Source organism: Artemia sp. Qi Xiang Cuo, chromosome 10 (genome assembly GCF_049724085.1).
Source record: "Artemia sp. Qi Xiang Cuo chromosome 10, ASM4972408v1, whole genome shotgun sequence".
In the NCBI taxonomy this organism is placed as follows: Eukaryota; Metazoa; Arthropoda; class Branchiopoda; order Anostraca; family Artemiidae; genus Artemia; species Artemia sp. Qi Xiang Cuo.
The window spans coordinates 69,638,452-69,691,072 of record NC_142803.1 but is presented as its reverse complement, the minus strand read 5'-3'; the positions used below and the strand labels follow the sequence as shown (position 1 = coordinate 69,691,072).

Sequence of the window (52,621 nt, the reverse complement as noted above, 5' to 3'; positions counted from 1 at the left end):
TTGTCTATTGTTTGGTATGAAATGGGTTACTTACCTGCTTTGGTGCAGTACTTCAGTTGCACAATGGTTCAGTTGCACAGTGGTTCAGTTACACAATGGTTCAGTTACACGGTGATTCAGTTGCATGGTGGTTCAGTTGCAAGGTGGTTCAGTTGCACGGGGGGTCAGTTGCATGGGGTTAAGGTGCACGGGGGTTCAGTTAAACAGGGTCTGAGGTCAATGAGGGTTCAGTTAAATGGGGTTTAGTTAATTGGGGTTCCTGGGCCTGGTGGTTCATGTACACCCGTGTTCAGGTGCAGGGGGTTTGGGCTATATGGGGGGGAAGTTGCACAGTGGTTAAATTGCGTGGTGGATCAGTTACAGGCGTTCAGTTACTTGGGGTTCAGTGAAATGCACACCATTGAACACTTTTCCTTTTTATGCTTACTTCAAACATGATAAGCAATTCATTTGTAAAGCATAACCACCACCACCCTCTTTTTGATTGTCCCACGTAGCCCAGAGTCCAAGAAATATGTATAAGCCCTAAGAAATCACCAAAACATTGAAATTTTTGCTTTGTAATATGCAAAATGCTATATTTTGTAGTTTTATTTCCATGATTGTATACTTTTGCAAACCAATTTTGTTTTAAGTCTGAAATTAGGGATGTTGAAAAGGAAACACTCTTATTACATAATATAAAAAATTATTTTATTTCTTAAATATAATATTCAATTCCACAACCCCGGACTCCCCCCCCCCTCCTAGTGTAAAATTTATCAGGTAGCCCCCATCCTATATTTTCCCTAAGATATTTCATTTTGTTTTTATTTTGACGGATTTTAATTATATTTTTTGGCACATATGTTTAAAAAAGGGCAGTGCATGAGAAATAGAGAATTTGGCCTATGTATGGGCTCACTAGCAGAATGGTTTGGGGTAAGACATAACAGAAATGCAGTTAAAATCTGTTACCTATAACAATTCCGAATATTATAAATTATGAGGCTTTTTATCCAAACTTTTTCTTGTCAGGTACCCCAAATCTAGGCATATGACGGTATTTAAAATTATATATTAGTACAGTTTGAACTTAATCACACACAGAGATTAATCAGAGGTGCCAGTATAGCATTGCCTATAGTAAAAAGCCATACGTTTGAAATGTTTTATTGTTTATTTTTTTTCCCAGATGCCAATCATATGAAACTAGTTAAAGTTCTTAGGGAACACATTTGGTTTGAAATTGGAAGTTATACTGCCCGTTTTAAAAGTAAAAAATAAATGGAGGAGTTCTAGCCCCCCCCCCTCCGACTCCTCCACAATTATTCTCTCAAAATTTATCTAATAACACTTTGAGATAGCTATTTTGTAAAAATACTTTGAAGATTAGATAACAAAAAGTCCAGGGTCAATGCACCCCCCTTAGGGCCCAGGGTGTAGCTATTCCACGAGGGACTATATTATTTTTATGAAAGGGATGATTGTATAAACTTCAAAGGGAGCTCATTTGATTGGAAATCAGAATTCCTAGTGCCAGTAACTAGCCCCCCCAAGGCCCTTTTTCCCAAAATGCATCCAGTCAAAATTTAAACATAGTCATCTTGTTCAAAATAGTTCAAAGATGAAATAAAAAACTCTGGGGTCAACACACACCCCCAGAGCCTAGGGGCAAGTGTTGTAAATTATGCCCCAGGAGCATATAAGGTTTTTATGTAAGGGGTTGTTTGGTAAATTTCAGACAGGGTTCATTTTATTGGTAATTGAAAGCTCTAGGTCATTTTTAAGAGTCAAAAGTGATCAGATGGCATTTATCCTCCCCCCTTTCATATATAAATGCCCTCTTTTTCCCAAATATATCCAATAACAGATTTGAGATAGCCATTTTGTTTAGATAGTCCAATGATTAGATAACAAAAATTTGAGGTTAACACAACCCCCAGAGCCCACGGGAAGGATTGCAACTAATCCCCCTCGGCATATAAGGTTTTTATGCAGGGGTTTTTAAAATAGTTCAAAGATCAGATAAGCCCGAACCCCAATCCCACTAAAAAAACTTACAAATGATATTTTATTCCAAAGCTTAAGGGAACTAACCCCTGGCCCTCCCTCTATGACCCAAGGTGCCACCTCCAAAAAAATTATTAAAGATATTTTATTCAAAAAATCATGGGAGTTTACTGAATTAATGGATGCTCTGCTTTCGGCTATGAAGCCTTTTCTTGTTTGAGAACAGTGTTGCGGAAGACTTTTCTTTCATATTCTATTTTCTTGTTTTTTTTTTTTTCTTATCTATTTGAAAGTGTGAAAGCTCAAACAAGAAGAAAAAAAAACAACATAAAAATAAAGCAATGATTCATGGGCCCCAACAATTGTGTCTTGTGGGTGCTGATTAGATTCTATTCTTTAAAACAGATTATGTTTCATGTACATGTTACTGGAAATTTAAGCCTTAACGGTTATGTAAAGACTCATTTCAATTGGCTCCATCCAAATTATTCCATTATGGTGGCGCTTTTTGCAACTTTATCATTTCCCATATGTTTCAATCGGCGTGGTTTATTAGTCAAAATTAAAATATAGAGCGGACCAAAGCCAACCAATGTAATTCAATCTTGTTTAGCAAGTAGGTTTGACAACCTTTGTCTACGGAAATTTTCTTTCCGACGGCTTTCTGATAAGATTTTGAAGTGAGATTGAAAAAAGAAAGAAATAAAGGCTGAGCAGTCTTTGGCACCTGGTATTTTTTTCAGGTTTAGTTGTAAATCTGAAAGGATTGTTTTATAGTCAATTTACCAGTTTTTTCCTTCAAGGATGCTTGCACAATATAGATGATTCGGGTTAGCTAGCCATTTTTAGGGGGATCGAAAAACGTTACAAAAGAAAATAATTTCTATAGTTTCCCACTGCTTTCCCATTTACAAAAAAAAATAAAGAGAGAAAAGACGGATTTAAACTGAATTAAGCTTCTTCCACTGCTCTATTTAAATTTAACCCGTTTTTTCTGCCGTATGCTTGTTTTAAAGTCAATAATCTCTAGGTTGTTTTCCCCGTCGGTTAAGTTTGTAGAGCATTGTTGACAAGCTTTTTGTGAGGTGATAGCTTTCTTATTACAAAACCAAATATTTGTTGTAAAATAAAAGATTTCATATATATCCATACCAGACCGTCTGAGCCTGAACCTTTCTTTAAAAAATCACAGTTTATACATAGTCCAGTATGGTCATTCTCTATCTCACCCATTATAAAAACCTGGACCGGGGTGCGAGTGGTCCGCAGAACGTTTTTGCAGATATAAAAATAGACGAAGTCAAATTAGCGGGAATGCAGGTTAGTCTGTCCTGTTTCCGTCTGTTTCCAACAAAGTGCATTGAAACAATCGGAAATAGACTAACCTGCATTCCCGCTAATGCAGAAATAAGTGGGAGGAGCTTTTTGTTCGCAACGAGAACGAAGACCAGAAATTATCTGCGATAAGCTTACTGGTATATTCTGTCTACTGTGTTAAAAAATATACAGATGTAGAAGTACAGACCTCAAACAATGTGGTAAAGGGAGGTTGACCATAGGTACTTCAGAGGTATATATTTTTTTTTATTTCAAAACATTTTCGAAACGGCAAAATCACCTTTGTACCTTAGAACCTGGTTTACTCCGGAATGAGCCAAGCATAAACGATATTTACATTTTATGCCATAGTCCCATCAATGTCACGCTTGTCGACAAAAAAAATATGGATGGCCAAAGCCGTATCCAAGTGGGAGGAGTTGCCGGGTTTGGCCCATCCCTCCCCGAAATTTCGTCTTACTCGTAAAAACGTACAAAAAATGATATAAACTCATTTTTGAAGTTTTCTTGTACCCCCCCCCCCCAAAAAAAATCCTCCCGCCCAAAAAAACAATCCTGGATACGCCCTTGCGAATGATATGTGGTTGTTCTTGATTTTAACGTCGAACTCATATTTAAGAAGCAGAAACCTAAGATGGCAAGAAACTGGTTAGAAAAGATTGCAACACTTATTTGTTTCCAACTATTCGTGAAACTAACGAACAATTTACTCGTTTAGAAGAGTTTTATTCATAGCTCATATCATAGTTTTAGCACCAATTTTCACAAGATATATTCACAGATTCACAGTTTCAAGATTCACAGTTACTGTTGATGCTGTTGGCTCATTCGTCAACGTGAATTTTTCTCTGCAGCCAGTGCATTCAAAATAAATTCGGAGAAGAAGACCGATTTTTCCTATTTTTGTATTTTAGGCCTCCCAGGATCGCCTTTTCACAGCTAGAAAGAAAGAGTAATTGAGCTTCTCTTTTTAATCTAAAATCTTTCGCTGCTATATAAGAAGAAAGGGAGGGTGGAAGATTAAATGAAACTGATCTTAGAAGTTTATTTTTTAAAGGTCTATTTATCATCAAATAAAAAAACTGTTTTTTTTTTCAAGCGAAAGTAAGCAGCAGTATAAAAACAAAATTAACATAAATTATTCCAAACATGAGGGAGCTACCCCTCCTCAATTCCTCGCTCTTTACCCTCAAGTTTGACTTCTTACCAAAATTCTTAAAGAGTAACTGCTGAAACCCAAGCTCTATTGAATTGGAATAAAATGTTTTTTTATTTTTAAGACACGTAATTTTTTTATGATAATAAACAAGGAATTAAGGAATGTAGGCAGCCCCCTCAGGCACGGAATATTTCCTTATCCATTTATGTTCTAATGTTACTTATTACTATTAGCAAAAAAATTGTTTTTTTTAAATTTAATCTATTATTATTTTAAATAAACACCGGCACATCTCTTCCCCCCCCTCCTTAGTGGAGTATCCCATGAAAAATTAGTTCTACTGGGAGGGGTAACCATGGATCATAAGCCTTTGCGAAGAACATTTATTATCCTTAACCAAGTAGATAAATTTTAATTAATAATTACTCCGGGGTAAAAAAAAACCCTCCTGAACAATACCATCCTCGCTGAAAATTCTTCATGAAATATTTACACTGTAAAATTTCCTTCCTTTCTCCCAAAAAATTTCCGTATATTTCCCAATAACAAACACTTTTGATTGGTAACACTAAACTAAATTAATTTCATACTTTTGGAATCAGCATAAAATACATTTCTTGTGATGTATCATTTAGAATTTTGGTTACTGTTGGTTCAAGCTGCTCCTTATTTACAGCAGCTCTCTACGATAAACTGTTTATTTTCCAGTAAAGTCAACATAGTAAAAAGTGCGCATACTTTACCAAAAGTGTACCCTTTCAGTAGTTTGGCACAAGATAAAAAAATGGAAAAAGAAGACTAATGAAAGATAAAAAAAAAAAAAGCCTGAACAATTCAATAATGACTTTTGCCCTTTATAGGTAATAGTACCTTCACTATGCAGTCCCTACTATGTACATGATCTTGTACACGAATATGCTAAATCTAAATTTAAATACACTTGGAACTTTTTTTAATTTCAGCTGTGTCTTACAACCTTTTTTTGCATATTGTTTGCTTTTTCACCAAAGAGTTAGAAGACTGCTCTTCAAAAACAGGTTCTTCTGATGTTATTAAAGAGCCATAATTCAATAAGCTTTTTCTTTGTAAAATAATTAAATTGCCTATTAATATTAGCCTACCTCTTACAAAAAAATCAGAATAAATATTCTTAGAGTTCACCAAAAAAGGACATCAATTGTGAATTGAATCTCAGGGAAGGTGAAATAATCGGAAAAAGACCTAAAAAAGTTCAGCTAAAAATCACATAATCCTCAATTGTGACTTAAACTTTACACAGAGTTTGTTTTAGTTGTGATCCCACCATGGTGAATCTTAGAGTCCTGCAAGACCAAAAACTGCCGGATTTTTAACTTTTAACAAATTAATCTTTATCCTAGTTCTCTATTTTTACTTATAATTTATATACCTGTAAGTTCCATTAAATTATTTAAATCGGTGATATTGAAAAAATACTTACTAGTGATTACTTATCCTGATCGAGTCCGTAGCCAAGTGAAATATGTTAACGATATGATTTTCGTTGAGCAGATCCTTAAAGTTTTTGTCTTCGCTCAGCTTCCCCGGTCCTTGAAAGGTTTTGAAACCGTGAATAGCTGCCTTTTCTTGCTCTTTTTGTATTTCATCCTACTTCTTCCGGCCATCTGCATCTAATTGCCCAGATAAACCTTGATCGGAAGAAGATGTAGGCTCTAGGATTGGTACAGACCATGTTGCAGCCAAGTTTGCATATTTTTGTACAGGGGGTGGAAGTCTGGAGTCACATTCAGCTGAAGCGCCTGTTTCAACAAAATGGGCATTTTTCTGGGCAGGTGGTATAGGGTCTGCTGAACAAAAATTTCCCTTTTTATTTGAAGTATTTACACCAATACTTTTAGTTTTTCTGCAAGATAAAAATAGGAGCCTAGAGAATAAGCTTATGCCAGGGTTTCCTTGTAACTCTACCCTCATTCAATCCAGGTTAGGTTAAAAACAGACTAGGTTAGGTAAAAAAGAACATATCCGTTCTTAGGGGTGGGGCAACAGGGTCAGCTGCCCCCGGCGCTACATCAAGGAAGGATGCGCTCGGATGATTGCCTACTTTGATGAATTTATCACTTTGATTCGGCTCTTTTGCTTTTATTTGAGTCGGGAGGGGGGCACTGTAATTAATTTTCGTGCTTGTTAAATATCCAGCAGACAATTGAGATGTGAGTGTGTTATAAATATTTAACAAGTACCTAAATTTTTCCCTGGTTACCCGCAACCTCAGGGACAGCTCTGTAATAGAGGGGGGATTGCGGCTAATGTTGTTGATAACATTTCAAGGAAAAGTCCTAATAGAATAACAGTAGTACTATATAATTTACTTTTCCATATATCATGATCGTATTTATAAAAATATTGTGTTTCTTAAGAGTATAATTATATGGGTTCAAGGCATTTAACCGTCCGGAAAATACCCCCCCCCCCCCGCAGAAAATACCACCCCAGAAAATACCCCCACCGTGGAAAATCTACCCCCCGCGCGGAAAATACCCCCCATAGAAAATACCCCGCTCCCGGGGAAAGAGGTATGAAAGGAGTCGCCCCTTCCACAAGACCTTGCTCTTTACGCTAAAGTTTTGACTTTTTGTCCTAATTCTTTAAGAAAGATTCCTGAAAAATAACGGCCGTTTAATTAGAACAATAAGCTTTGTTTTAAAATTCTATATAAATAAAAATTAGCGTAAAGAGCAAGGTCTTGAGGAGGAGGCAACCCCTGTCATATACGTAATAATTTCAGTTTGTTTTAAATGTTGATGTTGCTCCTTACTTTCAGTTGAAAAAGCTTGTTTTTTTTAATTTAATTTCTGATTGTTTTCAACTAATAATACAGGGAAATCTGGCTCTCTCTCCATGAAAACTTCTGGTACTTATGTATTATATACCACTCAATCAAGTTTACGATGTGTAATACTCGAGAAGAAACCGGTTTCTTTGCTAGTGTTTTCGTTATTTTAGCAACAAATTTTGACTAAATATTTTCACATGGGGGGGGGAGGGTAAATATAGCAGATCTGCATGAAAAATAAGTTAGGTACAATTGTTATTAATATTATGAAGTACGAATTGTTTTATGACTTCAAAATGTCCAAATACTTTACCCCCTCCCCCTTATGTGCAAATATATAGCCCAAATTATATATTTCCCATCTATAATGTCACTTGTCCTTGTCTTGTCTCGCGCTAAGCTGAAAGAAACTAACGAAGAAACTGAGTTGTTTTGGAGTTTTACACCACTTAAACTTGAGTCAGTGGTGTAAAATACACACGTTCCATCTGTCCCCTCTCCGGAAAAAAACTAAAATAGAGTCTCAAATGTTAAAATCAGTATATTCCACGGGGGGGGGGGGGTATTTTACGCAGGGGTAACCGCTGACCCCCCATTATAAAATAAATAAAAAACAATAACAAATAAATTTTCACTTAATAAATGCGGTTTGTTTCTATTAATCTGATTATGATGTTTCTTTCCATTATTACCCATATTTTGAAGTGTCTGTTAAAATAATATTGTATCTAGTAATTGTATTGAAATCTTAGCCGAAAATTTTTCATCGGGTTAAGAAAGTGACAATAAAGTTATAGATATTACTTTTTCTTTCATTGGTTTGACATTACGAACCAAGTGTTGATGAAAAATAAGGGAGAAAACTATACCTACAAAATTAGTTTTTCAACTATATCTGTAGCCAGTCTAGCCATTAGTTCCATTGTAACTGTTGTGATTATTACTTGGAACCTGGGGCGGATCCAGGATTTTTTAGGGGGGGGGCGCAAAATAGGGTGATCCGATAAAAAAATTAGGGGGGGGGGCAAAATATGTTTTTCCAATAAACATGCGTTAGTAGCAAGTTTAATTAACGCATAATTGTGTTAATTAATTAAATAAAACTACTTTAGTTTACGCTAGGCGGGGGTTCCCCCCTCACTTTCCCCCCATGATCCAACAATTCTTTGGAAAAAGCGCAAATGGCAAATTTATGAGTATATTTATTTTTTCGCAAACTAACTTTCAAAAGTTTACCCATAATTCGGTCAAATGAACGAATATGGAGATAATTTCATCTTTTTCATGCTACATTTTCATTTGCATACTTAGTGTGGATTAGAAGCAAATGTACATAGATTAATGAAACGTACATAAATAAATTAAATTGAGATTTGTAAGCAACTTTGAACAATTTAATACCAAAAGAAATAACTCCTTTTGTTCTATAAAGAAAATGCATCGAATTGGATATTCAAGATTAGATAGAAACAGAACAAATGCAAATAAAAATATTACTTACTTTTTGAAATGTCCTGAGTTTCGCTTCAGCTTCTTTCCTCCGTTTTTATTTCCCATAATCAATCACACAGTCCGATGCACAGAAAAAAATATTCAAATCACTCTAGCCGATAACTTTTTGTCTTGTGTGATTGTAAAATTGGTGTTTCTAGACAGGTAAACAAAACGATAGCCGCCCACTTTAAATGCATTTCAAACAGCCTTCGGAAAGGATCCGCCCATTATTCTTTTAATGAGAAATAGCGAAGCTAAGCCTATCTATTTTTGTAACAATTTAACATTTTTTGCGTTTTCTTGAAAGTTTACGTTATTTTCTACAGAAACGTCTAAGTAATATAAGAAATCTGCCACGGTGACTGCATAGATCTGAAGCTCATGAACAATATGATACAAATACATTGTCTATCCCGTCAAAATAGTAGCTTCAAATTAGTCGCAAAATTATCTGTTTTTAAAAAGAATTTTTGCCTCTAAAAAAAAAATTTGGCTCATATTTCAAAAAAAAAACTCGGTGAATTCATAAATCTAAGTCTCAGCTATCAAATAGTACCAAAATTGTCATCTTTAGTCGAAAATTGAAGACGGCACGCGGTTTATTTAAAAAGGGTCAAAAACATGCATACTTTACATAAACCTTAATCAAAAAAACAATCTGACATTAATTTGTTTTCTGTTGTTTGGCTTCAAACATCAATAGATAAAGACAATCTCTTTAAAAGTTGAATATAATAACTATTGACCCTTCGATGTAAATTTTATTTCATGTAAACATCAGGTTTTTAGTCATTTCTTTTTCTACGAAAGATGCATTTTGAGTTACTTGATGTTGAAATTTTTAGGGTACATAAAGAAGACATTAGCAAAATTTATTTTTACATTAACTATAATATTTCCCTTGAATCTATTTTGTTGTTATTATTATTAATATTTGTTTTTTTTTTGTCCAACCATTGTTTTTTTTTTTGTTTTTTTTTTATGACTGGGGTTAATTAATGATAATGAGTTTTTTCTATAAGTATATTTGTTTAGTTATAGGAGTTGAAGATACTTCATCAATTGATACCACAACATTCATGGAAACTTCAGGTTGTACTTTGTCACCTGGAAATCAAAATCTACCTGTGATTCTTTCATCCATAAACTCCACTTTAGCGTCCGAGTTGGCTCCTGAGGATGTGGATATCAGTGGTTCATTTATGATTCATCCTACACTGGTTTAGAATCAGTTATAATCAGAAATCACCATTTTTGAAGACTTTTTTTATTTTGTTACAAAACAAGATATACTTTCCAATACTTTCGAGCATTATTTAAAAATTTACATCTGTAGGCTGGATTTGTATTCTGAATCATAGCAAAACACTACAAATTTAAATTTTAAAACTGAACTATTGCAAGATAAAAAAATTTTCATGCGACTTTTTTCATTTTTTGAGTTACACAAGTCTGTAAAGCACTTATTCTCTTTCCACTTTATTTCTAGAAAATGGTCCTGAGTGAGAATAAGTCTATTATCTCCAGATATTTCTGTTTATAAAAATTAATTAGCCATTATTTGGCCATGAAATATGTGAATAAAATTCTGATTTTAGAGCTTTGTGTCATCATAATCCCACTTTACCATCTGAGTTAGATTCCCAAGAACTGGATAGTGAAGGTATATTTGAGTTTAACACACACACACATATATTAAATATGTAACCTAACCTAATAACTCCAGTTAAATCAGAAATTATGGTTTAGGGTATCAATGTACTCTAACACAAGAAAATATTTGGTAAATTTGCAGTTTACAAGGTAATTCAGCTTAGATGAAGGTGAATATATCACTTGATGTTTCTTTTCATTCTTTTTTATGATTCAATAATCACTTCTAAATTTACCAAATGTGCCATTGATTGTCAATCTTGAGATAGCAGATCAATATACGGGCATTGAAAAATATATATTAGTCTTCCTATGTACAAAAGAATAAAGCTGCGCTGAGGGGCACTTTTACCTGAAAAATAATGTAGTCTAGTCCATATAAGATAAATACAGATCATAGGCATTTATTTTCTTAATCCTTGTCTTATCTAAGTTGATTTCTAAATGTTTCATGATAATAATATGCAGTGGCAAATGATTGTGTATCAGCTATAACAAAAGATTGTTCATAGCTATCGTGTAGGGGAGAGGATTATTACATGCCTGAAAGAATGCATTTCATTGCCTAAATTGTCTTTCTCTCCATGGGCCTTAACACTAGCCTAGTATAGGTAATAGTATATATGGATAAGGGTGGGATGTTGCAATTAATTTGTCATCTCCTTTCATTGAAGCTAAGCCTGAATGAGGTTGCATCCGTCTGATACCCCTTATATTATTATAATATTACGTTTATTTCAATTCATTGTTGAGTACTGGTTCAGAATCTGGGCAACACGAAGAAAAGACCGCATCGAAATCTCAAAGATGCTATATGAAAAACAGGTTTTTGCTGCCTAGTGAGGTATTGCTCACTTCATGACAAAGATTTAAACTTCAGTTTTTTGTTAAAGGAGCAAAACAAGGTACCTAGGTTAGATTAGGTTACGTATTTAATATATGCCATGCTTTACCCCCCCCCCCCCCTAATGTGCAAATATATTGCTCAAATCTGTTTCTTAACTGTTATATTTTTATCATTCTTTGTTTTATTTCATTGGCATTAACCAAAATTCACTTCTCACATGTTGCCCAAATTCTAAACAAGTACCACATTTTCTTCCTAAACTGATATGGTTTATGATATAATGATGTATAAGATCATTTTATCAATTATGAAAGAGTGGTTGGTCATTTTATAGGGACTCATGCCTCAAAGTATACATTTTAATGGTCATTTATAAAAACACATATCAATTTAAAAATTGGACAAAAAATATTGTTGTAGAAAACAACAAAGTTTCAAAACAACATATGAAAAGGAACAAAGCTTCAATTATGCATCTTTTTTTTTTACACAGATGGGAGAAGTAATGCTCCAAGATTTGACTAAGTCACTTTGTTAAGTTTTGTGTTACTAGGTTACAATGGGCAGTTTTGAGCTCTTTTAACCCCTTTAATGGTTTAAAAGGAATAGTCCCCCACACATGGTTATTGAATTATGAAAGAGCATGAAGAATTATCATGACTTAATGCTACTGAAGAACGAAATTTTGTTAAGTCTAGGCTATTTACCAAAAATCTAGTGTAGATTTACAATTCTAGCTATATGTTTGACTTATGGAGGGGGAATCAGTAAATTTCTAGATGGCGCTATAATTTAGGTTGGATGAAAGTGGAATCATCAATTTATGCCTTTTTTTATGCTCTTTCATAATTCGATAATTGCTTCTAATAGCATCTTGAGCTCTTAAGGGTACTTAATTTATTTCATATTATTCATTGAAAGAGCATTAAAAAAGTATCAGTTGTTTTTTTAATTTCGTCATAGCTAATCTATTAGGCCTATTCAAATTCTACCCTGAACTTTCACGCCGGTGTCGACACAGCCCTCCAGGTCCCGGGGGTAGGCGTTGTAAGTTTTGCCCTGGGGGAATATAGGGTTGTTATGGAAGGGATGTTCGTATAAACTTCATAGAGGGTTCATTTGATTGGAAATTGAAAGATGTAATTCCCTTTTTGAGAGTAAAAAGTGATTGGAGGGTAGCTAGCCTTCCTCGCACTCCATTTATTTTTTTCCCAGGGACACTTCATATAGAAGGAGTCATATAAACTTCAAAGGGGGCTCATTTGATTGGAAATCCAGAGTTCTATGGCCTTTTTTAAGAGTCAAAGGTGATCCGAGGGTAACTAGGCCCCTCCCCCAAGCCCTTTTTCCACAAATATATCTGATGGAAAATCTGAGGTAGCCATTGCATCAGATAAAATTTTTGAGACAGTGAAACTTTGTAAATCTTAAAACGAGTGAAACTCAAGTTGAATATTCAAATCAAGCTTGAAACGAAAAAAAATCACTACAAATAAGAGTTTGGGTATCGCCTCCTTCTGTCACTGTAAAAGTCTAAAACCTACTGCGTCATTGGCGCTTTACTGAAAACCAATTCTATTACAAATATTGTCTTTTGTACTTAATATTGAAAACAAACATCATAATTATAGTAAAATTTTGAACTGATCAGCTTTCAGCAATTAATATCATTATCCATCAAATATTCAGTTTAATTTTTTAGTTCTTTCTAAAGTTGTTCAAGACGAATATAATTTCACTACAAACAAAAGTTTGGGTACTGCCTCCTTCCTTAACTGTAAATAAAAACCAAAAGCCTACTGCCTTATTGGCGCTTCACTGAAAACGAATTGCATTACAAATATTTTCTTTTGTGCTTACTATTTAAAATAAACAGTAAAATTTTGAACTGACCAGCTTTCAACTGATATTTGTAAAATTGTTTAAGACCCCTAAAAGTGTCCCATTCCTTAACTGTAAAAACCTAAAGACTACTGTGTCATTGGTATTTCACTGAAAACGAATTATATTCCAAATATTTTCTTTTCCAGTTCTTACAGCATTAAAAATTGAAATAAAACTACAGTGCAATAAAATTTAGAACTTATGGATCTTTAAACAATTAATATTTTATATATCAAATGTTCAACTTTATGTTGTTTATACTTTCCAAGAATGTTCAAGACACAAATATCTTTCAGTAAAGTGCATAAGACGCAGTAGACTTTGGAGTTTTGCACTGAGAGAAGGAGCTGATACCCAAACTCTTGTTTACAGTGATTTTTGTTTGTTGTACGCTTGATTTGCATATTCAATTTAAGTTTCACTCGTTTTAAAATTTATTTATTCATTAACATTTATATCTATTGTATGTTTGTTTGCATTGATTGTTTGTTTAGTTTCCTCTCGTTTTGAGTTTCATTTACACTTCGATAGCAAAATATTTTTTTTTGTTTTAAGCTTGATTTTATATTCAATCTAAGCATTACTCGCTTTAAAATCTATTTATTCATTTATATTATGACTTAGTGTATGTTTTTTGCTATGACTATTTATTTAATTTTTGTTCGTTTTGGGTTTTATTTATTCTTTAATAGTAATTTCTGGTCGTTTTGAGTTTGAATTTTAACAGGTATTTGTATCTGCTAAGCTTAAGTTTAAAATGTCCTTTAATTTTATTTTTAAGAATTATTTTTTGGAAAGTTTTTTTTAATTAATAGCATACAAAAAGACATCAAATGACGTTTTGACTTTAATCTTAGCTAAATTATTGCGCCACCTAGAAATTTAGAGGGGAGTCTTGAATAGAAAGAGAAGCTACATGGGGTGTAACATATATCCTGAAATGATATCTTAAATACCATCTAGCAATTGGTCACGATCAACTACATTTTCTGACAAATCAGAATAGTCACTTTCTGAATTTCATGAGCTCATGTTCGTTCACTAGTTATATTTTCGCTAATAGAGGAAACAGCAGATCTTGTAGATTTGAATTTTAACAAATGAAAAGTATTGTCAGATTCAATAGAATTCTTTTCAGTTTCACTGTTTTTTCATTTTTTTTTTGTTGGCAACATTGTTAATACATATATTAGCAGACGTTGTTACTTAATATTGCTTATAGCAACTAAAAGAAAATTTGCAGTAAACATGGGTTTCCAGGTATAAATAGTCCTAGGATAGATCTAGAAGGCTAAATATTTTTTTCACTTTGGGGTCCTTGGTACTTTAAGATACGCTCTTTTGATAATCTAAATGCGCATAGTGTCTTTTGTTAGTTGGAATTTGCCACAAATATTCTCTAAAATTTTTACCTTCATAGACTTAGCCTTAATAATACTAGTATCACGGCAGTTTCAGTGATGGTAGAAGTAGTTGTAATGTTAGTTTTGTATTTGTAGTGATAGCAACAGTTGTAGTCATAGTATTAATAGTGGTAGTAGCATGAACATCTTTCCAGATGTTCATATAAACATTGATTTCATTATGCCCCAGAAGTTTCACCTTGGCTTGTTAAGTCGTTCCAAAAATATGGCTGATGTGCACTTTCGATCTCCTTTTGACGCTTTTTTCATCTTCATTGCTCTAAGCCTTACGAGTTGATGAAATTGAAGTATTAGTTGGAGTAGTTAGTAATGATATTCATGTATTACCTTTTTGTCAATGTATGTACCCCTTTAAGTATTTTCCGAAAGTTCCAACTTAATACCCAAATCAATTCTTGAGATGCGCACTTTTGACAATCTGCATATGTAGTGTTTTGATTTAGTTCAAATTTCCCCTCAATATTCTGTCAAATTTTCCCCTTCATACCCTTAGCCTAAATTGTACTTGTATCTTAGTAGTTGTGGTAGAAGTCAGGACAGTACTAGCAGTAAAAGGGCATTATTAGTCATAGTTTTAACAGTCCTGGTAGCAGTATTAATAGTAGTAGTAGCAGGTACGTTTTGCTTTTTGGTAAACTGGATTTTCCACTCATGCTACCCCTGATGTTTCCTTTTGATATGATAAACCGTTCCAAAATATTGCCGATACGCTCGTGTTAGCAATCTGCATGCCCACAATATGCTTTAATTTAGTTCAACTTTCCCCTAAACGTTCCGTCAGAAGTTTATTTCAAAATCTTCAGCCTCAGTGAAACCTGCTACAGAAGTAGTAGTTTTGTTGATAGTAGTGGTAGTGGTAGTAGTCTGCAAATATTGCCTTTTTGGTCAATTGGTTTTATCCTTTATCATTTCCTGTAAGTTCCAAATTAATATACTCAGTCATTCCTGAGCTACGCCCTCTTTTAAAACGCATTTACACATAACATGCTTTGATTTAGTTCAACACTTCCCTCAACATTCCTTAAAAGACTCGCCTTAATGCCTTTCTTATTGTAGTCAAACATTTATGCCTTTTCTCAGTAATATATACTATATGCAAACAATGATCAAATCGCCTAACTTACAGCCCTCACTCTGAGGCCTCGGGGGGGGGTGGCCTCTCCCTAGCGCAAAATTATTTAACCTTTCAACAATGCTGAAAAAATATATATGTCTCAAAACTTTATTTGTATGCTTGTATTGGGGAAATGATGGACGTGGGGGGAGGGGGGCTGGTTGTTCTCAAATCACTTTTGACTCTTAAAAAGAGGTCTATAAATTTCAGCTTCAAATCAAATGAGCCCCATCTGAAGTTTATACGACAAATCATTCCATAAAAACCTTAGATGCTCCCAAGGCGTAACTTACAGCCCTTTCCCAACGGCTCTGGGAGCTTGTGTTAGCCCTGGTGGCATTGTTATATTTTCTTTAGACTATTTTGTTTTAAAATGGATATCTCATAATTTCAATCAGATGCGTTTCATGAAAAGAGGGATAGTTAGAATGCGGGCTAGTTGACCTCCATCCCTTTTGACTCTTAAAATGGAACTAAAACTAACAAGTTTCAACCAAATGAGCCACCTCTAAATTTTATGCAACCACCCCTTCCATAAAAAGTTGCCCTACATTACTTTTAACTCTTAAAAGTGGATTAGAACTTTAGATTTTTAACCAAATGAGACTCCTCTATAGTTTATACATCCATCCCTTCCATAAAAACCTTAAATGCCCGGGGATAACTAAGATCCATACCCCCAGGCTCCGGGGGTTTGTTTCATCCCAAAAGCCCTGTTGTATGATCTTTGGATTATTTTGAATAAAATGGGTATCTCAAAATTTCAGTTGGATTGATTTTGGGGAAATATTACTTTTGTGTGTGTTTGTGGGGAGGGGGGGGGAGGGATAGCTGCCCTCCGATCGCTTTAACTCTTAAAAAGGGCACTAGAACTTCTGATTACTTATCCAACAAGCCCCTTTCGAAGCTTATACTGCCACTCTTTCTATAAAAACTTTATATGGCTCCCAGGGCAAAACATACAATTTTTGCCCTGAGGTCTGTGGGGGGTTGTCATCTTAAAAGACATAATTTCCAGACTGCGGATTTTCAACTTCGCTGAATAAAACAAGTATCCCAAAATTTTTACTGTATATGTTTAAATGCCAGCTATCGAGATTGCCAGCAAGTAAGCACTGAAAACATAATTCTCACATTTTTGTGTAATATCTGTAATGCCAAAATATTTTCTACTTTTTTGTTAATGCTTCTCCTCTGTCATTAAAAAAAAAATTATTTTTATTTTAATTGGCTTATTTTTTTTAAAATTGTTTTGTAATTTTTCTTATTTTCTTAATTGTGACTGTTTTAGAATGAATACTAAGAAAATTAGAGCGTGGTTTTAATGTAGGGTGTAATAGAAAAAGAGAAATATTATTTTTGACATATTATAGTTTTTGTGATTATTAATCAAAAAGCATTTATAAATTGCAGACAGAATTTTGCTTTGAATTGTTTAAATATGCAGAATTTCTGACTGTCGAGGGGGGAGTATAAGTGCTGTTTGTTTTTCTCCAGAGCTAAATAGCAAAACAGAGTCTACAAATTTTTCATGGCTGTTTCCCTTATGTACTATTAAGCTGTGCTTAAGACTTGCTCGTCATCAAATATCACTATTAAGGTCGTTTTGACATCTATCACAAGAATTTTCTACTGAAATTTTCTACGGAATAATTTCTGTTCGTTTTAAGTTTTAATGTCGCTCCTTACTTTCAGTTTAAAAAAACTTTTTTTTATTTAAAGGCTGCGAAAGCGGGGGGTTTTGGGGGCGGCAGCCCCCCCAACTGTACCTCCTAATCCCTGTGCGTTTTAAGGTTCGAACGTGTGACTCAGCCTCTTTTACTCTTTAGAAAACGTAGTTTTTTCAAATAATTTCTGCACATTTTTGTACAGTTTATTACTTATTATTGCTTGACTAACTGTTAGCTGATCGTGTCAGGGGTTAAAGTTGGGGGGCTGCCGCCCCCCAAACTCCCCGCTCTTCAAGATTCTTATGTTAAGGCTTTTAATTCCTGAATACTCAAATCAAATGCACAGTAAGATTTTCTTTTTTCAACTTGTCTTCGAGCATGCGGGTATACGGCATGTTATCAAAGCAGTGGAGACTTACCTGTAACCTGAAGGACGACTGTGGTTTTCTTCTGGAGATGCCTGTTGAGCCGACGGATTTAATAGATTGGATTTAAAAAAGAAACTGAGTTTCTTTTTTAAACTTTAAATTCAATATATAAAAAATTTTCCCTGACGGGGAATCAAACCCGGGTCTTCCGCCTGACAGTAAGGAGTAGCGACCACTGTACCACAGAGAAGTTATATTATTTTTAGTCTCTGCAATCTATTTTTGATGCAAGCGAATCCCCACAAAACTTGATATTTGGTTTTTGGAAAACAGGGAAGGAGTGATCAGATTGAGCTGAAATTTCGAGGATAAGCTCCCAGGCCCCAGGAAAGCTTATCCTCTAAATTTCAGCCCGATCGGACAACGTTAAAGGGGACTGTGGTGGGAAAATTTAACATGGGCACTTATAGGAAAACGAGGTTTTTCGTAAATGTAAATTCGGGGGATAATTTTTTCGGTCTGAAAATATCAAAAGCCCCTAATAGGTCCAATTCTGCTTCGAATGAGTCCTCATTCACATATATCCGTTTCCAACTGTGGCCTGTAGGCGTGGCTAATAAAAAAAAAAGAGAAATGAACATTAAGTGGCTACATTTGGTTTTTGGAAAACAGGGAAGGAGTGATCGGATTGAGCTGAAATTTCGATGATAAGCTCCCGGGCCCTAGGAAAGCTTAACCTCTAAATTTCAGCCCGGTCGGACAACGTTAAAGGGGGGCTGTGGTGGGAGGGTCGAAACTTCCGGCCCAGTTTACCCCATGAAGATAAAGTCGGAGGAAGATGAAATTTTGCACGTTTCTTAGTTTGAGCTTGGGCTACAAAATGCAATCACCGCCGTCTCTCTGCGACTTCTAGGACCGGAAATCGCTTAACATTGTGGTGGGTCGCCTCTTTAAAGAGGCACAAGTGTGCCTCCTTGATTTTGTCTGTCAAATGAGTGTACCAAAAACGAAAACATTATTAGCATGAATTAAAAGGAAAATAGAGTAAAAATACCCTGAAAAGATCTTCCGTTCGTCAACAAACAGCTGAAATTTGTATTTAGCACAAACATAAGTTATTTCAAATATCAATATAAAAAGAGGACAGTTGAGCGTTTTCATACATATGTCCATCCTCAGAACTGCACTTTAATTACTACTGCTTACGATTTTGTTGATTCAATGCCCCTGAGACACGGTTAATTTTGCGGTGAATATATTCTTCTGATTAAATATTATGAAAGAGAATTTTGACTTGTTGGATTTAAAAAGTTTCTATATATCGAATTTACAAGATTTTTCAGAAACATTTGCCAATAAAAGAATTTCAAGAAATAAAATAGGACAAGAATATTTTAATATGTTTGTTAAAACCTTTCTAACCATCTTGGATAATTTAGTTGTTTTTTTGTTATTGTTCTTTTTTCTATATAGGCAGCATTTGTGTAATGTTTTTTTTTCATTTAGTGTTGATTTAATTTAGGTTTATTTGATTTATTAGATAATTTAATGATTTTTTTTTATAGGGTCAAACCGTTCTACCGCGGGCTGTTCTGGTCGCATTACTGTACCGCAACTCTCAGGCCCAAAACCGATTGTTATGGTAAGAAAACTGAAAAAGAGGGCTATAGAAGAATTAACAGCAGGCATCTGGCGTTGTGTTTCCTGTGGAAAAGCAGAGAAATCCTTTTTGATGCTAGATCTTCACATAGACACCGGCTGTGAAGAACTTTCACCGATAGAATGTGATGTCTGTCCAGCTGTAGTTCATGATTACAGAGATTTTGTTGTTCACATTCTGGAGCACCGAATGGGGGAAAGAAGAAGTTGTCCTATATGTTTACGAGAATTTATTGATGATATGAGACAACATCTTTTTTTGCAAGGACACTTTTCACAAAATGTCTTTGAACGAAACACGCAAGGGAATATATCGCTAGTTTCTCCACAGGATCCGTGTACAAGCGTCTCCTTATATTTGTTTGATTCTAAAACTGAAGCAAAAGACTTCAATAATCAGAAAACATTTTTGAATAGTCGCTTGTTTAGTAAAAAGCAGAGAAAATTTAAAAAACTTTAAGTAATACAGACTGGAAAAAAACTTCATAAATGTGGGTTGTGCCAGAAGAGTTTTTTTTAGCTCAGACTCTTTGAATAGGCACCAAAGAGTACATACAGGTGAAAGACCATATAAATGTGATACATGTCAGAAGAGTTTTTCTCTATTAACCTATTTTTGTAAGCACCAAAGAGTACATACAAGTGAGAGACCATATAAATGTGACATATGTCTGCAGAGTTTTTCTGAACCAACCACATTGAAAACGCACCAAAGAGTACATACAAGTGAAAGACCATATACATGTGACATATGTCAGAAGAGTTTTTCTACACCAAACCATTTGAAAACGCACCAAAGAGTACATACAGGTGAAAGACCATATAAATGTGATATATGTCAGAAATGTTTTTCTCGATCAGGCTTTTTGAAAACACACCAACGAGTGCATACAGGTGAGAGACCATATAAGTGCAATATATGTCAGAAGAGTTTTTCTGAATTAGGCTCTTTGAAAAAGCACCACAGAGTACATACAGGTGAGAGACCATATAAATGTGACATATGTCAGAAGAGTTTTTCTAGAACAGGGAATTTGAATAAGCACAAAAGAGTGCATACAGGTGAGAGGCCATATAAATGAGACATATGTCAGAAGACTTTTTCTGTATCAGGGTCTTTGAAACCTCACCATAGAGTTCATATAGGTGAGAGACCATATAAATGTGACATGTGCCAGAAGCGTTTTTCTGAATCAGGCTCTTTGAAAACGCACCAAAGAGTGCACACAGGTGAAATACCCTATAAATATGACATCTGCCAGAAGCGTTCTTCTCAATCAGGCTCTATGAAAACTCACCATAGAGTGCATACAGGTGAGAGACCATATAAATGTGACATATGTCAGAAGAGTTTTTCTACATCAGGCATTTTGAAAACGCACCAAAGAGTGCATACAGGTGAGAGACCATATAAATGTGACATATGTCAGAAGAGTTCTTCTGATTCAGGCTCTTTGAATAAGCACCGAAGAGTGCATATAGGTGAGTGACCATATAAATTTGATGAATTTTAGAAGTTTTATTGAACAGAGCAGTTTCATTAGACACCAAGACTTGTGCGACAAGAGTTCAGACTTGTGCTATATAGCGTTACCAAAACTGTTTAGAAATGAAGCATTTTGGAGTATTCCATTTGAATGATCATCAAATAACTCATTCTAGGAAAAGAGCGGGTCTTTATCAAACAGTTCGTGATAACAAACTGTAAGTAAGGAGCGATTAGGCTTAATAGTAACCAAAACTCTTACAAACGGAATCAGCTTATTATGCCAATTCCAAATATATGATTCATTAAGTTTTGTTCTACCAATCAAAATTTAAGAGCCAAAGAAAAATTTGTCTGATTTTTAAATAGGGGGAAAACACACCCTAAACGTCAAGAAATCTTGACAAAAACACATCATCAGATTTTGTGTACCTGTGAACCCTATTATAGAAGTTTTCAGCTCTTACATACAAAAATCTGGAATTTTGTTATTCTGGCCGAAAGACAGATCATGGATGCGTGTTTATTTGTTTTTTTTTAGGAATTATTGTAGTGTTTTAATAGCCCCCGAAATTCAGGAGATAAGAAACTAAAATCTTTCAAATTAAAGTTTTCTTTTTGATTTTTCAGGCTGTATCGTCTGCAAGAAATTTTACGGAGAGAGGCAATTTTCTATGAGTAGGGAACCTGACGAGTTTCGGTGTACTTTATTCTGGATAAAATTTTCACGGAAGAGTTTTTCTTGCTGTGAGGAGGGGATATATTTCATGGAGGACGAGCAGATTTACCTGTATTATTTGAAAAACGAACAGAAATCAAATTTTTAAAAACAAGTTTTTTTTTTATTGAAAGTAAGGAGCAACATTGAAACTAAAAACGAACAGAAATTATTCTTTATATGAAGGGCTGCCCCCTCCTCAATACCTTGCTCTTTACGCTAAAGTCTGGCTGTTTGTCCCAATCTTTTAAGAACGGCCACAGAAACACAGGCACCATTTGACTAGTAAATGAAACTCTCTTAAAGCTGCTAACAGCTTTAGATAACTCTATCAGACAACTCATTCTAAGAAAAGAGTGAGTCTTTAGAAACAAAAAACAAAAAGCTTACTGGATATTTTGGTTACATGCACAGTGACCGTCATTTGAGAAATACTGCGGATCAGCAGAAGGATATATCCTTATTCGCACTTTTATTGATCGTCATGGAAAGATAATGTGGTCTTCAAAACTAACTAATACGTAAAATAGCATTAATGAATTTAAGTATTCGAATCAAAGCCATTTTTAGTCTGAATTCTAGTTGTGAAATTGTCGCCGATCTGCTTCTGGCTGTTTAGAATTTGTACTTACTCAAGGGCACCAAATTGAAAAAATTCCCCGTTTTGCACCCTTAAACATCCCATCTTCTAATCTGTTTGAAATATACTCATCCTCCCATTATAACATCGGCTAGTTTGCATGTAATAGATCCCTTTTTACGGTTGCAAGAGACTGTATCTTAGATTATTTATTACTAGAATATTTTGTGATGTATCTACGAATTGAAATTTCACTTTTTGTATTTATTGTTCATTCATGTCAAACGGCAATGATTTTGGTAATTTTAAGTGTTTTCTTATTTAATTAAATTGTGATTATTTTTTTGATAAATCAGTTTTTGGTAAAAGATCATTTTAAAAATCGTTTATGAGTCTTCTAGCTGCTTCAAAATAAGTCCAGTTTTTTTTTCCAGAAAAATGGCAAGAGCACTGCAAATCTATCTCTTGCTTATTGCTTGCTAGTCTTTTGCCTTTGTAGAGCCTGGGGTTGGGAACTGAACCGTTTAATTCTTCTGAATCCGATAGTTTATTCCACGGTTTTATATTATTTATTGCTAGAATATATCGTGCTACATCCAGGCATCGAAACTTCGATGTTTCTTGTGTTGTATTTTTTGTTCATTTAAGTCATATGGCACCGAGTTTTGTAAGTTCCAGTATTTTCTTATTTATTTAAATTGTGATTATTTTTATATTAAAATGATTTTTTTGCTAAAAGATCATTGTGAATATCGATTATGATTCTTCTAGCTGCTTCAAATAAGTCCAGTTTTGTGGCCTGGATGTTGCAGAAGAACGGCAAAAGTACTTCTTACAATTACCAGTCTCTTTATTGCCTGGGATTGGCAACTGAATTGCTGAATTGTTCTGAATCTGATAGTTTATTTTTGTTTCATCAAAAGAGACTTCCAATACAGACTAAGGCTATGTGAATCTTTATACCAAAGTAAGGAACGACCCGGCTCAATAGTAAACAAAACTCTAAAAAAAGGAATTTTGATACCAATAGATACATCAAAAGAATAAAATTTTAATGTTGATTTAATATATATAAGTTTCATCAAGTTTAGTCCAATCCATTAAAAACTACGTACCTTGGAAATTTGGCGAATTTTCGAAAAAAAGTGGGAAAACCCCCTAAAAGCTATATAGAAACTTAATGAAAATCAATTAATCAGATTTGTTTTATCAGAGAACCCTACTTTAGAGTTTTCAAGCTCATATCCACAAAAATAGAGAGTTTTTGTATTCTTTGCAAGAATAAAGATCAAGGATGAATGTTTATTTGTTTTTTTTTGTTTTTTCACATGGGTGATCGTATCGTCCTAGTGGTCCTAAATATCGTGGGAGGGCTCATTGGAACGAAAATTAAAAGTTCTAGTGCCTTCTTTAATTAACCAAAAAAATGGAGGGCAACTAGGCCCCATCCCACGCTCATTTTTTACCCAAAGTCACCATATCAAAATTTTGAAATAGCCATTTTTTTCAACATGGTCAAACACAGGATAACTAAGTGTTTTAGTATGACTGAATACACCTAAGTCCCCGAGGGGGGGCTGAGATTTATGAACTTCCCCTAATGTTTACATGTAATATTGGTTGTTGGGAAGCATACAGACGTTTTCAAGGGGGATTTTTTTCTGGTAGTGGGGCCGGGGGTTATGTGGGAGGATCTTTCCATGGAGGAAGTTTTCATGGATGAAGAAATTTTTCCGTATATGAAAGGGGCTGTCCCCTCCTCAATGCCTTGCTTTTTATGCTAAAGTTTTTTATTGTTTTAAAAAATAAAGTTTTTAGACATAGTCAAACTTCAAATTAGCGTGGCGTTGAGTAAGAGATAGACATTTTCATATACGGGATAATTTCTGTACGTTTTAAGTTTCAACGCCGCTCATTACTTTTAATTAAAAAAACTTTTTTTTAATGAATTTCAATGACAGCAGGATGCAGATTTAATGTTATGTCTCTTGATAACTCCTTGGCATCATGATTGACTCGGGATTTCCACTTGGGGGGGGGTGTTTTCAACTCCAAATACGGGTCTAAAGTTTCTAAAAGTCTTAGTTGACTATTTTAAGTCCTTGGGCAAAGCAGTAGACTAAAGCTACGTTAAAAACTGCATAGTACGGTATCTTAAAAAGGTAACTTTGAACTAATAATCTTGAAAATCTAGCTTATGCTGTGATATTTTCGTTTAAACTTGTATTTACGCAATAATTTTCTAGGTGTTTGGAGACTGCGTTATTTTGTAATAAATGATAACTGTCCCAAACCAGCGATGCTCATGTTGTAAAAACTGTACAAATCCTAAATAGATATTCCAAGTTACCTCTGCGTGTGTTTAATTTTGAACACTAGTTGGAGGAGTTTGAACTCGTGTGCCATCAAACCTACAGTACATAAAAATATTTATAGAAATACAACATTACTTCTAAAATGAAAAGTTTAAGAAAATACAAATTAGTGTAGCTTCAGACTATGAAAGTCTTGATCAATATAAGTGAGTGTAAGGACTAGAAGATCTCCCTCATCTTGGTCAGAATAGTTGAATGCTGAGCCTTGGAGAAATTAAAAACATATCCTTGTTTTTCCACAGGTATATTACGTTCAGCAAGTTGTTAGAAGGAGAAGTATCTACCTCCGACGCCAGACAACACTTAGAAGTATGACCTATGAAGAATTTACGACCAATGTCAATCCACGCAGCATGACGGGCTACGTAAATGCGTGTTGGTTAGTGCCCTACTTGACACCAGACGAGATGACGCCACCAAATCACTAACTTCTGCTTTTGAACCACTCTTGCATCCTAATGCATCAGTCGTGTTGGACTCATCCCTCGAATCTTCTGCATCTCTGAAGCTTCTCTCCGGTACGATGCTAAGATGTTTGCGTGGTATATTCCTGACGGATTTGGCAAATCTGCGGGCTTGCAAGACAATGAAACTTTTCTTATATCGTCCACAACTTCTTGTGGAGTTATTTGGGCTGTAAGTGGGTATTCCAGGATGACTTTAGCATGAGAAACAATTGGCAAAGTCAGTCTTTAGACTTACTTTCACATTTATTCCAGATTTTCCAGGAGATATTTTTATTGGAGGAAGAAAGCTACGTCAAGTAGTTGCAGTATGTTTGTAGTGGTTGATGGAAGACATTGAATGTTGTTTTCTCTGCAGACTTTCAACACTGGCGAAAAAGTAGGAAAACAAATTGTGATCCAAAAAAATAATCATCTTTGCACTTTTTTCTGATGGGGCATTCGGCACCTCTTTTTACAATGCATATATATTTTCTAGGGTTATATATCAAGTCAGTCTTATCGTAATTGGATAAAGGTACATCCCGAATAGTCACTGCTAAATTATCGTAGAACTACATTTCAGATGAAACAAAAGCTTTTTGTTAGTAGTTCGCTTTGGTTCTTAGTCGAAGCTGTTAATGATGTTCTAGGATGCAATTGATATCCTTTCTACATATGATTCAACACAACTTATGACGATGAGATTCAGTTCGAAGCGACCAACAGGATACCCCAACTCTGTAGATGTAAGCAAATGACAGACCATGGCTTCTTCCTTTAGACTTTAGAGAGTGGTCCAAAAATACGTACCAGAGCTGGAATTATTTTTTGATTTGATTTTACATCCACTAGTTACTGATGCAATGAAAATGACCATAAATATGCATGATTATTATTATTATTTATTTATTACCCGTCAAAAAAAGGTTCAAAAGACGGCGTATCATTAAAAACAAAAAAAAATATACACAAAAAAAAACACTTGGAACAAATTACAAAGACGAGAAACAAAAACTCAATTATACACTGCACTGCAGGTACGCAAGAAATGTTACTTATTAAACTCCCAAGTACTGAACAAACATAAGTAACATGAGCATCGTAGTCAAATAATAATTTGTAAGAAATAAATTTGTAATCCAAAATAATAATTAGTGAATTTGAAAAAAAAAATATATACAATAGAAAATACTATCAGACACGTCTAAATCTGAGAAGAGATTATAAAAAGACTAATTATGACTAGAGACGGATAAACCAAATTAAATGGACAGCAATCCACTGTCTTAGCAAATGGTACCAAGGTTGGAACAGAACTCTAACTGTACCATTGAATTTGTTCAGTTACAGCTGCCACCAGGTCAACAATTTCAAAAATTTTAACAAGGTGCGAATTTTTCGTCCACGGCGGGAGCCACAACAAGAACTTTACATACTTAAAAAACGTGGATCTGAGCTTTCTTTTCTCTGGCTCGGGAAAAATTCTCCAAAATGGGTTTAGGTACAGGAAATGGGGAAGGGATACTGCGCCATAAAGTCGAGCCAGAATTAAACGGTTGAAAGGGATTTTAGATGAAACTACTCTACTGTAAGTAAAAGCCAGGCGTTTACGGAGATTATCAATAAGAAGGGAGCGGGTAGTTTTGAGATCCTTTCCAATTGTTAAACCAAAGTAAATATTTTTCTGGACAGGGGCTAGAGACAGTTCTCCCATCCTCATAGACGAGATCTCTTCTTGGTGCCAGTTGAACAGAAGAATATCTGACCTCTGCGGGTTAAATTCAAAGCCAACGTGACTGTAATTGATTGTTGTGTGGAGAAGGATGTCTCTGTACCTGCGACTGTGCGGCTAGGGTCCAGAATAACATCTATGCCACGAGCTATGCATGTTGTCTTGATAGTAAAACTCTGGTTCAATAATACAACTATTAAAGCCACATGGAGATTTGACTGACCCTTGTCGAACACCCTTTTCTAATGGGACAACAGGATTCCCTTGGTAGGACAGCATCACGTCTGGTGTATATTCAGTTAGGGCTCGACCATGGCCAGGAAGTAGGATTTCCGCCTGTAGGTGATCGTACATGTCTTTACTAGGTTGTAGGATGTCCTTCTGTAAACCTCTCTTTCCCATATCCAGAATGAGTCGGTCATGGAGAAGTGAGTCGTAGGCACGGCTGACATTACATAGACCTATAACAATAGACTCTTTTGATTCATCAGCGTCAATCAAGATTGAAGCCAAAGCAGAAATGGAGTGGTCGACGCCAAGACCCTTCTTGAACCCAAACTGAGAAGGGGGAGTCCAGTATTTTTCCTGGATTTCATCAAAGACTAAAAGTTCGAAGACTTTGCAAAGCGTTGGTGCCACTCTGATTGGTCTGAATGAAGCACATTCCGAACTATTTTTTGCTTTCTTCGGGACGCCTAAGCAACCCAGTACCGAATGCCGATGGTACGAGTCCAGTGGTAAAACTCTGGTCTAGTGCTGTCATCCTTACTTTTACTTTACAGATGACAGAAGAGCTTTAGCAAAGGTCCTATTCTTATATGGTATACCTTGAATGGTATCATTTGGATGGACTTTTTCTTAAGTAGAGGCATTGGGAAAACACAGAATCAATTTGGGAAGTAAAACTCTCCTAGACTCTAGGTATGCTGATGATCCTATATGAAATAGTCAAACAGTTCGTGGTAACGAACTGTAAGTAAGGAGCAACCCGGCTTAATGGTAACCAAAAATCTAGAAAACGGGTTTTTGATACCAATTGATACATCAAAGGAATTAGATTTCAATTCTGATTTCAAATATATAACTTTCATTAAGTTTAATGCTACCCATCAAAAGTTACGCGCCTGAGAAAATTAGGCTGATATTCAAAAAAAGGGGGAAAGACCTTCTAAAAGTTATAGAACCTTAATGAAAATCACACCATCATATTCAGCGTATCAAAGAACCCTACTGTATGGATTTCAATCTCCTATTTGCAAAAATGTGGAATTTTGCATTTTTTGCCAGAAGAAAAATCATGGATGCGTGTATATTTGTTTTTGTGTGTTCTCAGGGGTGATCATATCGACCCAGTAGTCCTAGAATAACGTGGGAGGGCTCATTCGAAAGGAAATTAAACGTTCTAGTTCCCTTTTTAAGTGACCAAAAAAAATGGAGGGCAACTAGGCCCCCTCCCACGCTTATTTTTTTCCCAAAGTAACCCGATCAAAATTTTGAGATAGCCATTTTGTTCAGCATGGTCGAAAATATGATAAATTTGTCTTTTAGGGTGACTTAATCTCCCGAAGTTCCCAGAGGGAGGGCTAAAAGTTATGAACTTTACCCAATGTTAACATATAGTATTGGTTATTGGGAAGTATACAGAAGTTTTCAGGAGGTTTTTTTTTCTGGGTGTGGGTGGGAAGGGGGGGGCGGTGGGTATAGTTGCGGATCTGTTCATGTCGGACGTTTTCAGGGGGGAAGGGAAAATGCCATGACGGGGGCGCCGGACTGGCCTGAATTTTTTTTTGGGTATTGGGAAGTATACAACCTGTTTCAGGAAGGATTTTTTCGGGAGGGGGGGGGCTCGAGGCGGGGGTTACTCTGGAGAATATTTCCTTGGAGGATGTTTCTTTTGGGTAAGAGACATTTCTATGAAGGGGGCGCCGGATTTCCAAGCATTAGAAATTGAATCGATCATTAGACGATCAGAAATTAAATAAAAAAAACAAGTTTTTTCAACTGAAATGTAAGAAGGAATATTAGAACTTAAAACGAACAGAAATTATAACGTATGTGAGGGGGTTCTCCCCCAAGTCAATACCTCGCTCTTTACGCTACAGTTTTTTTTAGTGCTTTAAAAAGAGCTATCTATTCTAATTAAAAGGCCTTTGTGATTAAAGGGTTTGTGAATAAAAATTTTTTTTAAATTTTAACGTAAAGAGTGTGGTATTGACTAAGGGGAGAACCCCTTCATATACGTAATAACATATACGTAATAAAAAAAACAATAAAAAAAACAAGCGATACGGCTCAATAGTAATCGAAACTTTTAAAAACGGAATTTTGATGTCAATAAATGTATCGAAAGAATGTGTTTATAATGCTGATCCTAAATATATAAATTTTATTAAGTTTAGTATTACTCATCAAAGGCTACAGGCCTGAGAAATTTTACTCGATTTTTTAAAGAGGGGGGAAACATCCCCTACAAGTGAAAGAATTTTAATGAAAATCACACCGTCAGAATTCAGCGTATCAGAAAACCCTATTACATAGGTTTCAAGCTCATATCAGCAAAAATCTGTAACTTTGTATTTTTTGCCAGAAGAAAAATATAAGAATATAGAAGTTAGTTACGTAAGTTAATTTGTAAAGACATCCATTTAGCAAAAGAAAAGTAAAATTTTTATGCAAATAAAAGCTGCATTAACTAAAAAACAATCAGAAATTAAATAAAAAAAACAAGTTTTTTAAACTGAAAGTAAGGAGCGACATTAAAACTTAAAACGAACAGAAATTATTCCGTATATGAAAGGGCTGTCCCCTCCTCAATGCCTCACTCTTTAAGCTAAAGTTTAATTCTGTCTAACAACTTTATTTTTTAAAACAATAAAAAAACTTTAGCGTAAAGAGCGAGGCGGTGAGGAAGGGATAGCCCTTTTCATATACTGAATAATTTCTGTGCATTTTAAGTTTTAACGTCGTTCCTTACTTTCAGTTTAAAAAACTTGTTTTTTTTATTTAATCACAAAAAGAAATGAACTTTTGGAGGTTTTGCAATTTCACTTTGCATGATTAGGTCTGAAAATAAACTATAAGAAGACTAAGTCAGTAAGACTAGGAATAAGTGGAAATGAAAAGGTTATATTGTGGACAAGTCGACAGCTTCACACGCCTAGGTCGTATCAGAGGCAACGCTATAGCAATGCCTATAGTATAGGTCATATGGCTCCAATGTTTCATTATTTTTTTTTTCCAGAGGCACTTCATATGGAAAGAGTCGTTGCATAAACTTCGGAAGGGCCTCATTCGATTGAAAATCGGAAGTTCCAGTTTTCTTTTTAAGTCAAGTGATCGGAGGGCAACTAGCCCCCCCCTCCACGCCCTTTGTTCCCAAATGTATCCGATAAAATAGTCATTTTTGCTAAAAATAGTTCAAATATCGTGTAACGAAAACTCTAGGGTCAACAGCCCCCCCGGGGCAGACTATTTAAGCTATACCTTGGGGGCATATATGGTTCTTATGGAAGGGATGCTCGTATAAACTTCAGAGAGGGTTCATTTCCTTGACAATTGAAAGTTATAGTTCACTTGTTAAGAGTCAAAAGCGATCCGAGGGCAACTAACCCCCCTCCTCCCACATCCCTTTTTCTCCAAACCCATCCAAAAAAAAACTAAGATAACTATTTTGTTAAAAATATTTCAAAGGTCGGATAAGAAAACTCCTGTGTCGACGCAAATCCCCAGGACCAGGGGACAGGCGTTGTAAGCTTTGTGCTGGGGGCATGTGTGTTTCTTACGGAAGAGATGCCTGTGTTAAACTTCAGAGAGGGCTCATTTGATTGGAAATTGAAAGTTATATGTCAGTTTTGCAAGAATCAAAAGAGATCGGGGGACAACTAGCCCCCCCCCCCCACCACCATGTCCCTTTTCCCCAAATGCACCCGATAAATATTTTGGGATAACTATTTTGTTAAGAATAGTTCAAAGGTCAGATAATTAAAACTTTGGTGTCGACACAACCCCCCGGGCCGGTGGCGGGTGTTTTAAGTTATGTCCATGGGGTATATATGGTTCTTATGAAAGAGATAATTCTATAAGCTTAAAAGAGGGGTCATTTGATTTAAAACTGAAAGTTCTAGTTCAATTTTTAAGAGCCAAAAGAGATCTGAGGGCAACTCGTCCCCCATGCCCTTTTTTCCAAAACCCATCTGATAAAATTTTTTAGATAGCCATTTTGTTTAAAACAGTCCAAAAGTCAGATAAGAAAAACTCCGGTGTCGACGCGACCCCCCAGGGCCTAGGACCAGGTGTTGTAAGTTATGCGATGGAGGGACACATGGTTCTTAAAAAATTTGAGATATTTATTTTTTATAGTTCAAACATCAAATCAAAAACCTGTGGGGTCACACAACCCCCCAGATTCCAGGGGCAAGTGTTCTAAGTTATGCCCTGGAGTCCTATAAGGTTTTTTATGTAAGGTATGTTCATATAAATCTAGAAGGTGGCTCATTTGATTAGAAATTGAAAGTTCTAGTTCAGTTTTTAAGAGTCAAAAGAGATCCGAACCCAACTAGTGCCCCCTAGTCCCTTTTTTCCAAATCCATCAGGTGCACATTTTGAGATCCAAGTCAGATAAGAAAAACTCTGGTGTCGACGCAACCCAAAGAGCCCAGGGGCAGGCTTTGTAAGTTTTGCTCTCGAGGCATACATGTTTCTTTTAAATTTTGAGGTATGTGTTTTATCAAGATGATTCAAACATCAAACAAACCCTCCCCCCTCCCTTGACACAAACACCCTCTTTTCCCCAAATGTATCAAATGAAAATTTTGATGTAACCTGTTTGTTTGAAATCGTCCAACGATAAGATAACTAAAACTTCGTTTTCAATATCCCCCCCCCAGATCCAGAGGAAGGGTTGTGACTTCACCGCGGTGGTATATAAGGTTTTTATGGAAGAGATGGTCGTATAAACTTTGGAGGGAACACAAATGATTAGAAATTGAGGGTTCGAATTCACCTTTTAAGAGTCAAAAGTAATCTGATGGTGACTAGCCCCTCCCTCCCTCTCCCTCCCTACCTTCCTTTCACCAAATGTGTCCAATCGATTTATTATATAGCCATTTTGTTCAAAATAGACCAAAGATAATAAAACTCCAGGGATAAAATAGCCCCCTCCCCCAGAATCGAATGGGAAGTGTTTTAAAATGTGCCCTGGGGGCATATAAGGCTTTTATGGAAGGGATGGTTGCATAAACTTCGGAAGGAGGTTATTCAATTGTAAATCATTATTACTAGTTCCCCTCTCAAGAGTGAAAAGTGATCGGAGGGCAACTTGCGTTGCCTATAGTAAAGGTCATTCGGCTCCAATCTGTTTTTCCCCTGAGGCACTTCATGTTGAAGGAGTCGTTGCATAAACTTCGGAAGGGGCTCATTCGATTGGAAATCGGAAGTTCTAGTTCTCTTTTTAAGAATCAAGTAATCTGAGGGCAACTAGCCCACGCCTTTTTTCCCCAGATGCATCCTATAAAATAGTCACTTTGTTAAAATAGTTCAATTATTGTGTAACGTAAACTCTGGGGTCAATACATCCCCCCACGGCCCAGGGGCAGGCTTTGTAAGCTATTCCTTGGGGACATATATGGTTCATATGGAAGAGATAATCGTATAAACTTCAGAGAGGGCTTATTTGATTGAAAATTGAAGGTTATATTTCACTTTTTAAGAGTCAACAGAGATCCTTTTCGTCAAACCCTTCAAAAAAATTAAGATATCCATTTTGTTAAAAATAGTTCAAAGGTCAGATAAGAAAAACTCCGGTGTCGACGCAACCCCCCAGGGGCCGGGGGCAGGCGTCGTAAGTTATGCTCTGGGGGCATATATGGTTCTTATGGAATAGATGCTTGTATTAAACTTAAGAGAGGGCTCATTTTATTTGAAATTGAAAGCTCTAGTTCAGTTTTCAAGAGTCAAAAGAGATAGGGGGACAACTAGCCCCCCCCCACGCCCTTTTCCCCCAACTGTATATGCTAAAGATTTTGAGATAACCATGTTGTTAAAAATAGTTCTAAGGTCAGATAACTAAAACTCCGGTGTCGACACCCCCCTCCCCGAGGTCTGGGGGAAGGCGTTGTGAGTTATGCCTTGGGGGCATATATGGTTCTTATTGAAAGGATGCTCGTATATACTTCAGAGTGGGCTCATTGGATTAAAAATTGAAAGTTTTAGTTCACTATTTAAGAGTCAAAAGAGATCTGATCACAACTAGCCTTCCCCCCACCCCACATGCCCTTTTTCCTCTGACCCATCTGAAAAGTTTTTTAAGATAGCTTTTTTTCTAAAAATAATTCAAAGATCATATAACGAAAACTCCGGGCCGAAACAATTCCTCAGGGCCTAGGGAGTTGGTTTTTCAGTCCTTTAGGCATTTATGGTTCTTATGGAAGGGAATCTCGTATGAACTTTAGAGAGGGCTCATTTGAATGGAGATTGAAAGTTCTTGTTCACTGCTTAAGAGTCAAAAGAGATCGGAGGGAAACATGCTTCCCCATGCCCTTTTTTCCCCAAACCCATCCGATACAAATTTTTAGATAGCTATATTTTTTTTTTAAATAGTTCAAAGGTCAGATAACTAAAACTCCGGTGTCGACACAATTCCCTGGGACTGGGGGCAGGTGTTTTAAGTTTTTTCCTTGGGGCATATTCGGTTATTATGAAAAGGATAATCCTAGAAACTTTCGAGATGGCTCATTTGATTGGAAACTGAAAGTTCTAGTTCACTTTTTAAAAATCAAAAGAGATCCAAGGGCAACTAGCCCCTCCATGCCATTTTTTCCTAAGAGCCATCTAATAAAAATTTTGAGATAGCCATTTTAATAAAAACCGTCCCAAAAGTCAGCTAAGAAAAAGTCCGATGTCGACGCAACTCCCCAGAGCTTAAGGACAGGCTTTGTAATTTATGTTCTAGGGGCATACATGGTTCTTGTAAATTTTGAGGTATTCTATTTTTTTTTTAAAATAGTTCGAACGTTAAATAAAAAACAAACTCTGGGGTCATACACCTCCTGCCCCACGGAGGTGTTCTTATGGTTCTTATGTAAGGGGTGGTCGTATAAACTTCGAAGGTGGCTCATTTGATTAGAAATTTGAAGTTCTAGTTCACTTTTTAAGAATCAGAAGAGATCCGAACCCAACAAGCCCCCCTAGCCCTTTTTCCCAAATCCATTCAATCCACATTTTGAGATCCAAGTAAAATAAGAAAAAACTCCGGTGTCTACGCAACCCCCAGGTTCCAGGGGCAGGCTTTTTAAGTTATGTTCTGGGGGCATAATAGCTCTTATAAATTTTGAGGTATCTGGTTTTTGGAATAGTTCAGACATCAAACAAAAAACTCTTGGGTCGTAAAACCCCCCATAGCCCAGGGACAAGTGTTTGAGTTGTGCCCCAGAGGTGTATAAGGTTCTTATGTGAGGGATGGTCCTATAATCGTTGAAGGTGGCTGATTTGACGGAGGACATGTCCCTCACCCCCCCCGCCCCCCGAATCAAGGGGCAAGTTTTCAAGAATCAATTCTATAAATACATTATACATTTGTGAAAATGTGTTAGATGATTTTTAAGAACTGAACAATAAGCACTATGGAAAATCTTGATAAATTTTTCAACCGATAATGCTTGGAATATGTTACGATAAATCGCAGACTATGGTTTCTTTTAGGGGGAGAGATAAAACATTTCTTCCAGAATTTATCAAATTTAATAAGAATTCCTGGAATTTTAAATATGTTAGTGTATGGTTGCCGAGACAAAGGAACCTTTATAAATTACTTGACATTTTGGGTGTTACGTTTAAGGCGAAAGTTTAGGTGTTACGTTTAAGGCGATAGGAAATTCATTTAGTAGCCATATTGAAAGATAAGGCATGTTTTAATATGATATTAAGAAGTCAGCTTAGGGATAGGGTAGAAGGGCTAGATTAGTGGAGGAATGGTCATATTTAGCTGTTACATTTAAAACGAAAGGACATTTATTTAGTAGCCATATAGGTATGTCTGGATGATGGAATAGAGGCTCCATTAAGAGTTATAAATGTAAGAAAAAAGCTGTCAGAACATCATCGGACTCTATCTTTTGAGAGTTGAATGGACGAACGGATTACACATTCAATTCTGACACTTTTTTTTACTTAACATTATCAAATATGACAATTTAGAATGTTATCATTTTAAAAGTTCCCCTTGACCTAATGATTCCTGATTATGACTTCTTTAAATTACTAACCATCGACACTTCGGACATTTTGGATGTTACGTTTAAGGCGAAAGTCTTAGGTGTTACGTTTAAGGCGAAAGGAAATTTATTTAGCAGCCATATTGAAAGTAGGAACAAAAATAGGTAAGGGATGTAGTAATATAATATTAAGAAGTCAGCTTAGGGATAATAAAAAGATCAAAGTAGTTAAAGATGTTTTTCAATATGGCTACTAAATAAATTTCCTTTCGACTTAAACATAACACCTAAAACATTCGCCTTAAACATAACATCCAAAATGTCTGAAGTGTCGAAGGTTAGTAATTTAAAGAAGTCATAATCAGGGATCATATCGGTCATAGGAAACTTCTGAAATGAAAACATTCTAAATTGCCATATATGATAATGTTAAGTAAAAAAATAATCCACCTTTGGTCAACAAAAGTACGTTTTATCAGGGAAATATTAGTTGTGTTTAATGTATGGTATAAATGGCTTACAACAAAAATGAGGGCCACCGGAAAGCGCGGCCCTCTGAGCTTTCCGGTCGCCACCAAGCCAACCGCCGCAACCGCCGTTCCCTACCCGTGCCGCTGAGCCGCCCAACGCAGTGGCGCCGTGTCCGCCGTAGCAGTTTGCCCTGCGGCGGCGCTGGTAGGGGACGGCCGATGCGGTGGTCAGCTCGGTGGCAGCTGGAAAGTGTGGAGGGCCCTAAAAAACTAACAAAATAACGTCTACTCTAAGTGATGATGTTACAGCCCTATGGAAGAAACGAAAGATTTATGTCTTTTAAAAATTATTGCATAGTATTGGGGTATGCTCAAACTTTGATATAAGCTCTGTTAACCTATCTCAGTTTCTAATATATCCACAATGAGCCAGCTAGCATTATCTTTATCTCTGAAAATTCCTTTTCTTACCTAGTCACTGCTACATTCTGTTGATGTTTCAAAGTTCATTTTGGAATTTTTGTTCATTTAAATGTAAGATACGGAATATTTTTGTAGTGTTGTGTCGTGGTTTACCTTGACACTGTCACATTCTGTTGATGTTTCAAATTTCATTTTGGAATTTTTTCGTTGTAATATAGGATTTGGAATATTTTTGTAGTGATATATTATGTCTTACCCTGACACTGTTACATTCTGTTGATCTTTCAAAGTTCATTTATGAATTTTTTCCTTGAAATGTAAGACTTGGAATGTTTTTGTAATGATGTATCTTGGTTTCCCTTGTTAATTTTACATTCTGTTGATTTTTCAAAGTTCAGTTTGGAATAGTTACGTTGAAATATATGACTTGGAATATTTTTGTAGGGATGTGTCACGGTTTCCCTTGTCACTGTTACATTCTGTTGATGTTTTAAAGTTTTTTATGGAATTTGTCACTGTTATATTCTGTTGATCTTTCAAAGTTTATTTATGAATTTTTTCCTTGAAATTTAAGACTTGGAATATTTTTGTAATGATGTGTCGTGGTGTCCCTTGTCAATTTTACATTCTGTTGATTTTTCAAAGTTCTGTTTGGAATTTTTTTGTTGAAATATTTGACTTGGAATATTTTTGTACTGATGTGTCATGGTTTCCCTTGTCACTGTTACATTCTGTTGATGTTTCAATGTTAATTTTGGAATTTGTCACTGTTACATTTTGTTGATCTTTCAAAGTTCATTTTGGAATTTTTTCATTGAAAAATAGGACTTATAATATTTTTAGTGATATGTTGAGGCTTACCTTGTCCATGTTACAGTTTTTTGATGTTTCAAAGTTCATTTAGGAGTTTTTTCCTTGAAATGTAAGATTTGGAATATTTTTGTAATGATGTGTCGTGGTTTCCCTTGTCACTTTTACATTCTGTTGATTTTTCAAAGTTCAGTATGGAATTTTTTTTGTTGAAATGTAAGAGTTGGGATATTCTTTTAGTGATGTGTCGTGGCTTCCCTTGTCACTGTTACATTCTGTTGATGTTTCAAAGTTCAGTATGGAATTTTTTTTGTTTAAATTTAAGAGTTGGTATATTCTTTTAGTGATGTGTCGTGGTTTCCCTTGTCACTGTTACATTCTGTTGATGTTTCAAAGTTCAGTATGGAATTTTTTTGTTGAAATGTAAGAGTTGGGATATTCTTTTAGTGATGTGTCATGGTTTCCCTTGTCACTGTTACATTCTGTTGATGTTTCAAAGTTAATTTTGGAATTTGTCACTGTTACATTTTGTTGATCTTTCAAAGTTCATTTTGGAATTTTTTCATTGAAATATAGGACTTATAATATTTTTAGTGATATGTTGAGGCTTACCTTGTCCCTGTTACAGTTTTTTGATGTTTCAAAGTTCATTTAGGAGTTTTTTCCTTGAAATGTAAGATTTGGAATATTTTTGTAATGATGTGTCGTGGTTTCCCTTGTCACTGTTACATTCTGTTGATTTTTCAAAGTTCAGTATGGAATTTTTTTGTTGTTGAAATGTAAGAGTTGGGATATTCTTTTAGTGATGTGTCGTGGTTTCCCTTGTCACTGTTACATTCTGTTGATGTATCAAAGTTCAGTATGGAATTTTTTTTTGTTGAAATGTAAGAGTTGGGATATTCTTTTAGTGATGTGTCGTGGCTTCCCTTGTCACTGTTACATACTGTTGATGTTTCAAAGTTCAGTATGGAATTTTTTTGTTGAAATGTAAGAGTTGGGATATTCTTTTAGTGATGTATCATGGTTTCCCTTGTCACTGTTACATTCTGTTGCTGTTTCAAAGTTCATTTCAGATTTTTGTTTTAATTGGAATGTAAGACTTCGAATATTTTTTCAGTGTTGTATCGTGGTTTACCTTGCCATTATTAAATTCTGTTCGTGTTTCAAAGTTTAGTTGGAATTTTTTTGCATTGAAATGTAAGACTAGGAATATTTTATAGTGTTGTGTTATGGTTTACCTTGTCATTGTTACATTCTGTTCATGTTTCAAAGTGTATTTTGGAATTTTTTCCTTGAAATTCAAGACGTGGCATATTTTGGTAGTGCTGTGATGTGGTTTACCTTGTCATTGTTACAATCTGCTGATGTTTCAAAGTTCATTTTGGAATTTTTTCATTTAAAAGTAAGACTTTGAATATTTTTGTAGCGTTGTGTAGTGGTTTATCTGGTCACTCTTACATTCGGTTGATGTTTCAAAGTTCATTTGGATTTTTTGTCGGTGAAATGTAAACCATGGAATATTTTTATATTGTTGTGTCATGGTTTACCATGACACTGTTACATTCTGTTGATGTTTCAAAGTTTATTTTGGATTTTTTTTTTTCGTTGAAATATAGGACATGGAATATTTTTTAGTGATATGTCATGGCCTACCTTGTCATTATTACATTCTGTTAATCTTTCAAAGTTCATTTATTTATTTATTTTCCTTGAAATGTAAGAGTTGGAGTATTTTTGTAATGATATGTCGTGGTTTCCCTTGTCAATGTTACATTCTTTTGATTTTTCAAAGTTCAGTTTCGGAATTTTGTTGTTGAAATGTTTGACTAAGAATATTATTGTAGTGATGTTACGTGGTTTCCCTAGTCACTGTTACATTCATTTGATTTTCAAAGTTCAGTATGGATTTTTTTTTGTTCAAACGTAAGAATTAGGATATTTTTCTAGTGATGTATCGTGGTTTCCCTTGTCACTGCTACATTTAATATTATTAATAAAATCAGCTGTATTTTAAACGTGAATGTTCATATTTCTGAAAACTAAAACCCAACTTTATTAAAAAATTAAATAATTTTAATAAAATCAGATACATTTTAAACGGGGATGTTCATTATTTCTTAAAATTAAAACACAACTTTATTAGAGAATTAAATATTATTAATAAAATCAGAAGCATCTTAAACGAATATGTTCATATTTCTGAAATCTAAAACCCAACTTTATTTAATGAAATATTATCAATAAAATCAGATGTATTATAAACGTGGATGTTCTTATTTCTGAAAACTAAAACCCAACTTTATTACAAAATCAAATATTATTAATAAAATCAGATGTATTTTAAACGTGGATGTTCTTTTTTCTGAAAACTAAAACCAACTCTATTAAAAAAAATAAAATATTATTAATAAAATCTAATCTATTTTTAATGTGGATGTTCTTATTTGTGACATCTAAAACCCAACTCTATTAAAAAATCAAATATAATTATTGAAGCCCAGTATGCTTTAAACATTGAGGTTCCGACTACTGTTAAACGAAGTACTAATTTATTATAAAAGCAAATATTATTAATAAAATCAGCCGTATTTTACGATATGACATGTTTGCTTTATGGACCATTATTACATCTTTATTAAAAAATCAAATATAATCAAATGAATAAGAAACATCTTAAACGAATATGTTCATATTTCTGAAATCTAAAACCCACCTTTATTTAATCAAACATCATTAAGATGACCTGGTGTATTTTAAAAGGGAGTGTGTTCATCTCTGAAACTAAAACTAAAATTTATTAGAAAATCAAATATTATTGACAGATCCATGCGAGTATTCTGCGGTGGTGTTCTTATCTTCGAGAGCTAATACCCTGCTTTATTAAAAAAAATCAAACATTATTAATAAAATCTAATCTATTTTTAATGTGGATGTTCTTATTTGTGACATCTAAAACCCAACTCTATCGAAAAATCAATTATTATTAATAAAATCAGATGTATTTTAAACGTGGATGTTCTTATTTCTGAAAACTAAAACCTAAGTTTTTTTTAAAATCAAATATTATTAATAAAATCAGATTATTTTAAACGAGGATGTTCTTATTTCTGAAAACTACAGCCCAACTTTTTAAAAAAATCAATTATTAATAATAAAATAAGATTATTTTAAACGTGGATATTCTTATTTCCGCAAACCTAAACCCCAACTTAATTTAAAAATCAAATATTATTAATAAAATCAGATGTATTTTCAACGTGGATGTTCTTATTTCTGAAAATTAAAACCCAACTTTCTTTAAATTCAAATATTATTAATAGTATCATATTTATTTTAATCTATTGTGTTCTTATTTTTGAAAACTAATACCCAAATTTATTAAATAATCAAATATCATTAATAAAAACAAATTCATTTTAAACGTTGATGTTCTTATTTCTGAAAAGTAAAACCCAACTTTATTAAAAAATCAAATATCATTAATAAAAACAGATGTATTTTAAACGTGGATATTCTTATTTCTGAAAACTAAAATCCAACTCTATTAAAAGATCAAATATTATTATTAAACTCAGAGTTATTTTAAATGTGGATGCTCTTGTTTTTCAAAACTAAGACCCAACTGTATAAAAAAAATCAAATTTTATTAATAAAATCGGATGTATTTTAAACGTTTTGATTTGATTATTAATAATAAGATCAGATTATTTTAGACGTTGATGTTCTTATTTCCGTAAACTAAAACTCAACTTTATTAAAAATTTAAGTATTATAAATAAAATTAGATGTATTTTAAACGTGGATGTTCTTATTTTGAAAACTAAAACCGAAATTTTTAAAAATCAAATTTGCGAGCTGCGAGAATCATCTCGCAGCTCGACAGACTCTTTTGGGATGAGCAACATTGACTTAGAACTAACCGTTCATGTGCGGACCTGATATTTACTCTACGGCTACTGACGGAAGAAAGCAGAGGGTGACGCTCCAAATTTTATATGATATTCATCCATTCTGAGAAGGCGTTTGACTCAGTAGACCACCAGAGTTTGTGGAAGGTCTTTTTGCATTACGGAATCCCAGAAAAGATAGTTTCACTGATCGTTGCGCTTTATGAAGATAGTGAGGGCTGTGTAAAGACACCAGGTGGTCAAACTCAATTCTTCCACATTCTGTCAGGAGTTAAGCAAGGTTGCTTCTTGTCACCGCTAATTTTCGTAATTGTCGTTGATTACATACTGTGAAATAAAAGCACAGACTAAATCCACCTGAATCCAGAAATACGCCTAAGTGATCTAAACTTAGGCGTACGATAAAGTGAGAGAGAAAGGTGGCTAGGTCGGCCTGAAAATAAATTATTAAAAAACAAAATGCAGGGCCACCACAGAGTCACCCCTGAGCATCGCTTGTGAGGAACAACACATAGAGCAAGTCGTCCATTTCAAATACTTGGGAAGCATAATAGAAAGCGCGGATCGACCACAAAAGAAGTGCTCACAAGAATCGGCCAAACCAATGGAGCCTTCAATAGATTACGGAAAGTGCTGCTGTCCCAAAGCTGCTCTAAATGGGTAAAGCTAAGACTCTTCAATAGTAATGTTAATCGAGTGCTGCTCTACGCAGCTGAAACCTGGCACCTGAACCCTGAACCAGGAACAAGAGAGAAGAATACTTGCTTTCGAAAGCACATGTATTAGAAGAATTCTCAAAATCCGTTGGCAGTAGAGAATAGCAAACCAATCCATCCGTGACATGACTGGCCAGCCTCTTGTGAAATATATCATAAGAGTCTGCCGATGGATATACCTTGGCCACATATTACGTAAGGACAATCTTCGACTACCAAATGCACCGCTTCATTGGCAACCATCGGGTCCACACCGCAGGGGCAGACCCAGAAGCACTCTGTGTCGAACGTACCTGTCAAATCTCCGTAACCTGCACACATCAATCCAACCTCAGTGGGAGGACATATTTGCAGCTGCAAATCTGCGGAAAGATTAGCGGCTCCTTCTCGATGCCCTGGGTGCCTATGGAGGCAGAGGTGGAACTAAGGTCTAAGATAAGATTTTTTTTTTTATTTTGAAGTTCTTATATCTGAAAACTAAGACCTAACTTTATTTACAAAATCAAATATTATTAATAAAATCAGATGAATTTTAAACGTGGTTGTTGTTGTTTCTGAAAACTAAAACCTAACTTTCTTTGGCAAGTCAATATTCTAAACGTTGGTTGTTCTTATTTCCAAAAACTAAAACCCGATTTTATTACAAAATTAAATATTATTAATACAATCAGATGATTAATACAATTAGATTAATACTAAAACCCAACTTTATTACAAAATTAAATTTTATTAGTAAAACCAGATGTATTTTAAACGTGGGTGTTCTTGATTCAGAAAACTTAAACCCAACTCTATTTTAAAAATCAAATACTATATGTATTTTAAACGTGGATGTTCTTATTTCTGAAAACTAAAACCCAACCTTCTAAAAAATGAAATATTATTAATAAAATCTGATGTATTTTAAGTGTGGATGTTCTTATTTCTGAAAACTAACACCCAGCTTTATTAAAAAATCAAATAATAGGCAGCGCAATGTCACTGCCTAAGTGAAGAACGATGTTGACACAATTTATTTTTTTCCATACCAGGGCACTTTTTATCGAAGGAGTTATTGTAGAATTTTCAAAAAGGGCTCATTCGATTGGTTGTTGGAGTAGCTAGTGGCCTTTTTAACAGTCAAAAGTGATCGGAGGGCAACCCGCCCCCCTACCACGTCCATCGTTCCCCACAGCACATCCAATCAAAATTTCGAGATAAGCTTTTTGTTCAGCGTTGTTGATTTCCAGATAGAAAATATATTTTTGAGGAAGGCACTCTCCCACAACCCTCAGGGAAAGGGTTATAAGTTATGTCCTGGGGGCATATGAGAACGATGTTGGCACAATGTATTTTTTTCCTTTAGAGCAGGGCACTTCGTATCGAAGAAGTTGTCGTAAAAATTTCAAAAAGGGCTCATTCAATTGGAAATTGGAATGGCTTGTGCCCTTTTTAATAGTTGAAAGTGAATGGAAGGCGACCAACACCCCTTCTACGACCGCCATTTCCCGAAACATATTCAATCAGAATTTTGAGATAGCCATTTTGTTCAGCGTAGTTGATTTCCGGATAGAAATTATGTTATGGAGGAGGATATTCTCCCATAGCCCTCAGGGCAAGTGTTGTCAGTTAGTGCCCTGGGGGCATATAAGGTTTTAATAGAAGCTGTTGTTGTAGAAACTTCAAAAAAGAATCATGCAATTGGAAATTCAAAGGGCTAGTGCCCTTTTTAATAGTCGCAAGTGATTGGAGGGCAACTAACGCCCCTCTCACGCCAGTAGTGTAGGCATAAGGCTTGTGTAGGCATAACCCAGTCCTCAGGGCAAGGGTTGCAAGATATGCCCTGGGGACATATAAGGTTTTTATAGAATGCGTTGTCGTGAAAACTTCAAAAAGGCCTCATTCGATTGGAAATTGAAATAGCTCGTGCCCTTTTTAAAAGTCGAAAGTGAAAGGAAGGCAACTAACACCACTCTCACGCCCACCTTTTCCCAAACACATCTAATCAAAATTTTGAGATAGCCATTTTGTTTCATGCAGTTTAAAGTTTGGGAAATTATACCTTTGAGTAGGAAATTCCCCCCATAGTCTTCAGGGCAAGGGTTATAAGTCATTCCCTGGGGGCATATAAGTTGTTATTGAAATTTTTGTCGTAGAAACTTGAAAAAGAGCTTTTTCGATTTGAAATTTTAAGGGTTAGTGCCCTTTTTAATAGTCAAAAGTAATTTTGGGGCAACTATCTCCTCTCTCACGCTCACCTGTTCCCCATACACATCTAATCAAAATTTTTAGATATCTATTTTATTCAATGTAGTTGAATGTTTTGGTAATTAGGTCTTTAAGGATGACAATCCCCCCCCAAAAAAAAAACCTCAGGGCAAGGGTTGTAAGTTATGCCCTGGAGGTATTTATGGTTTTTATAGAAAGCGATGCTGTAAAAACATCAAAAAGGGCTTATTCAATTGCAAATTGAAATGGCTAGTGCCCTTTTAACAGTCGAAAGTGACTGAAAGGCAACTAACATCTCTCTAATGCCTGCAATTCCCAAACACACCCAATCAAAGTTTTGAGATATCCATTTTGTTTAACGTAGTCGAAAGTTCTGAAAATTATAGGTATTTTAGGATGGTAACCCCCTCAGAGCCCTCAGTGCAAGGGTTGTAAGTTATGCCCTTGGAGCATATAAGGTTTACATAGAAAATTGTTGGAGGAATTTCAAAAAGGGCTCATTTGTTTAGAAATTGAAATTGCCCTTTTCAGTACTCTAAAGTGAGTAGAGAGTAATTGACCCCCCTCTCACGTCAACCGTTTCCCCAAACACATTCAATCAAAGTTTAGAGATAGCCATTTTTTTCAACATAGTTGAAAGTTCTGGAAATTACATATTTAAGGATGACAAACCCCCCAGAGCCCCCAGGGCAAAGGTTTAAGTTATGCCCTTGGGGCATATAAGGGGGCCTGGGGGCATATATTATATTCAAACTTTCGAGGCTACTTCTGCTCTTAAAATTTAACCAAGTCAAAACAGCGTTTTCCCTGAATAGACTATGTCAATATAAAACGAGCAGAAATTATTATTACAAAAAAGAAAATATTACTTTAAATATTTTCGTTTTAAGTAAATTTATAGTTTGGCCTGCTATTTGTATGCTGGAGAAACATTTTCAGCAATTTTTAACGACATACACGCTTTTAAAAATCTCCACACAAATAGTAGTGTTTAATTTCGCTTCATACCTCTCTAGTCGACCTGAAATGGAAAACGTGATACCATTCGCAAAAAAATTTGCTGACTTTCTTTGATAGCTTGGATACACTTACGCTGTTTTGACTTGTTTAAATTTTAAGAGCAGAATTAGCCTCGAAAGTTTGAATATAATACCCTCAGTCGTTCTTGGGATACTGCTGAGATGGCTTATTGGGAACTAGCATTAATACAATTTATTTTGATTTAATCTTAAGGCACCATGTAGTGTTTAAATATAAAGGCAAATGGGAAGGTGGGCGTGGGAGGGGGATTAGTTGCCCTCCAATCACTTTCGACTATAAAAAAGGGTATCAGCCCTTTCTATTTTCAACCGAATGAGCCCTTTTCGCACCAACACCAAAAAAACTAAACGGCAACAACAACAAAAAACATACATTATACCAACATCGATCTTTACTATAAAATTTCCAAGCCTTCCAATCACTATCGACTATTAAAAAGGGCACTAGGTCTTTCGCTTTCCAATCGAATGAGCCCTTTTTGAGATTCTACGACAACGCTTTCTATAAACGCCTAATATGTCCCAGGTCATAAATTAAAACACTTACCCTAAGGGCTGTGAGGTTGGTTGTCATCCTATAAGAAAAATTTCTAGAATTTTGAACTACGTTAAATGAATTGGCTATCTCAAAATTTTGATTGGATGTGTTTGCGAAAATGGTGGGCGTGAGAGGGGCGTTAGTCGCTCTCCCATCACTTTCAACTATCAAAAAGATACTAGCCCTTTCAATTTCCAATCAAATGAGCCCTTTTGAAGTTTCTAAGACAACACTTTCAATAAAAACCTTATATGCCCCCAGGGCATAACTTACAACCCTTGCCCTGAGGGCTGGGGTTCTATTTCAAACCAATTTGTGTCATTAAATGTTTTTAGCTTACTATATGCCTGTTTGTTTATTCAAACTTTTGAGCTTTTTAATTCTTTTCGAATTTTCTGGCGATTGAGACAGTTAAAAAAAATTAATAGTCTGTAATCTCTTTTTTTCCAGCCTTAATGTCCTTTTGGGACATGGCTCCGTTTACAGCTTGATTTAATAAGCAAAAAATTTAGCTATTCGTCTTTTTACCTGTTTTGAAACTATCAATTGACTCGTGCCTGCACCCTGAAGGTTTACTTACCAGGGCTGCCTTCTGGTAGCTTCTATAACGTCTTTAAGTTCTCTTGTCATCAGCTACAACTAAAAGGACTATTATGAACCTGCACACACAATAATTAATTGTATCGTATAGTATTGCCACACTTTTTTGATTTGTGGCCACAGTTTTCTCTTTGGCTATTCTGTTCTCAAACAGAGTGGCCCTTCTGCAGAAAATATATCTTGCCTTCATGGCACGCAGTATTTTTTTTAGACATACAAGTGACAATGACTATTTTCATTTTAACTTCCCAACTTTTAGTGGTCTTATCTTTATGCCATGCGAGTCATTTTTCCGAAAACAACTCTCACACAAGAGAGCATAATTTTTCCTGTCTTCTTGGAGTATTTCTCCAATATTTCTATTAATCTTGGCCTGAGTTAACCACTGTAACGGTGGCTCCGTAGTATTAATTCTACTTATTTTGTACCTATTAAGTACAATCTTCATACTAGTCTCGTTTGGTCGGTTCAATATGCGCGTATAACAGAGTTTAACTGACTCCGTTGAATTTCTTTTCCTTTAATTTTATCTTGCTATATTTTCTATTTGAACCCTTCTCTTTTTTTTGATTATTTACTTAAATGAAGCCTAAGGGTTTTTTCAAGTTTTTTTTCGCTTTTTCAGTACAATAGATCTCATTTTAAGCCTATATTTATATGTTTCCTCTTTTATTCAATAAATTTTACAAATTTTAATGCTGATTGCCATTTTATGGTCAAATTCATTATCTCCTTATTTTTAAGAGGTGGGGGGGTCTATTGTTGCAACCTGTATTTTTTTGAAATTATTTAAATTTCTACGTCCAAAAGTGTTCGTTTTTGAAAAGTACTGTATTTTTTTCATAAAAATGCAATTTTTACGATATACTGGTTGCCAATTTTATCCTAGCTTTAATTACTATTTTATTTGCCAAAAGAAAGAGAGACAATAATTCCCTTGCAAGTCTAAATAACTGTGAATTCGGTGCTCATTATCTGTGGTTTATTGATAAGCTTGAATATGGGAGAATTATCAGAATGAATTTCTGTTCATTACTGCGAGTTTTTTTGTTGTGTAAATTTATATTTTACTTTCAAAGAAAAAAGTGGATACGCTTAGTTTGTGTTAGGGTTCAACGGATTGGGATTTTGGTGTTTGGGTTGGCACAGGTGAAAACCAATTGTTTAAACTAGGGTTCTCCTGTGCCAATTCATTTTCTCAGATCCAATACATCGCTAGAGTTAAAATTATTACCTTGAACTACTGTGGTTTGCTTGTGACGATGAGGTTTATTTTTGGCTTTTTTTATGCGTTTCGTCGTTGGATTTTACCTCCTGGTAAGTTCTTAGGTTATAATTTATTTTTATATTGCTTTTCGTTTGTTTATACCTCGCACTTTGTTTGCTTTCGAAGCGTATTCTAAGTTTCGCTTAAATCTTTATAGCGCTTAATTATTGTCTTTAATTTTTTTTTATTCTTTTTCACCTTGTGTAGCTAATAAAAAATTACTATATTATACTATAACTAATTTTAATAAGATTACAGCTAACTTGTATATCGTGCTTCATATCTGAAACTGTGATGCTACTAACTTGTACTCTACTGCACAAAGAACAAATTTACAGGAAAAACAATATTAAAGATACTACTATTTCCAAGTATTTTAAACTTTCTTACTTTTTATTAAAAAACAGCACGTGATCCATTCTAAATACTAGGTGTCACCTCACTAGGTGTCAATTAGGCTGCCTATAAAATTTTACCCGTCAGATAGCGTTGCTAGGCATATGCTAGACCGGTGGTTTCTTATTTTCACCACATACGGATCATTGTAAAAAAAATATAAAAAGGTGGTTTCACGTTGGAACCATTTCGTCGGAAAGGGTTAAGTTCAGTCTTCATTGACAGATTTATGGCACCTGATTCCAGAATCCGGACCAATAAAGACCAGTATTCTGTTGACGGATCTGTTTATCTGTCAGAAAATGACCAGTCTTCATTGGTCCAGATCCCACCCCTTGGATACAGTCCTGGTGGTACTAGAATGGAGTTCCTTTTCACTTCTCCACTGGAAATAATGGAACAACTAATGTCATTTTCTCTCCCAACGACCGAACCATATTCTCTAGCATGCAAAAACCTTCACGCCATGTACTTTCGTGATAAAGCACTTAAGTAAAATATATTTGCAGTACTTAGTACTGATAATTAATTACCATTTTGGTTGAGTACTTGGTACTTATACTTAAATACTATTTCAGAGTACTTGACCCAACACTGCCTCACAGTGCATACGGACACCCGGATATTGACCAATTGTTGACAATGTAAGATAGGACACATAGACATCTATAACATGAACTTTCTGTCTGTGTAATGTGGGGATCCCATGGTGTCAATAAGGCTTGGCGTTAAAATATGAACCATAAAGTCGGTTCCACTCACACAAAGGTGTTTCACCAATTTGACTTTACAGCAATTTTCATAAAAAAAATAAATAAGTGAAATAATTAGATGTAGAGTTGAGAAAACTATCTTTTTATATATTTTTTCTCTATAATAATAGATGAAAATATTTTTTTTTTGTCCCATCCTTTTGCTTTTATCAAGCAAAATATTTAGACAAGTATGCAATTTTATATATGTAGACACTAATTTGTGGATGGTTTATTTGAAGTTTTTCACGGGTCTTCTGCTATTGGCTGAACTAAGTGGAAATTCTTGGAAAAGTTACATCAAGTTCAATTATTTTGTAATAGCAATGAAGTCCACACAATTATATGACAGAAAAACGGTTTATTAACTTTGTTGATAGTTTTATTACCCCTGCCGGAAACGGTGTACTAATTAATGAGATTCTTAAGAAATTGAGTAGAAACGCTGGCATTTGAGTAGAAACAGTCCCAAGAAGAAGCAAATTAAATTATATTTTTAAATAATACAAAAATAAAGGGAAGAAAAGACGAATTAAAATTGAAATAAACCAAAAATATTCAAAATTGCTATTTCCCAAGTAGGGATAGCTCTGTGCCACGGTTTGTTGTTTAAATCACAAGGGAATCTGCCCTTGTGGTCCCTGACGCCTGTATACTCGTTTTGTTGTGCATTTTGGCCTTTGGCTTGCTTTGACTGTTATTGTGCTTTGTGCAAATTTTCCCAGATTCCTGCATACTGCATCTATCAAAGTGCTGAGAGTGCTTAGTAACCCATTTTTACCCTGCTTATAAAATTAGTGCTGTGCCTGCTTTTGAATTATCTTGCTTGCTTATTTTATTTTTGACTGAGGGCTCCCCCCTCTTCTTCTAGCCTTTTTGTTTTATTTATTTGACATTTTACTTCTTTTGTGATTTTATATTGTTGTTTTACCTGATTATTTTTAACCCATTGGGTTTTTTTTGGGGGGGATGAATGACAGGACAATTAGGAGTAGGCCTAGGCCTAGTCCTGACACCCCTGACCCAATTAATTCTAGTGTTAGGATTTTGGCTTTAGGTGTTGAAGGTCCAAATGAAACCACTAGGTTGTTGACATTGGGTAGTAGAACCGTCATTGCAAAAAAATTTTTTGAACATCTTCATAATCATGAGTGCAGGGGCCATTATGGCCAATAAACCAAAAATATTCAAAATTGCTATTTCCCAAGTAGGGATAGCTCTGTGCCACGGTTTGCTGATTAAATCACAAGGGACTCTGCCCTTGGGGTCCCTGACGCCTGTATACTCGTTTCGTTGTGCATTTTGGCCTTTGGCTTGTTTTGACTGTTATTGTGCTTTGTGCAAATTTTCCCACATTCCTGCATACTGCATCTATCAAAGTGCTGAGAGTGCTTAGTAACACATTTTTACCCTGCTTTTAAACTTAGTGCTGTGCCTGCTTTTGAATTATATTCCTTGCTTATTTTATTTTTGACTGAGGGCTCCCTCCTCTGCTTGTAGCATTTTTGTTTTATTTATTTGACATTTTACTTCTTTTGTGATTTTATATTGTTGTTTTACCTGATTATTTTTAACCCATTGGGGTTTTTTTTGGGGGGATGAATGACAGGACAATTAGGAGTAGGCCTAGTCCTGACACCCCTGACCCAATTAATTCTAGTGTTAGGATTTTGGCTTTAGGTGTTGAAGGTCCAAATGAAACCACTAGGTTGTTGACATTGGGTAGTAGAACTGTCATTGCCAAAAATTTTTTTGAACATCTTCATAATCATGAGTGCAGGGACCATTACGGTTCAATGTTAGAAAGACTTGGACCAGACAACTCCATTATAATAATAGCTGCAAACCAATCAGTAGCTCTTATACTTTCAATTTCAGATATAGCAGTAAATGGTTGTAAAGTAAAGTTTGTGCTTGGTCCTAGTTCTAACCCTGCTTTGATAAGAAATAGAAAAGGAATTGTATTTATCCCATCTGAAGAGGTCACTCATCTAGATGACTTTGTCAAGGAGGTCCAAGTTGATAATAGAATAGAACATGTGGCATCGACCTTTAAAACACCAAGCCCTTCTGTTGTCTCCCTGGTTTGCACCTTTTATCAGAATGTTCAGTCCCCTCTGAAAATCTTTGTTTGGGGTTGAAGGTATAATTTCAGCAGCTTATCTCCTGGGCATTAGGCTACAGTTGTTTCATTTACCAAGGTTTTGGTCACATGGCTTCAAATTGCTGCAGAGGCAGAAAATGCCTACTATGTAGTAGGCAACACACTCATAATGAATGCCTCCAATTTAAAACAATTAAGCAAGATCGGATACTCAAGTGCCCTAACTGCAGTGGTAACCATGCTACTAATGCTAGAGAAGAGAATGCCCAATATTCATGGAGAAGAAAGCAATTGTTACCTATTCCTTCACTAATAATGTCCCCATGAGGACTGCTGCCGAGGTCCTGACAAAGGGACTTCCAACACAAGCCAAATATGTCCCTATGGCCCATAAAGACTCCTTTCCTCCTTTGACACCTAACCACCATCCAGTTGAGGACCTGAACAAGAAATATATGACCATGTTTGAAGGTGTTACAAAGCAGATCTCTTATCTGGCTGAGACAATAACATCACTTTGCAAACTAGTATCTCAGATGATGCCAGCTAATCTTCAAAATGCAGTCCTTAGCCTGTCCAACATTGCTGAAAACCTAAACAGAGTTGAATCAAGCCCTACAACCAGTAACAACCCTCCCCAAACCAGCAGCCCAAGGGCCCCTGAAAGAAAACGTAAAGGAAAAGAGGCTACACCTAGCCCAGAAGGTAGTAGTAATAAGCTGCAAAGACCCAGGTTAGCTCCCTCACACACAAATGACTAGCTCCCTTTCAGTGTTCCAACTAAATATCTGGGGATTCAACCAAGCCAAAAGAAAAGAACTCCAAAATATTTTAGTCAGGCATGCTCCTGATATTTTCCTACTTCAAGAAACTTTCTTAAAACAGGAGAATATTGTCCATGATTTCAAGGGGTACACTATTGCCTGTTGGGACAGAGTCCACAAAACAGGTGGTGGCCTACTGTCACTTGTGAAAAATGACCTAGCTTTTAGAATACATGACCCCAGTCCACAAGGGGAAATGGAGGTAGGCATAATTGACATAAAACTACTGGGAAGTAACAAGTGGATTAGTATTGCTAACTGTTATGCCCCAAAGACAAATAAATTCTCCCTGAATCAATTCAAGCTGATTGTGAGTGCATGTGGCCCTGTGAAAATAATTAGTGGTGACTTTAACCTGCACCACAGAATGTGGGATACTGTATCACCAGAAGATCCAATTGCAACCCCTTTAACCGATTACATCCTGGAACCCATAAATAAGTTGTCCCTTGTCACCCCCAAAGACCTAAATACACGGCTGAACCCTCAGACAGGCAAATACTCAACCATTGACCTCACTTTCACATCATCAGATATTATAAATAGTGTAGAAATTCAGAAACCCTGTGACTTTGATTCTGACCATGAGGTTCTATCATTAACACTAGAGATCAACCCAGTAAGGTCAAGGTTCCAACCAGTGAAATTCTGGAAATTCCAAGACAAACTCTGGAACTCCTGGAAACACAACTTAAACCAAAAGGCTTCAGAAATTAAGACAAGTGACCAGTTAGTGGAATCATTATCCAATAAAATTACTTCAGCTATAGTAGCTTCTTTAGAAGTAATATTTGTTTACAAACAACCTCATCCCAAGAGACAAAATTCCACTCCCGGATGTAAAAATAAATGCCATAAAGCCTACCTAGAGAGAAAAAAGAGAAAAATAACTCCTCTAGATACCCATCAATTGATAATAAAATAGCTTTCAAGCAAAAGATAGCAGAATTCAAAAAGACACTAAAGACTGAGACAAGATGGATTGAGAAGGCTCATTGAAGACAAATTTGGCCACAACACCCCCGTCCAAGAGCTATGGAGAAATTTTCAGGTTTTTTCAGGTAAAAAAAGGAGAATACCCATCTCTGCAGAAATACAGATGGGAAGGACTACAGAATTTTCAACTAATAGGAAACATAATCTCTTCTTAGAAAAACTTCTGAAAGTAGATAAACAATCACAGAGCTCACACACCATCAACTCGGTCTAACAAACGGTACTGTACCACTTTTTCACTTCAGCTTTCAAGAAGTTAAAGACACCATTTCAAAGCTCCAGCCTGGTGCAACTGGCCTTGATGGAATTCATAATTTAATGTTGAAAAATTTGCCAGATACATTTGTTGAGCTACTGACAGAGCTATTCAATAGATCTGTCATAGAGTCATCAATACCATCTGAATGGAATAAGGCAACAGTGATCCCACTGCTCAAGGCAGGAAAAGACCCTAGGCTGGTTGATTCATACCGCCCCATATCACTCACCTCTTGTGTTGCAAAACTAATTGAGAGGGTAATAAAACAAAGAATTTTAACCCCATTATCAGACCACATTCAAATTGAAAAGCTCGGATTTCTCCCTGGAAGGTGCACCACAGATGCCTT

General features: G+C 35.4%; 1 protein-coding gene and 1 pseudogene across 1 annotated transcript; both read left to right on the top strand.

Moving 5' to 3' along the window:
* The first annotated feature begins 7,668 nt into the window (after window positions 1-7,668).
* Window positions 7,669-19,957, top strand: LOC148948103 (uncharacterized). Its single transcript, XM_089096096.1, has 3 exons — window positions 7,669-7,769; window positions 10,394-10,458; window positions 19,321-19,957. The coding sequence occupies exons 1-3, from the start codon at window positions 7,669-7,671 to the stop codon at window positions 19,872-19,874; spliced, it is 720 nt and encodes a 239-aa protein (XP_088952222.1). The 3' UTR covers window positions 19,875-19,957.
* LOC148948102 (uncharacterized) lies at window positions 19,894-21,433 on the top strand (annotated as a pseudogene).
* Window positions 21,434-52,621: the final 31,188 nt, after the last annotated feature.

Bases quoted from the DNA above. Each gene is read 5' to 3' on its own strand.
- LOC148948103 (XM_089096096.1), top strand. From the start codon at position 7,669: ATGTCACTTGTCCTTGTCTTGTCTCGCGCTAAGCTGAAAGAAACTAAC. The intron at 7,770-10,393 runs GTAAAATACACA...TTCTGATTTTAG, and splicing joins CTTAAACTTGAGTCAGTGGT to AGCTTTGTGTCATCATAATC. The intron at 10,459-19,320 runs GTATATTTGAGT...TTTTTTTTATAG, and splicing joins CCAAGAACTGGATAGTGAAG to GGTCAAACCGTTCTACCGCG.